At 42.6% G+C, this 72,089-nt stretch overlaps 1 protein-coding gene across 1 annotated transcript; it reads right to left on the bottom strand.

The window, feature by feature from the left end:
- Positions 1-25,574: 25,574 nt before the first annotated feature.
- zgc:171579 (uncharacterized protein LOC557116 homolog) lies at positions 25,575-28,338 on the bottom strand. The gene is made up of 2 exons (XM_065022889.1): positions 28,202-28,338; positions 25,575-27,225 (listed from the first exon to the last, which is right to left on the bottom strand). The coding sequence occupies exon 2, from the start codon at positions 27,217-27,219 to the stop codon at positions 26,188-26,190; it is 1,032 nt and encodes a 343-aa protein (XP_064878961.1). The 5' UTR covers positions 27,220-27,225; positions 28,202-28,338; the 3' UTR covers positions 25,575-26,187.
- Positions 28,339-72,089: the final 43,751 nt, after the last annotated feature.

Genomic DNA, 72,089 nt, shown 5'->3' with positions numbered 1-72,089 from the left:
GCACTATTGTAAAGTGGCTGCTCCACTGGATGTCATAAGGTGAATGCACCAATTTGTAAGTCGCTCTGGATAAGAGCGTCTGCTAAATGACTTAAATGTAATGTAATGTAAATGTAAAGGAAACATACAGGAACTCAAATCCTTCTGTTCACCTGATTTAGAATTCCTCACAATCAAATGTAGACCGCATTATCTTCCAAGAGAATTCTCTTCGATTATAATCACAGCCGTATATATCCCCCCCAAGCAGACACATCGATGGCTCTGAACGAACTTTATTTAACTCTTTGCAAACTGGAAACCATTTATCCGGAGGCTGCATTCATTGTAGCTGGGGATTTTAACAAAGCTAATCTGAAAACAAGACTCCCTAAATGTTATCAGCATATCGATTGCGCAACCAGGGGTGGTAAAACCTTGGATCATTGTTACTCTAACTTCCGCGACGCATATAAGGCCCTGCCTCGCCCCCCTTTCGGAAAAGCTGACCACGACTCCATTTTGTTGATCCCTGCCTACAGGCAGAAACTTAAACAAGAGGCTCCCACGCTGAGGTCTGTCCAACGCTGGTCAGACCAAGCTGACTCCACACTCCAAGACTGCTTCCATCACGTGGACTGGGACATGTTTCGTATTGCGTCAGATAAAAATATTGACGAATACGCTGATTCGGTGTGCGAGTTCATTAGAATGTGCGTTGAAGATGTCGTTCCCATAGCAACGATAAAAACATTCCCTAACCAGAAACCGTGGATTGATGGCAGCATTCGCGTGAAACTGAAAGCGCGAACCACTGCTTTTAATCAGGGCAAGGTGTCTGGCAACATGACCGAATACAAACAGTGCAGCTATTCCCTCCGCAAGGCTATTAAACAAGCTAAGCGTCAGTACAGAGACAAAGTAGAATCTCAATTCAACGGCTCAGACACAAGAGGCATGTGGCAGGGTCTACAGTCAATCACGGACTACAAGAAGAAACCCAGCCCAGTCACGGACCAAGATGTCTTGCTCCCAGGCAGACTAAATAACTTTTTTGCCCGCTTTGAGGACAATACAGTGCCACTGACACGGCCTGCAACGAAAACATGCGGTCTCTCCTTCACTGCAGCCGAGGTGAGTAAGACATTTAAACGTGTTAACCCTCGCAAGGCTGCAGGCCCAGACGGCATCCCCAGCCGCGCCTCAGAGCATGCGCAGACCAGCTGGCCGGTGTGTTTACGGACATATTCAATCAATCCCTATACCAGTCTGCTGTTCCCACATGCTTCAAGAGGGCCACCATTGTTCCTGTTCCCAAGAAAGCTAAGGTAACTGAGCTAAACGACTACCGCCCGTAGCACTCACTTCCGTCATCATGAAGTGCTTTGAGAGACTAGTCAAGGACCATATCACCTCCACCCTACCTGACACCCTAGACCCACTCCAATTTGCTTACCGCCCAAATAGGTCAACAGACGATGCAATCTCAACCACACTGCACACTGCCCTAACCCACCTGGACAAGAGGAATACCTATGTGAGAATGCTGTTCATCGACTACAGCTCGGCATTCAACACCATAGTACCCTCCAAGCTCGTCATCAAACTCGAGACCCTGGGTCTCGACCCCGCCCTGTGCAACTGGGTACTGGACTTCCTGACGGGCCGCCCCCAGGTGGTGAGGGTAGGCAACAACATCTCCTCCCCGCTGATCCTCAACACTGGGGCCCCACAAGGGTGCGTTCTGAGCCCTCTCCTGTACTCCCTGTTCACCCACGACTGCGTGGCCACGCACGCCTCCAACTCAATCATCAAGTTTGCGGACGACACAACAGTGGTAGGCTTGATTACCAACAACGACGAGGAGGTGAGGGCCCTCGGAGTGTGGTGTCAGGAAAATAACCTCACACTCAACGTCAACAAAACTAAGGAGATGATTGTGGACTTCAGGAAACAGCAGAGGGAACACCCCCCTATCCACATCGATGGAACAGTAGTGGAGAGGGTAGCAAGTTTTAAGTTCCTCGGCATACACATCACAGACAAACTGAATTGGTCCACTCACACTGACAGCGTCGTGAAGAAGGCGCAGCAGCGCCTCTTCAACCTCAGGAGGCTGAAGAAATTCGTCTTGTCACCAAAAGCACTCACAAACTTCTACAGATGCACAATCGAGAGCATCCTGGCGGGCTGTATCACCGCCTGGTACGGCAACTGCTCCGCCCTCAACCGTAAGGCTCTCCAGAGGGTAGTGAGGTCTGCACAACGCATCACCGGGGGCAAACTACCTGCCCTCCAGGACACCTACACCACCCGATGTTACAGGAAGGCCATAAAGATCATCAAGGACATCAACCACCCGAACCACTGCCTGTTCACCCCGCTATTATCCAGAAGGCGAGGTCAGTACAGGTGCATCAAAGCTGGGACCGAGAGACTGAAAAACAGCTTCTATCTCAAGGCCATCAGACTGTTAAACAGCCACCACTAACATTGAGTGGCTGCTGCCAACACACTGTCATTGACACTGACCCAACTCCAGCCACTTTAATAATGGGAATTGATGGGAAATATTGTAAATATATCACTAGCCACTTTAAACAATGCTACCTTATATAATGTTACTTACCCTACATTATTCATCTCATATGCATACGTATATACTGTACTCTACATCATCGACTGCATCCTTATGTAATACATGTATCACTAGCCACTTTAACTATGCCACGTTTACTTTGTCTACATTCTCATCTCATATGTATATACTGTACTCTCTACCATCTACTGTATGCTGCTCTGTACCATCACTCATTCATATATCCTTATGTACATATTCTTTATCCCCTTACACTGTGTATAAGACAGTAGTTTTGGAATTGTTTGTTAGATTACTTGTTGGTTATCACTGCATTGTCGGAACTAGAAGCACAAGCATTTCGCTACACTCGCATTCACATCTGCTAACCATGTGTATGTGACAAATACAATTTGATTTGATTTGATTTGATTTGATGCATGGAACCTTATTGAAAATCTAAGCATGGCAAGCATCCCTGTGTGTCACTGATAAGAAGCAGACTGTGATATGGATCGGGGTGGGCATTACAGTCTATTGGATCAATAACTTGGGATGTGGGAGCCTGACTGCATTGAGCTGGAGCTACCACTCTTTAAGAGCCAGGGTTATTACAATGCATCCATTGACTAATCAGGTCTGCAGGGCCTAATGAACAAATGACAGAGCAGGATAAGAGTGGCAGCAGAGAGAAGACAGAGTGCCGTCTATAATTAAAACACTCTTTAATGCTTTGTACAACAATTAACTGGTATCAATCTGAATCAGTGCAATAATGCTTGGCTCATTCACAGAGGCAAGGAGTTGATTAAAAAAATATATATATATATATGTCTTCGCTTTAATAATGTGTAATTAGATAAAATACACTTTTATTGATTTGGCAGTTCTATGAATCAAGAGCAATTTTACAGGAGTCTCGCTCCCTTCAATTTAGTGTCGTGTGGAATGACTGCCTCAACCATAGAGCTAGAATTATGCCATTAGTCTCTGTGGGCAGATACATTGGACATGCAATGCACATAATGTCAAGTGGTACGTGTTACTATGTCAACGGCAGCGTCTTTAGCACCTTCAGTGTTGTAGCACAGATGGAAACATTAGGAACTCACTATAGATTTCATTAGTTTTGCCCCCCTATAGGCTATAGTAACATATGGGATATAATCTATATCATTTTTATGCAAACATGAAACTCTTTTAATCAACTGAATCTGAAAGGTGTTGTCGCGATACGAAACCTTCAGCCCCGCCCCTTGGCCGGCAGCGGGGTGCTAGAGGTGGTTAACGTCCCGTTCCCTGGATTGGACAGGGCACTATAGATACTTCAGGTTATCTCGGTATGACCAGGACCGCTCGCGTAGCCCTGCCTCTCTTTCTATATCGAAGCGTTGTCTGCGTAGAGAGGTCTTTTGCCTTGTCACTCTCAACGGTCTAGCTCTAGCTGGGATGTGTGAACCCCACCTTTATCCCCTAGACTCTTTGTTTCACCACTAATTGGTCCTTGAGTTATTATTAAGCACTAGTCCTACCAGTCTCTATATGATTTCCCTGTGGTTGAGTGTTTCCCCTCTGTGATGTATCTAGTTTAAAGTGTGAAGACCTTTAGTCAACTTAGTCTCACTACTCTGCCCGTCGGCTATGTATCGCTTGGAAAATAAAACTTAGATAGATCGATAAGACAAATAAATGAATCACTACTGGACACACCTTCCTCCTTGTCTTTTAATGGTAACTCATTCTGTCATAGAGCATTGATCCCCGTTTCCAGTGTCCCGGTAGCGGGGAGTGTCAGAGTTGTTATCTCCCGTGCCGTTAACTGTCTTTGAGAGAACCGTTTACTCGAGACAAAATAAGACTACCGTTTATTTTTGAAAACACTCTGTTTTTTTGTCTTTTTATACAATCAAACACACTTCAAAATACACAATTTGTTACTCGGTCACACACAGCGTTAATCAGAAACATGCAAATGCCTTAATGCTCTATAAAATGCCTGGTACAATGATAACACTTATCTCTATATTAAATGCTTATAATAGTTATTTAATTACCTTTGAGAGATGACGAGGAGACCCACGAGATCAGGAGCAGAGTTTCAATCGGTCAGAATTTGAGAAATTTAGTTTAGTGTAGCGACTCCCCTCTAACTGCCGAGAGGTTGAATTGGAGTCGTTATTTTAACTAAATTGGATTCAAGTTATATTGAATGAGGAAACTAGAGTCTTTCTTGGTCAACTGATCGTCTACTGATGTTTCACTATCCCCCAACGAAAACCCCCTGGGTTCAGTGTTTAAGTCCTGTCTCGGGATGCCAAACTATTTCCAGTAATGCCGGTGATTAGACCTTGGTCAGGCGATCACAAAGCAGGGACTGTCATATAGTGGACAAAGCCTCAAGAACCACACACTGCCAGTAGTAATGGTTTGGAATAGATAGGAACACGAGGAGTCTCAGCACAAGAATCTAGTCCAAATTCAATAGAGTTAGAATCTAGAGATGAGCCAGGCACCAATACCTGGTTCAAATGGTTGTCTCTATGAATTCAGAATTCAAGAAGTCAGCGCCAAAGTAATGGCAAATGTCTCTTTATATACCTTTTGATTCTCTGCACCCGATCCGCTGCTCCTCCCATTCCCTCAGAGCAGAGAGGGTGATGACATATCTTACAACAGGAAATACTTTTCTTACAGTGCGCATATGGGCCTCTGTTTATGACAGTGCCCTTACTCTATCAGCAATGAGTCTATCAGCTGTTCCCATTCAGAGGTATCACTTGAGGCAGAGGGTGGTTCTTCCTGACACCAGTCAGGTTCAATAGTTGGTTGGCTTGAATCGTCTTCTGGTGGCTTTGCCCAATCCGGTATTTCAGTAGGCGAGGTCATCTCTGTCTCTACCCTTGGTGGGTAAGTCAGGGGAAGAGGACTAGGAGGTAGATCCATTTGGCGTTTTGCTACACCCTCTCCAGGATCTTCCCCTGTCTCTTTTCTCTTAGTGCCTTTAACCGGACTCTGATTTCCAACTCTGGTTATCCCTAGCACTAGTCCGTCTGACCTAGCCGTTATTCCCCATACTGTTGCCCAGCTACGATGTCCCGGCATTGTTGCCTTATTATCAGCTCTGGCCCTCATTCTCAAATATACACCATCTGTATGTCTACATCTAGTAGCTATTCTACCATGTTCAAATATATCAGCATATTCTCTCTCCATAGGCCAAACCTCATGTTCGTCCTCGCTATACCACTCCTGCCTTTTTCTAGCACAACTCTGACAACATAAGCATCTCTTGCAAAGCGGCATAACACTAACACCATCCTTATTGCCCCACTGGCAGGTGTACTTTCCTCTGATTCCTGATTCACAGCCTGTGCATCTTTGAACCCGTCTCTGTTGTCCTTCTTCTCCAACCTGTTGAATAGGTCTCGTAAGCAATCCCATGTAATTCAACAGTGCCAGTTCTCTTATCCCAGTCTACTTCTTGTCCCTTGTAAACCATTGTTAAATGTAACTCTTCTGGCTCTTCTACATGTCCCCATCTATCTCCCTTGTTTACTATGGGTTTTAGGGTTGGCCACTTATCTCTGCGGGCTAGACATAACATACGTACGTGGTCTAACATCCGTCCTCTTAACATTAATCTCCCGCTGAGTACCCCTTCAGTACTATCACATGAGCCACATGTTTTAAGGGTGAGGGTGAGGAATTATTACTACTGGTGCTATCCACCCTACAGGATACACCCTACAGGATAATCCCTAGTGTCTGGGACTCAGTCATACCCTTACGTTCTAATTCTTGCCATCTGGTTATTACTCTGTGCCCTATTGGCCTATTACCTTCTTCTTCTTCCCAATCTTCTTCCCCGGACTGGGTGTCTTCCATGGGGCCCTGGAGAAAGAAAGGTTATTCTCCTATTGTCTACCTTGCCCCTTCCTGGTTCTCTTTTTGTCCCTGCGACTTTGAGGTCCATCGTTCCCCTGGGGGTCTTTCTGGGTCAGAGCTCCTACAGCTCTTTCTGCGGCCAGGGTCAAGTCGGCCAGTCTATGGCCTAAGCCTGCGAGGTTCTCCCTATATCTTAGCTCTAACTTTGTGTCTGGACCATTCCTTTCAGGCCCTCTTTGCTGGGGTCTGGGGGGCACTGAGGTAATACAAGTGTGCCCGTAAGAATGTCTATGATTCCCTGGCTCCCTAAGCCTGAACCCATTTTGCCTCCTAAGGCCTCTTTGGGTTCCCCTTCTGTGCTTCCTACTGAAGTCAGCCAGAGTTTCACTTCCCCCTGTCTCAGTACACCCAATCACTTTGGACATTGGCTCTCTCCTAGCCTTTCTAATGGCTATTTTATCATCTGCGCTAGGGAACCAGTGGTCCTTTACGGCCACATAATTGCTTAGGTTCCACTGGTCACAGTGGACAGAGTCTTTCCCTTTTTGGTGGGAAGATTTGGCAACTCAGTAGTGGTCTAGCACTCCCGTACATGAACCAAGGGCTCTGTTTTAGCATGGTGAGGTCTTCCTGAGACCAATGGGCTTCCAGGTCTTTGACTACCAGAGCCTCGTCCCACTGCCCGGTCAGCGTACCATTTCCTATGTCCCCAGCCACCCTCCGGTGGTTAAGGGTCAAGGTTCGGTATCCCGGCTTTCTCCATGCCTTTCTGGGCCATGATTCGCTTTTCCAGAGATTCAGGTTGGGTCCGTTGGGACTCAACTTCCTGATCCATCTGTCCCCCTCCTCTGTTACTGGCCCCGTGGCTCCCCACGAAGTCACTGGGCCCGCATAAGTACCAATGGGGTCATGGCTACGCCTAATGCGGTATGCTACACGCCCTTGGTAACAATGATCACATATGAAGGTGGTTCCGCCTAACACTACCCCGTTGGTAGAGTCTATCCCTAGTGGCAATGGTTCCAATTGGCCACAACCCCCACAATTTGTATATGTCTGAAAGGCATCTAAATGTCTTGCCCACATGTCTATGAACCATATTCTACTCTCCTCTACCTCTATTAATACCCCTGCTTCCCCTATTGGTTCTGTCACTGGGGGGGGCACTATTACTTTAGCCATCCTTACCCCATCCCATGGCTTGACGTGTTCCTCCTGGTCCTGCTGGGAGTGGGGGGGAAGAATATGGGTAAACACAATCCCCAAACTACTTTCAAAATGTTTGTGGGCCTCCCCATTTCTTCTCCGCAACTTAGGATCAATAGGACAGTTATCCAGAGGACCAGTGGGACGGCCTTTAAGACTGTGTTCCACTGATCTTTTGGTTTTAGTTTTCTCATTAATTTGACTATTTGGACACATAGCATGCCAACTAGGCCTGCTTCAATGATCCGCGCCACATAGTGTATTCCAATTATGGTAGCACACATAGGTTCCATTTTACCGTCTGTTCCGTTCTTCTCTATTGCACCTATTTGACTTACTACAGTCATAGCTGCAGCTAAGGCTTCTAAGCATAGACAGACCAAATAACATTTTCCTAATATTGTGTACATTCTCTGGATTAGTATTATCGGTACAACGGACAGCATTATTTTTTGTCCCATTGTTAACTTCTTGCGTGGAGCCATGCCGGATCCGGTAGCGTAATCATAGCCTCAAGCTCAATACCATAACGCAACGTTAACTATTCATGAAAATCGCAAATGAAATGAAATTAATATGCTAGCTCTCAAGCTTAGCCTTTTGTTAACAACACTGTCATCTCAGATTTAAAAAAATATGCTTCTCAAGCATAGCAAATTAGCATTTGTGTAACAGTACTGATAGCTAGCGTATCATTTAGCGTTAGCATCAGGAGGAAACATTTTCACAAAAACCAGCAAAAACATTCAAATAAATAATTTACCTTTGAAGAACTTCGGATGTTTTCAATGAGGAGACTCTCAGTTAGATAGCAATGTTCAGTTTTTCCTGAAAGATTTTTTTGTGCAGGAGAAATCGGTCCGTTTGGTTCGTCACGTTTGGCTACCAAAAAAAAACGAAAATTCAGTTATCCAAACGCCAAACTTTTTTCCAAATTAACTCCATAATATCGACTGAAACATGGCAAACGTTGTTTAGAACCAATCCTCAAAGTGTTTTTCACATATCTCTTCAATGATGCACACTTCCAGGAACGATACTTCTCTGTCTGTGTCGCATGGTAAAATGATTGCCACTGAGAGTTACGCACCAACGTAGACAAAGGACACTGGACGGGACCCTGGCAAATGTAGTCTCTTATGGCCAATCTTCCAATGATATGCCTACAAATACGTCACAATGCTGCAGACATCTTGGAGGAACGGCAGAGCGCATAAGCTCGTTCACAGCATATTCACAGCCATATAAGGAGACAATGGAAAACAGAGCCTCAAAAATCCTGCTCATTTCCGGTTTGAAGTTGCATCTTGGTTTCGCCTGTAAGATCAGTTCTGGGGCACGCACAGATAATATCTTTGCAGCTTTGAAAATGTCAGAGTGTTTTCTTTCCAAAGCTGGCAATTATATGCGTAGTCGAGCATCTTTTCTTGAGAATATATTGCGCTTAAAACGGGCACGTTTTTTTATCCAATAATGAAATAGCGCCCCCCTAGCTTCAACTGGTTAACCCTAGTTTATCAATGGCCACTAATGAATTGATAAATAGAGCAACCCAAGTTACTAAGCCATTATTATGCCTATTTTCCCATGCTATTTTCCCAAAAACTATGAGAACTAATATTTGACAACAGATGTTTTCCCATACCTGGTCAGTGAAGGGACTGCATGCCTCAGCCGAGGTGTCATGGTCAGTTTCGTTGGAAGTCATGGTAGAGGATATCTTTAAGTTTCACTGCCTAAAGATTCTGGTTGTTTATTTAAGTTGTGTTAAGAGCAGGATGATTCTTTATCTCTGATCAGGAAGGTGTCGTGACCTGAGTTGTTCAGGGTTCACTTATGTAGTCACTTTTTGCCCCTTAAACTTGGGTCACATCCGTTCCTCTCGGGGTCATGAGCAGTACATCCTGTTCAACAGGAACTGCTGGTCCCTGTCTTCTAGGAGGATGCACTCTCTCATATACCATGCTCCAGATGATCAGTCCTTTTAACAACCATCTGATCCCCTTGAAGATTGACCAGGTAAATGTTAGGGCCAGTTTACTTATTTTGACCAGTAGTTTAAACAGCCCTTTCCAAATTCTCTTGAACACTTTGTCTATCGGCATGCCTAATTCTTTTGCATACCCTAACGCTGCCATTATTGTGACATTTTCACCTAGGCTGTTGTTCCACTTAGTGTAATTAGTTCTGCTTTTTAGCTTTACAGTGGGGAAACCTGGACACTCAGTTTCATTGGCTGTGTCACATTGTACCAGTATGCCCCATTTCTTTGTGTATGTTCTAAATGTGATTAAGTCACTTTCACATTTTTTGTTGCTCTAGGTATTTTTTTTTTAGTTCCAGTGGGAATGGGCCAGAGTGGTGCTTGTATTCTAACTGGGGTTAAGAGGGCACTTCTGGTTAGTTTGACCTCTGTGACCCTCTGTCTGCGACATTCCAGGGAATCTTTGTCTGAGATGTTTCCATATCTATCCTAGGCACACTGGCACCCTCTGAGGTCCCAGGAACCATTAATGGTCCTTATGTCCAGTGCACAGTTGGTCATGGTGTTGCAGTTTCACCTGCCACACGTCTGAACTCTTCCATACCTGCACCTATACTCTCCTGAGGCTCCATCAGAGCACATCTCTAGTTGCCTGATGCTTAGCTCAGCGGGCCCTTTGTATTGCATATCGCCAGTGGGCTCATTGCATACGTCACAAGGGACACACTTCAGTCTGCTTGAGCCAGGTAGACCTGTCGGAACGCTTCGTTCCCAGACTACTCTTCCTGTGCTCCCTCCTTTGAAGCCCTGTCTGGCTAATTCCTCATGTCTAAAGTGCCTGCCTACCCAAATGGTGTTTGGACTCCTCCTGACTTGGAGGCCTGCTCTGCACTCTAGGAGGTATTTCCAGTCTGGTACGATTATGGAAGACATACTTTCTTAAGTTGTGCTATGTCAACTGTTCTTCCGCAAGCTGTCCTCACAGTATTAGCGCTTATTACTTCCTCAATAATACGCCTTTTACCGTATTTCTTTGGTACTACCAGGTCACTTTTGTCTGCCGCTGGATTTTTTCTAATCCTGATTCAGTCTCCTACCTTTAAAACACAAGGTAGAGGGGTAGACTGGGGATTAGGAACATCCACTGTACTATTTTGTCCTGGTAATCCCATTAACTCTCTTGGACTAGGCCCTGAACTGGTTGGGGTGCTACTTAACTCTATGCATGCTTGCACTAGCTTTGGTGCCCAATCTTTGTCCGCTCTCCACAACCCCAAAGTTGTTTTGAGTTTGCCAAAGGTCCTCTCTGCACACCCATTTGCTTGAGGTGTGTAGGGAGGTGAGAAAGTGTGCTTTACTCCCCTCTGGGTGCACCATTCCTCTACCTTTTTGTTTTTATACTGACGTCCATCGTCAGTCCTGATCGATTGAAACCGTCCTAGGGTCAAAGTCAAAAGGTTAAGCATTGTCAACACAGGCAGAGCATTGCATGTTTTCGCTGTGTGTACCATTGTGTAGCCTGTTGCCATGCACACCGCTACTATAGCATACCTATGTCCCAGTACCGTAGCACTTTTCATGGGACCCATAGTCTCTAATGCTATTTGACTCCAGGGCGTGCATGTTTTGATGTGTTGATCAGACACACTTCCTAGATTAAATAATAATAGAATAGATTAGAACAGGGCTCCGGGCAGCCGAGCGGAAATGGAGGAAAACTCGCCTCCCTGCGGACCTGGCATCCTTTCACTCCCTCCTCTCTACATTTTCCTCTTCTGTCTCTGCTGCTAAAGCCACTTTCTACCACTCTAAAGTCCAAGCATCTGCCTCTAACCCTAGGAAGCTCTTTGCCACCTTCTCCTCCCTCCTGAATCCTCCTCCCCCTCCCCCCCCCTCCTCCCTCTCTGCAGATGACTTCGTCAACCATTTTGAAAAGAAGGTCGACGACATCCGATCCTCGTTTGCTAAGTCAAACGACACCGCTGGTTCTGCTCACACTGCCCTACCCTGTGCTCTGACCTCTTTCTCCCCTCTCTCTCCAGATGAAATCTCGCGTCTTGTGACGGCCGGCCGCCCAACAACCTGCCCGCTTGACCCTATTCCCTCCTCTCTTCTCCAGACCATTTCCGGAGACCTTCTCCCTTACCTCACCTCGCTCATCAACTCATCCCTGACCGCTGGCTACGTCCCTTCTGTCTTCAAGAGAGCGAGAGTTGCACCCCTTCTGAAAAACCTACACTCGATCCCTCCGATGTCAACAACTACAGACCAGTATCCCTTCTTTCTTTTCTCTCCAAAACTCTTGAACGTGCCGTCCTTGGCCAGCTCTCCCGCTATCTCTCTCAGAATGACCTTCTTGATCCAAATCAGTCAGGTTTCAAGACTAGTCATTCAACTGAGACTGCTCTTCTCTGTATCACGGAGGGCCTCCGCACTGCTAAAGCTAACTCTCTCTCCTCCGCTCTCATCCTTCTAGACCTATCGGCTGCCTTCGATACTGTGAACCATCAGATCCTCCTCTCCACCCTCTCCGAGTTGGGCATCTCCGGCGCGGCCCACGCTTGGATTGCGTCCTACCTGACAGGTCGCTCCTACCAGGTGGCGTGGCGAGAATCTGTCTCCTCACCACGCGCTCTCACCACTGGCGTCCCCAGGGCTCTGTTCTAGGCCCTCTCCTATTCTCGCTATACACCAAGTCACTTGGCTCTGTCATAACCTCACATGGTCTCTCCTATCATTGCTATGCAGACGACACACAATTAATCTTCTCCTTTCCCCCTTCTGATGACCAGGTGGCGAATCGCATCTCTGCATGTCTGGCAGACATATCAGTGTGGATGACGGATCACCACCTCAAGCTGAACCTCGGCAAGACGGAGCTGCTCTTCCTCCCGGGGGAAGGACTGCCCGTTCCATGATCTCGCCATCACGGTTGACAACTCCATTGTGTCCTCCTCCCAGAGCGCTAAGAACCTTGGCGTGATCCTGGACAACACCCTGTCGTTCTCAACTAACATCAAAGCGGTGGCCCGTTCTTGTAGGTTCATGCTCTACAACATCCGCAGAGTACGACCCTGCCTCACACAGGAAGCAGCGCAGGTCCTAATCCAGGCACTTGTCATCTCCCGTCTGGATTACTGCAACTCACTGTTGGCTGGGCTCCCTGCCTGTGCCATTAAACCCCTACAACTCATCCAGAACGCCGCAGCCCGTCTGGTGTTCAACCTTCCCAAGTTCTCTCACGTCACCCCGCTCCTCCGCTCTCTCCACTGGCTTCCAGTTGAAGCTCGCATCCGCTACAAGACCATGGTGCTTGCCTACGGAGCTGTGAGGGGAACGGCACCTCAGTACCTCCAGGCTCTGATCAGGCCCTACACCCAAACAAGGGCACTGCGTTCATCCACCTCTGGCCTGCTCGCCTCCCTACCACTGAGGAAGTACAGTTCCCGCGCAGCCCAGTCAAAACTGTTCGCTGCTCTGGCCCCCCAATGGTGGAACAAACTCCCTCACGACGCCAGGACAGCGGAGTCAATCACCACCTTCCGGAGACACCTGAAACCCCACCTCTTTCAGGAATACCTAGGATAGGATAAAGTAATCCTTCTCACCCCCCCCCTTAAAAGATTTAGATGCACTATTGTAAAGTGGCTGTTCCACTGGATGTCTTAAGGTGAACGCACCAATTTGTAAGTCGCTCTGGATAAGAGCGTCTGCTAAATGACTTAAATGTAAATGTAGATTACTAGGCTTTTGCTCTTGACAGGTAATGCACTGCTGGCACACCAGTTTGGCCTCTACTGTGTCAAATTCAATCTGGTCCTGTCTAAGACGCTTCATAAAGATTTTGGGACCTAGATGTCCCCAATCTATGTGTAACGCCTTGAGTTAGTCTGCTTCAGTTTTGTAGAGAATTATTCTGCCCATCTGGACTAGTTCATCTACTTCCCTGTTGCCTTGTTGATTGAAGTCAGCTTCCTTTCCACCCCATCTACTGTGTGGGCTTTTTGGTGACTGACAACAATATCCATTCTATCCATTAACTCATGGATCTTTCTCCACTCTCCTTCGTGCTGAATTGTTTAGTTTTTAGCACTTCTGTAACCATTGTTCTGCCATATCTTTTTGTCAGAAGTCATGGCCTGGGCACTGTAGTAACTGTCTGTAACCAGTTCTATTCTCTTTAGATTGGGTGTATAACAGTGTAGCAGTGCTTCCATTATGGCCATGACTTCTGCTTTCTGGGCAGTGCCTGCTATTTCTTGTTTCCTTTTTATGAGTGTTTCGCCAGTGGCATTGTTTTTTTCAATAAAACCCCACTTGGTTAATCCTGTTTTCTCACTTCCATCCGTGAGCACTACTATGTCCCTAGGTTTATCCTCTTTTGGTTTTACCTTGACTGTTGTAGGTCCTGGTCCTGGTTCGTCAGTGTCCCATCCTTGGTCACTGATGAACATAACTCCTTTGGTGGCATGTACGTTCCTCCACTTATCCCAAGTGGTGGTTGTAATACCTACCATTTTTTCGTATGGTTAGTGGCCCATAGTTCGTTTAGTTCTGTGTCTTTTATGATTATGGCCTGTCCTTGGGCAAGGGACACTATTTTGTTCCAGAATAGCTCTACCAGGGCCATTTTAGTCCCTGTACTGGAGTACTTCATTGTGGGCCCTTTCAGCTGTTTGCTGTAACATTTGAATTGTTTTTCCTGATAGCTCATTCGAAATCCAAATGTAGCCATCCCTCACCACCTCTGGCCCTTCAAGTTTCAGACACAGCCAGAGGGGTACGTTGGGGTCTCTGGGCTTATTTTCTTGGGCTTCTATGGCCATTAATTTCAATTTTTCCCAGGATTCTTCAATTTTCTTGTCCCATGTCATGGTTTGTCTACCATATTCTTTGTGTGACATGGCCTTTTGATGCCCTTCTCTTGTTATGCCTCTGTAGCAATGCTTTGCAGCTCTGTTATAACCTTTGACGTGGTTTCTTAGATACCCTATTTTGCCTAGGGCCCTCTGCATTTCCTTTACTGTGTGAGGCTTGCTGAGCTCTGCTACTTTTTCAAAGAAATGTTGGCTTGCGGTGATTCCAGTGCCTATAGTGAAACCGAGAAAGTTCACTTCCTCTCGACCTATTTGGCTCTTTGTCAAGTTCAGTTTCATGCCTGCTCTGTTGAGTCTGTCTGGGGCTGCTATTACTGCCTCTGTGTGTTCTGACTCTCTCTATTTGGTCTGGAACCAAAAAAAAAATCATTTTTTATGACTCCCCTTACTTATAATTTTTTTGCGTCCGATAAGCTGAGGAGATTTTCTTCTCCTTGTAGCATATTTATCCCTATGTGGTTTATTATTTTCAGATCCTTTTTTTTAAAGACCATCCTGAAATTTTACCCTGAGGCGTCCACTCTTTGCATTATTTACTTCCCTGTAAACGTCCCATTCCCCTACTCCTGTGTCAGTGTCTAACTGACCTAATACATATGCACATGGGTCACTATCTGTCTCAGCTCTTTCAATGTAGTTATGTCTATGTTTAACTTCCTCTTAACTGCTGCTTTTAATAGCTGTGGTTTAAAACCGGCCTTTTTCGCTTCTGCATCTGCTTCCTGTTGCCGCAGCTAAATGCTGTCAGTAGCAGATATGGTCTCTGTTTCCAAATATTGACTGACTGTCTCACTGTCTCCCTGTTTACACTAATGCATTTTATAGAACTCAACATTTCTATGTAGTAACCTATAAGATAATTATATAGTTCAACTTAATTAACCCGATACTCTCAATGACCCTGTGTCACAACAGATGCCATATATTCTTGTCATCTTTCTACTATTTGAAGACAAATCTTCAAATGATTAGATAAGGCCAGAACACCGCTGAACAATTGTTACAATATTCCTGTCAGCTCACACTGGACCCAAACACAGCACACACACGCCTCTCTCTGTCTGAAGGGAACAGAAATATGTTTTCTGTCCATCCAGACAGATTCACCAAAGGTTCTGTGAAAGGGTCTGTCTCTCTGGGAGGTGGAGAGGACTGGTGGTGTTCTGTTACAGCAGTTACATATAAAGTCCACTGTAATTGGTATTTAACAATAACCTGGAGTTAATCTTATCTGTAAGTTTATATATGTCATGATGTGCGTGGTATGGGATCCATTACCTACAGTACTTTATTATCCCTAAGAACTGCAACATATTTATTTTCATAATTAAATTTAATGTCTTATAAAATCACTCTTTTCTACCTTCATCTTTTTTCTGTCCCTAAAGGTTGGACTTAAAATATACCCTAAATATTTAACATAACTCTTCCTGCATGGCTCTCAACATTACACTAGTGTCTCCTAGAGGTTCATGTTGGAGTCCCATCTTGTCAGCAGGGCCACTTGCCATCCCAAGGGGTACCAGGGCTGTGCATAGAAGGCCACTTTGCCACAAAACAAGGGCACTCACATCCTCTGGCCCCCTTCTTTTTCTGGAATGACCTTTAATTCTGGAGACAGAAACCCAATTTACCTAGGATAGGATAAAGTAATTACTAAAAGACCTAGATGCACTATTGGTCTGCCTGCCAATTTTAACTGGATAAGAGCGCTGACTTAAAAAATAATTCACTCTTGTTAACATATCTTCACCTTGAGGTTTGTATAAATTTCCTATTTAGTTAAACTCTATAATATTTTCTAGTTTCCTCAGGGATTTTTTTCTCAAAGAGTAGTTTCCTCAGGGATTTTTTTCTCAAAGAGTAGACTCTAACCCGCCATTGCTCTTTACCTCAAGATTTAATTTAGATTTCCTATTTAGTTATAAACTCTATAGTACTTTCTTATTTCTCAGGGATTTTCCCTCAAAGAGTAGACTCTAACCCGTCATTGCTCTTTACCTCGAGATTTAATTTAGATTTCCTATTTAGTTATAAACTCTATAGTACTTTCTTATTTCTCAGGGATTTTCCCTCATACAACGCCCATAGTGACAGTTACGCACTATATTAGCTTTACTTTCCCAAGGAAATAATACAATTATTTGTTATAGACTTTGAATAGAGACTGGTGTTCCTTAATCATTTTATAATTAATTTCCACCTGTTCCAACAATTTCTAGTGAAGTTGATCAGTCTTCACGGGAAATTCTTAGGATTCAGGGCTATTTGCCTAATCCTGTTATTGGAGGGGCCGTCTGTTCCCTCTTGGTCAGCGGCCCCAGGGTATTCCTGGTACGCATATTGCGAGCCTAGTGCTGGGCAGACCTGCCTTTTGCCTGCGTATCATTTCCTGTTCTGAACCATTATTTTCTACCCTACTTTGCTCCTCATGAGCTGCCGTAGTATCTATGGTAGTTGCCATTTAGGGTTCTTTTCTGGAATTTTTTATCATCCCAGAAAGTTGTCTACCCTCAAATCCTAGAAGGTATTTTATGGCTGTCTGGTCTACCGTTCTCAGTTTACCCCATGGTAAACCCGGTACGAAGAAACATCCTGATGGTTTGTAAGGTAAGGCACTAGCTCGCCTAGTCCTTTGTAATTCCTCCTCGTCCCCATGTAGAGCCAATGCTCTTCCTGCGTCTGGGTAGGTTGGTACTGCCGTAGCCATATCTCTAACTCTTTAAAGATACCTACTTTAGTAAGTTGTTTGGAAGTAGAGCGCTGGTAGGGGCCGTTAACTCAGGTAGTAGTTGTCACATCTAATCAAGGTGGGTGGAATCAGGCGCAGAGAACAGATAGCGATATGAAAGTTTATTCTCCGGTGAACAAGAAACACGGTCAACCCAATAACACAGGGTGAACAATCCAACACAGGATAAAAGACAAACCGGAGAATAAGAACACAAGATACACCGACAGACATAGATGACAAATAAACAATCCCGCACAAAACAAGGGCGGGACAACCTACTATATATACAGACACTAATAAACTAAACAACACACAGGTGAAACCAATCAGACAAAACCAGACCCTGAGAGCCAGACCCTGTCCACCAGTGCAAACACGGGGGTCTCACTGCGGTGCTGGTCAGCGCTCCTCTTCTGCCGTTCTCCCGCTAACCGTAATGAGTCCTGAACGGCTTTCCAGGTGTCCTTGGAGCGCTGTACCCATTCCTCCACTGCAGGAGCCTCGGTCTGACTCTGATGCCATGGAGCCAGGACCGGCTGGTAACCTAACACACACTCAAAAGGAGACAAGTTAGTAGAGGAGTGGCGTAAGGAGTTCTGGGCTAGTTCGGCCCATGGAACATACCTTGCCCACTCACCAGGCCGGTCCTGACAATAGGACCGCAGAAACCTGCCCACATCCTGGTTTACGCGCTCCACCTGCCCATTACTCTCGGGGTGAAAACCTGAGGTTAAGCTAACCGAGACCCCCAGTCTCTCCATAAACGCCCTCCACACTCTGGACGTGAATTGGGGACCCCGATCAGAGACAATGTCCTCAGGCACCCCATAGTGCCGGAAGACATGGGTAAACAAAGCCTCAGCAGTCTGCAGGGCCGTAGGGAGACCGGGCAACGGAATGAGGCGACAGGACTTAGAAAACCGATCCACATCGACCAGGATCGTAGTACTTCCCTGGGACGGGGGACGGTCGGTAAGAAAATCCACCGATAAGTGTGTCCACGGCCGTTGTGGAACGGGGAGGGGTTGTAATTTCCCTCTAGGCAGGTGCCGAGGAGCCTTGCTCTGAGCACACACTGAGCAGGAGGAGACATAAAATCTCACGTCTTTAGCCAGTGTGGGCCACCAGTATCTCCCTTTCAGACTCTGCACTGTCCTCTTGATACCAGGATGACCCGAGGAGGGAAGAGTATGAGCCCACCTAATCAGCTTGTCCCGGACCACCCTCGGCACGTACTTGGTCCCTACTGGACAGTTAGGAGGAGCCGGCTCTGACCGTGAGGCCCTCTCTATCTCAGCGTCCACCTCCCATACCACCGGTGCCACGAGACATGACGGTGGAATGATGGGAGTTGGCTCAACTGACCGTTCCTCGGTATCATAGAGGCGAGACTGTGCGTCAGCTTTGGTGTTTTGGGAGCCTGGCCGATATGTGAGGGTAAACTGGAACCTGGTAAAAAACATGGCCCATCTAGCCTGACGTGGATTTAGTCTCTTTGCTGCCCGGATGTACTCGAGATTACGATGGTCAGTCCAGATGAGAAAAGGGTATTTAGCCCCCTCAAGCCAATGTCTCCACACCTTCAGAGCCTTGACTACAGCTAACAACTCCCGGTCCCCCACATCATAGTTTCGCTCCGCTGGGCTGAGCTTGCTCGAAAAGAAAGCACATGGGCGGAGCTTGGATGGCACGCCCGAGCGTTGGGACAGCACGGCTCCAACCCCAGCCTCGGACGCATCCACCTCCACTATGAACGCTAAAGAGGGGTCCGGATGCGCCAACACGGGCGCATTGGTGAACAGCTCCTTCAGACGACTGAAAGCTCTGCCCGCCTCTGCTGACCAGCGCAAGCGCACCGGTCCTCCCTTCAGCAATGAGGTGATGGGAGCAGCCACCTGACCAAAACCCCGGATAAACCTCCGGTAGTAATTGGCAAACCCTAAAAACTGCTGCACTTCTTTCACCGTGGTCGGAGTCGGCCAATTACGCACGGCTGTAACGCGATCATCCTCCATCACCACCCCGGAGGTGGAAATACGATACCCCAGGAAGGAAACGGACTGTTTGAAAAACTCACATTTCTCCTCCTTGCAATACAGGTGTTACGCACGCCTCTAGGAAGAGGGAACGCAACACCCTGCTACAACTAAACTCTCTGTGAAGCGAAAAAGGTATGGACTGTAGGTGCGAGTAAAAATGACAACAAGCAGAATGTGGTACCGTTTACAAGGACTTTATTCCTTTACACGGTAATATAGGGAAAAGGGGCTGGACGGAACCAAAGCAAAGAAATTAAATCTCAAAGCCCCCCCTCTCCTATCTTACCTGCCTACCCACTACTTACCTAATTTAGCACCACCTGGTGCCCTAACCAAAATACAGGGGGTGGTCCGCCCAGGTCTTACCTAGTGTGCCTAGACAGCGAATATGCTACGGGTATATGTATGCCCGCGGGCCTCTTGCCTAAGCACTCCCAAGGTGCCTTCCCCTTCCCCCCTGGGAACAAATGAAACAGAATATTAAACTATTTCACAAACAAACTAAGAAACAAAGGACATCAAATAAGCTCTATCTGACCAACAAACTCACAAAACATACCAACTCTCAGCAATGAACTCTCAGCAAAATCAACCTCTATCAAAATATCTCTGCAATGACCTCCCAGAAAATCTCTCTTGACCTCCCAGCAAATCTCTCTACAAAAACATCTCCTGAACAGAACACTGGCTATTATATAGCTTCAGATTGAATGGGTAATTGGAGACAGCTGAGTCTTAACGAGGGGGCGGGGTCAGCTCTCCAATTAGCCATGGAGTCGACCAATCAGCTGCTTGAGGGATTTCAGGAAGCCATTTCCTGAAATAAACACATGCAAATATACAAACTACAATATATAAACTGGGGAACGTAACAACAGGTCATGCTCCAGTAGTCGCCCAAGTACCTTACGCACCAGAGACACATGCTCCGCGCGTGTGGCAGAATAGATCAAGATGTCATCAATGTACACTACCACTCCCTGCCCGAGCAGGTCTCGGAGAATCTCATCTACGAAGGATTGGAAAACGGCTGGAGCATTCTTCAACCCGTATGGCATGACGCAGTACTCATAATGACCAGAAGTAGTACTAAATGCGGTTTTCCACTCATCTCCTCCCCGGATACGTACCAGATTATACGCGCTCCTCAGATCCAGTTTTGTGAAGAAGCGCGCCCCGTGAAATGATTCCATTGCCGTAGCGATGAGAGGTAGTGGGTAACTAAACCCCACTGTGATGGAATTTAGACCTCTATAATCAATACACGGACGCAGACCTCCATCCTTCTTCTTCACAAAAAAGAAACTCGAGGAGATGGGTGATATGGAGGGCTGAATGTACCCCTGTCCCAGCGATTCAGAAACATATGTTTCCATCGCAACTGTCTCCTCCTGGGACAATGGATACACGTGACTCCTAGGAAGTGCAGCGTTTTCCAGAAAGTTTATCGCGCAGTCCTCTTGACGATGAGGTGGTAATTGGGTCGCCTTCCCTTTACTAAAGGCGATAGCCAAATCGGCATATTCAGAGGGAATGCGCACGGTGGAAACTTGGTCTGGACTCTCCACCGTAGTCGCACCAACGGCAACTCCTATACACCTACCTGAACACTCCTCTGACCACCCCTTAAGAGCCCCATGTCACCAGGAAATCACCGGGTTGTGTTGAGCTAACCAGGGAACCCCCAACACCACTGGAAACGCAGGTGAATCTATAAGGAACATGCTAATCTGCTCCTTATGATCACCCTGCGTTACCATGTCCAGCGGCACCGTAGCCTCACTAATTACTCCTGACCCTAATGGTCGGCTATCTAAGGAGTGCACGGGGAAAGGTCGATCTAACGACACCAGGGGAATCCCTAGCCTTAACGCAAGCCCACGATCCATAAAATTCCCAGCTGCGCCTGAATCGACTAGCGCCTTATGCTGTAGAGAGGGGGAAAACCCAGGGAAAGAAATCAATACAAACACATGACCGACAGGAAGCTCTGAATGAGTTTGGTGCTTACTCACCTGGGGTGATCGAGCAGTGTTCCGCCTATCCTCCCGACTCCTAGACGAGTTCCTCCAGCACCGGTCGGACGTGTGCCCTCGTCGACCACAACTGGTGCAGGAGGACACTCCTCCTCCGGTCCCCCTCGAAGCCGTACCTCCTAAGTCCATAGGGATAGGGACAGGGGGGCTGGGGGATAGGAAACGACAGGACCTGATCCGAAAACGCCCGCGAGCAGCCAGCAGGTTGTCGAGACGGATAGCCAGATCGATAAGTCCATCCAGTGTGAATGTGGTGTCCCGACATGCCAGCTCCCTGCGGACGTCCTCCCTGAGACTACATCTAAAATGATCAATCAAGGCCCTGTCGTTCCATCCTGCTCCTGCTGCCAAAGTCCTAAACTCTAAAGCAAAATCCTGTATGCTCCTCGTCTCCTGACGCAGGTGGAACAGCCGTTCACCCGCCGCCCGACCCTCTGGTGGATGGTCAAAAACAGCTCGTAATCGGCGGGTGAACTCTGGGTAATTATCCTTAGCCGAGTCCGGACCATTCCACACTGCGTTGGACCACTCGAGGGCTTGCCCAGTCAAGCAGGAGACTAGGGCGCACACACTCTCCTCTCCAGAGGGAGCAGGACGCACGGTAGCCAGGTATAGTTCCAGTTGAAGGAGGAAACCCTGGCACCCAGCCGCCGATCCGTCATACTCCCGTGGGAGTGTCAGCCGAAGAGCCCCGGAGGCAGATGTGGTCACAGAAACAGGAGGTGCTGGAGAAGGGGTTGCTAGAGATGAGGTGGGGAGGCCACTCCTCTCCCATCGATCCATTCTTTCCATCATTTGGTCCATAGCAGAACCAATCTGGTGAATCACGCTGGTCTGATGGAGGACCCTCTCCTCCATCGATGGGAGAGGAGACGCTGCTGCTCCTGCTGATTCCATGGGTGGTGCGGGATTCTGTCACGTCTAATCAAGGTGGGTGGAATCAGGCGCAGAGAGCAGATAGCGATATGAAAGTTTATTCTCCAGTGAACAAGAAACACGGTCAACCCAATAACACAGGGTGAACAATCCAACACAGGATAAAAGACGAACCGGAGAATAAGAACACAAGATACACCGACAGACATAGATGACAAATAAACAATCCCGCACAAAACAAGGGCGGGACAACCTACTATATATACAGACACTAATAAACTAAACAACACACAGGTGAAACCAATCAGACAAAACCAACAGATACACGAAAAGGGATCGGTAGTGGCTAGTAGGACGGTGACGACGACCGCCGAGCACCGCCTGAACGGGCAGGAGAGCCAACCTCGGCGGAAGTCGTGACAGTAGTAGAGTCTTAAATAGAGGTGTGGGGCCCCACGTTGGGCGCCAAGTGTCGCGATACGAAACCTTCAGCCCTGCCCCTTGGCCGGCAGCGGGGTGCTAGAGGTGGTTAGCATCCCGTTCCCTGGATTGGACAGGGCACTATAGATACTTCAGGTTATCTCGGTATGACCAGGACCGCTCGCATAGCCCTGCCTCTCTTTCTATATCCAAGCGTTGTCTGCGTAGAGAGGTCTTTTGCCTTGTCACTCTCAACGGTCTAGCTCTAGCTGGGATGTGTGAACCCCACCTTTATCCCCTAGACTCTTTGTTTCACCACTAATTGGTCCTTGAGTTATTATTAAGCACTAGTCCTACCAGTCTCTATATGATTTCCCTGTGGTTGAGTGTTTCCCCTCTGTGATGTATCTAGTTTAAAGTGTGAAGACCTTTAGTCAACTTAGTCTCACTACTCTGCCCGTCGGCTATGTATCGCTTGGAAAATAAAACTTAGATAGATCGATAAGACAAATAAATGAATCACTACTGGACACACCTTCCTCCTTGTCTTTTAATGGTAACTCATTCTGTCATAGAGCATTGATCCCCGTTTCCAGTGTCCCGGTAGCGGGGAGTGTCAGAGTTGTTATCTCCCGTGCCGTTAACTGTCTTTGAGAGAACCTTTTACTCGAGACAAAATAAGACTACCGTTTATTTTTGAAAACACTCTGTTTTTTTGTCTTTTTATACAATCAAACACACTTCAAAATACACCATTTGTTACTCGGTCACACACAGCGTTAATCAAAAACATGCAAATGCCTTAATGCTCTATAAAATGCCTGGTACAATGATAACACTTATCTCTATATTAAATGCTTATAATAGTTATTTAATTACCTTTGAGAGATGACGAGGAGACCCACGAGATCAGGAGCAGAGTTTCAATCGGTCAGAATTTGAGAAATTTAGTTTAGTGTAGCGACTCCCCTCTAACTGCCGAGAGATTGAATTGGAGTCGTTATTTTAACTAAATTGGATTCAAGTTATATTGAATGAGGAAACTAGAGTCGTTCTTGGTCAACTGATCGTCTACTGATGTTTCACTATCCTCCAACGAAAACCCCCTGGGTTCAGTGTTTAAGTCCTGATGCCAAACTATTTCCAGTAATGCCGGTGATTAGACCTTGGTCAGGCGATCACAAAGCAGGGACTGTCATATAGTGGACAAAGCCTCAAGAACCACACACTGCCAGTAGTAATGGTTTGGAATAGATAGGAACACGAGGAGTCTCAGCACAAGAATCTAGTCCAAATTCAATAGAGTTAGAATCTAGAGATGAGCCAGGCACCAATACCTGGTTCAAATGGTTGTCTCTATGAATTCAGAATTCAAGAAGTCAGCGCCAAAGTAATGGAAAATGTCTCTTTATATACCTTTTGATTCTCTGCACCCGATCCGCTGCTCCTCCCATTCCCTCAGAGCAGAGAGGGTGATGACATATCTTACAACAGGAAATACTTTTCTTACAGTGCGCATATGGGCCTCTGTTTATGACAGTGCCCTTACTCTATCAGCAATGAGTCTATCAGCTGTTCCCATTCAGAGGTGTCACTTGAGGCAGAGGGTGATTCTTCCTGACACCAGTCAGGTTCAATAGTTGGTTGGCTTGAATCGTCTTCTGGTGGCTTTGCCCAATCCGGTATTTCAGTAGGCGAGGTCATCTCTGTCTCTACCCTTGGTGGGTAAGACAGGGGAAGAGGACCAGGAGGTAGATCCATTTGGCCTTTTACTACAGTGTCATGATATGTACAGTTATGTTTTAAATTAAATGTTTTAAATTAAATGGTACATAGGTTTGTGATATAGATTGATTTACATTTAGCATTGCAATGCTGACAGAAATACAATATTACACATTGCCCCACATTACAAAACCACTTCCAATTCTTGTGTACATGTGGTCCTCAGTTGGGTACGATGCTATTTATAAACAGGTAGAACAGTCTCGTCCAACCATCCCTTTCAGTTGGGTACGATGCTATTTATAAACAGGTAGAACAGTCTCGTCCAACCATCCCTTTCAGTTGGGTACGATGCTATTTATAAACAGGTAGAACAGTCTCGTCCAACCATCCCTTTCAGTTGGGTACGATGCTATTTATAAACAGGTAGAACAGTCTCGTCTTACCATCCCTTTCAGTTGGGTACGATGCTATTTATAAACAGGTAGAACAGTCTCGTCCAACCATCCCTTTCAGTTGGGTACGATGCTATTTATAAACAGGTAGAACAGTCTCGTCCAACCATCCCTTTCAGTTGGGTACGATGCTATTTATAAACAGGTAGAACAGTCTCGTCCAACCATCCCTTTCAGTTGGGTACGATGCTATTTATAAACAGGTAGAACAGTCTCGTCCAACCATCCCTTTCAGTTGGGTACGATGCTATTTATAAACAGGTAGAACAGTCTCGTCCAACCATCCCTTTCAGTTGGGTACGATGCTATTTATAAACAGGTAGAACAGTCTCATCCAGCCATCCCTTTCAGTTGGGTACGATGCTATTTATAAACAGGTAGAACAGTCTCGTCCAACCATCCCTTTCAGTTGGCTATTTATAAACAGGTAGAACAGTCTGTCCAACCATCCCTTTCAGTTTATGCTATTTATAAACAGGTAGAACAGTCTCGTCCAACCATCCCTTTCAGTTGGGTACGATGCTATTTATAAACAGGTAGAACAGTCTCGTCCAACCATCCCTTTCAGTTGGGTACGATGCTATTTATAAACAGGTAGAACAGTCTCGTCCAACCATCCCTTTCAGTTGGGTACGATGCTATTTATAAACAGGTAGAACAGTCTCGTCCAACCATCCCTTTCAGTTGCCAGAGGCAACTCTAAATCATCAAAGTACTACATTCTTTTTCTCCCCAGTGTCAAATATACACTATTGTGGACAACCAAGGATTACAACTATGTTCAGTCCTTCAGCAGTTTATCTTATATGTTTCAGGTCTAGTTTGTAAGTTTGATTAAACAAAGTTGTAAAACAAGTTTGTAAAACAACTTCCAATTGATTTGGAACAAGATATGTTTCTAGGCAAGTTCCTTTTTGTGAAATTGTTTGGTGCTTGAAAGAGGAAATATGAATTTATTATGAGGACACCAGTCCTTCTGCGAGACCAGCTGCCTGCCACATGAAATCCCAAATCTGGCAACTTCCTGGCTGTGGCAATATGAGGCAAACCACGTCTGTCTCAATCAAGAATGTACTTTCCAAAACCCACTGGCACTGTTTAAAGAAACAAACAGTTTTTGTAAAAAATTATTATAATAATACGAAATATATGTATATCTTAGAGATTTTCCTTTCCCACAGTATAACCTTTGTTCTGCAGCATTTATGAATAATGTTCAGTATTAATATTTATCACAGGTTGAATCAGGGTCTCTCTGTGGGGTCTTCAAGGATAATAGTGGTCCTGGTGATGGTTTTTAGAAGCCTGGTTATTACATTATAATACAAGCAGATAGCATATAGCTAGGTACTGTACATCCTGTACAGGTATGTTACAAATGCCTGGTTTGGGTTTAGATAGAATCAGAGTGATCTGAGAGAGTACTAGGGGTCTTAGTGGGGGTCCTCTGATGACTCACAGTCCTGCATACAGACTCCTGCATTCTCCTCAGGCAGGGCAGGTAATGGCCCGCAGCCGCCCTGAAGTCACTCCTCAGGAATGTATAAAGTATAGGGTCCAGCACACTGTTGAGGCTCAGCAAACCCCTGCCCAGCTGGTAGGGCACAAACACTGCCTTCTCCCACTCACAGGCGTCACCATGGAGAAGCAATCCAATGTACTTTACACATCCTGTGATGTGGTAGGGGCCAAGGACCAGGATGAAGATGACCATCAGCAGAATGAGAAGCCCCCTGATGCGGTGCTTCTCTTCCGTTCCCAAGGTACCAATGGCCGACAAAGACCTCAGGGTCTTCCGGTGGAGGATCACGATGAAGGCGAGAGGGATGATGAAGGACAGGGATAAGGTGATCAATCGGTAGATGATGAACCCCTCCTTGGAAGGGTAGCTCTCGATACACAGGGTGTGATTGTCGTTGGGTTGCATTTTACGCAAGACGATGGATGGAGGCACGGCTACCACGACCCATATGCTAAGGGCTATCCATCGTGCAAACTTCAGCTTTCTCAATGCTTGGAATCTCAGAGGCTTGGCGATGGCCAAGTAGCGCTCCAAAGCGATGATGCACATGAAGGCAATGCCAGTGTAAATGCTGACGTAGAAACTGACCCCCAATAACTGGCAGGAAGTGGACCCGAATCGCCAGTTGTGACCCCTGCGATAGTAGTCAATCCATAGAGGTACAGTGAACAGTTGGAGGAGATCCGAAAGGAGCAGGTTGATCACGTACACCGGTAAGACGTTTTCAGACTTGATCAGACGATAGAGCCCGAACAGGGCCATCAGATTGAGTGGAGTGCCAATGATGAAGAAGATACTGTAGATTACAGGAAGGTAGATGGCATCTTGGCTGAGGTCCACTCCACAATTGTTGGCTTCATTCAGGTTACTATTACCAGAGCTGGGGGTGGGAGTCATGTCCATGATGTCCTTAAGAATCAAGAGGATATGTTAAGTTGATATGATATAGATTGTATAGTAAGTATTTACCCCATTACACATTCTGAGCCTGTAACTTGATGCTTTCACTATTTAAATTATATTTTATTAATCAACACCTTCAACTTGACACTAAGAGGGTATAAAGTATCATTGAAACTAGAGGATATAAAGTATCATTGAAACTAGAGGGTATAAAGTATCATTGAAACTAGAGGATATAAAGTATCATTAAAACTAGAGGGTATAAAGTATCATTAAAACTAGAGGGTATAAAGTATCATTAAAACTAGAGGGAATAAAGTATCATTAAAACTAGAGGGTATAAAGAGTCATTAAAACTAGAGGGAATAAAGTATCATTAAAACTAGAGGGTATAAAGAGTCATTAAAACTAGAGGGAATAAAGTATCATTAAACTAGAGGATATAAAGTATCATTAAAACTAGAGGGAATAAAGTATCATTAAAACTAGAGGATATAAAGTATCATTAAACCCAGAGGGAATAAAGTATCATTAAACCCAGAGGGAATATAGTATCATTAAATCTAGTCGTTATAAAGTATCATTAAAACTAGTGGGTATCAAGTATCATTAAAACGAGTTGGTACAACCTACCATTAAAAGGGTGTGAAGTCTCATTAAAACAAGTGGGTACAACCTACCATTAAAAGGGTGTGAAGTATCATTAAAACAAGTGGGTACAACCTACCATTAAAAGGGTGTGAAGTATCATTAAAACAAGTGGGTACAACCTACCATTAAAAGGGTGTGAAGTCTCATTAAAACAAGTGGGTACAACCTACCATTAAAAGGGTGTGAAGTATCATTAAAACGAGAGTGTAAAAAAACATATAGATGACCACTAAATTACCATTCATTTCAAAACACTGATGTGAATTCTCTCCCTGACTTTGTCTTCTTATGTTATCAAAATATTAATATGACAGAACTAATCAAAACATACCTGAAATCCTGTATTCGCTGCACTTTTCCAACAATATCAGAACGTCTTATTGGGAAACTTCATTAAAGAGAGTGTGAGTTGAATAGTCAGTACCAAACGATATGCCAACAGTGTGTCTTTGTACAGGATGTGAAGTAATGCCATAGAGATATTTATTTTGATGGTGGTGAAACAGAAGTCATAAAATGAAACACGTTACATTAACCACAGCAGGAAGTTGAGAAGCTAAAATGTGCCAGTCACTGTGTTGTTAATTACTGGTCAACAGAGAAATAACTATATAAAATGTGTAAACCAGATCTGCCTCCGTAAGTCACTGTCACTGAATAACACATGTAATAATATCCCATGACGTTCCCAGTATTTCTGCTGTTTTGTGTATAATATGATCATTCTGACTGACTGTTTTAACGGGTCAATTGACTCCATTTTCTGTACAGATGTAGGATCTTAATTTGAGCCAGTTTGCTACAGCAGGGAAATAATCCTGCAGAAACAGGAAATGTGAATTATTATGTGGATTATAATTAAGACATTTTTGTAAGAGTTGATACATTTTTCGTAAGGGAAAATCAAGAGTTACATTTCTAAATGGAAATTGCAAACTTCAGAAGTCTTTTTATTAAACCTCAAATACACTACAAGTTCTCCTCTAACAGGCTGATCAGATTTAGATCCTATACCTGTATGTATACACCTGTTATCAAACTGTCAGTAAAAAGGATACTCAATACATAAACCAGCAGTTTTTTAACCTTTTTACCTACGTTTTGTGGCTGTAGCACCAAGTCCTTACTGAGCTACAGTACCATTCAATGGATCACGGGCCCCGGCAGGTCAGGGTATCATCCACACAGATGATCTATACGACAGAGAGATGAGTTACTTATCTCCAGTCCTGTCTATAAGAGTTTACAAGAGGTGAAACATGCTGCTGGAGTATATCTCATCCCCCAAAGAACTATGGTTAGAAACAAGAAGTCTCTTCTGTATACTTCCTGTAAAAATCAGGTCATTCATAGTTTGTTAATTATACATTATTTCCTCAGTGATTGTTGGGTCCAGTGATGCTTTTATTAGTCTGTTATTACACCTTTCATTACAGAGAGACAGAGAGATAAAATAATCAGCATCCTTGTTCACATCATCACCACCACCACCACCACCATCATCATCATCATCATCATCACCACCACCATCATCACCACCACCATCATCATCATCATCATCATCATCATCATCCTCATCACCACCACCACCACCACCATCGCCACCACCACCTTCATCATCATCATCATCATCACCACCACCACCACCACCACCATCATCATCGCCACCACCGCCATCATCACCATCATCACTAACCACCATCATCATCATCATCATCACCACCACCATCACCATCATCATCATCACTAACCACCATCATCACCACCACCATCACCACCACCACCATCACCATCACCACCATCATCACTAACCACCATCACCACCACCACCACCACCATCATCACCGTCATCACCATCACCACCACCACCACAATCATCATCATCACTAACCACCACCACCACCACCACCATCACTAACCACCATCATCACCACCACCACCACTACCACCACATCATCATCATCATCATCATCACCACCACCATCACTAACCACCATCATCACCACCACCATCATCACCACCACCACCATCACCACCATCACCATTATCACCACCACCACCATCACTAACCACCATCATCACCATCACCATCATCACCACCACCATCATCACCACCACCTTCACTAACCACCATCACCACCACATCATCATCATCATCATCATCACCACCACCACCACCACCACCACCATCATCATCATCACCACCATCACCACCACCACATCATCATCATCATCACCACCACCACCACCACCACCATCATCATCATCACCACCACCACCATCACCACCACCACCACCACCACCACCATCACTAACGACCATCATCATCATCATCATCAATATAATACTCACCATCACCACCATCACCACCATAACCACCATCATCACCACCACCACCATCATCACTAACCACCACCACCACTAACCACCACCACCATCATCATCACCACCACCACCACAACCACCACCATCACCACCACCACCATCATGACTAACCACCACCACCACCACCACCATCACTAACCACCACCACCATCATCACCACCACCACCCCCCACCCCCACCACCACCACCACCATCACAACCACCACCATCATCATCACCACCACCACCACCACCACCACCACCATCATCATCACCACCACCACCACCATCGTCACCATCATCACCACCACCACCATCATCATCATCACCATCATCATCACCACCACCATCACTAACCACCACCACCACCACCATCACTAACCACCACCACAACCATCACCACCATCATCACCACCACCACCACCACCATCACCACCACCAGCAATAACCAACAACATCATCATCATCATCATCAATATAATCATCATCACCTCCACCACCATCACCACCATCATCATCATCACTAACCACCACCACCATCATCATCAATATAATCCTCATCATCACCATCACCACCATCATCACTAACCACCACCACCATCATCATCATCACTAACCACCACCACCATCATCATCATCACTAACCACCACCACCATCATCATCATCACTAACCACCACCACCACCATCATCATCAATATAATCCTCATCATCATCATCACCACCATGTTGAGTTGTGCTAAGGGGTTGAATGGTGTTCAGTAGGTGTAGTTTTGTGAATCACCTATCACATGTTACGATTATCAACATGTTCAACTGAGAGGAGATCTGGCAACGGTACATGTTATCAAGGTATAAAGATCAATGAAACACTTCCCACTGGATGGTAAACTTCATATCTTCAATTCCTTCATATCTTGTGTTGAGTGAATTCAATATGGATTTTTACATTTTCTACAGGGCATTGATTTAAAATGCTTACAAGGTGTTCAAACACTTCTTGGCAGAAATCATCTAGTTTGGCTCACACAGCTGGCTGTAGATATGGTATGCATCCCAAATGGCACCTTATTCCTTTAGTGTCCATAGTGCTCTGCTTAAAAGTAATGCACTATTTAGGGATTAGGGTGCCATTTGGGATGCATCCATGCACAGAATTCTAAAGCACTCACGACAGTTCCTACCAGGGGCATGAGTCCAACTTACAGAAATTGTTCCTGCGCCCAAATTCAATCTAAGGATCATAGGCAAAGCACTCAGATGTAAGTGGAATTAAAGTAACACAACCTGTTAGTGAAGTGTTTAACAGTAACACAACCTGTTAGTGAAGCGTTTTACAGTAATACAACCTGTTAGTGAAGCGTTTTACAGTAACTCAACCTGTTAGTGAAACGTTTTACATTAACACAACCTGTTAGTGAAGTGTTCAACAGTAACACAACCTGTTAGTGAAGTGTTTAACAGTAACACAACCTGTTAGTGAAGCATTTTACAGTAATACAACCTGTTAGTGAAGCGTTTTACAGTAATACATCCTGTTCGTGAAGCGTTTTACAGTAATACAACCTGTTAGTGAAGCGTTTTACAGCAATACAACCTGTTAGTGAAGCGTTTTACAGTAACACAACCTGTTAGTGAAGTGTTTTACAGTAATACAACCTGTTAGTGAAGCGTTTTACAGTAACACAACCTGTTAGTGAAGTGTTTAACAGTAACACAACCTGTTAGTGAAGCGTTTTACAGTAACACAACCTGTTAGTGAAGCGTTTTACAGTAACACAACCTGTTAGTGAAGCGTTTTACAGTAATACAACCTGTTAGTGAAGCGTTTTACAGTAACACAACCTGTTAGTGAAGCGTTTTACAGTAACAACCTGTTAGTGAAGTGTTTTACAGTAATACAACCTGTTAGTGAAGCGTTTTACAGTAATACAACCTGTTAGTGAAGCGTTTTACAGTAATACAACCTGTTAGTGGAGCGTTTTACAGTAACACAACCTGTTAGTGAAGCGTTTTACAGTAATACAACCTGTTAGTGAAGCGTTTTACAGTAACACAACCTGTTAGTGAAGTGATGTAACACATGGGACCAAACTAGGGAAATGTAACAATCTATGTCACTTTGTTGGAGATGAATGAGTCTTAGTGTTAAGAGAGAGAGGAGCATGAAACTAGACAACTACAACAATAAAGATATAATTTATTAAGGATTTATAAAGGGTTTCTAAGTAGTTTAGAAATGGTTCATTATTAGTTAATAGTAATACAATTGTAAGCTTGTCATCTAGCTGCTTTTCACATACTAATACTTTAAATAATTAGTATAATTAATAATACAAATAATTAATATATTATTTAGTGCAATAATTAGTAGTAGTAATATAATAATTAACATACTTTGTATATTAATTTGTATAATTATTATTATGCTCTTCCCATTCATCAATACGTCTGCATTAGACACAAGAGTAGAAAATAAAGTACTTTCTAGAAATGCATATCAATGACTTCCTCCATGTATTGCCCCTTCTTTGACTAATGTCTCATAATACATTGTACCATGCTGTTCTTTCTATGAGTGCCTTGCGACGATCTCAGAGGCCCTTAATAATTGAAAGAGAATGTAATCTAAGCACGGTTGAAAAGAGAGATACAATTATCTGCATGTGAACCCTTTTAAAACCCAAAGCAGGTGAACTTCAGGTTAGCTGGCAGATAAGACCTTAACTGATTAATATCATGTAGTGGCAGTGGGTGGAAGAATCAAGGGTATATTCTACAGAGGGCCAATCTGTAGGGAGTTATTTTCATTCTGAAGTTGTGTTTAACTTATGAGCCACTTGCCTGCCATGGGTATTCAGTATGTAGTGTGTCTAAGATAAAGAATGCAATGGCACTGGAAATACTGGGGACTTGTACTCTGAGCTATGCAAGAAAGTGCATCTTAACTTATACAGGGGAAGAGTCTAAGAAAAAAAATCACATTTCCAAGAAAATGTATTGTTAGTCAAATTATACATGTTTCTATTATGACATCACAAAGGTACCCCTTCCAATTACTGCACATTTAACATAGTTTGGCCATCTTGAAACTCCTGTACTGCAGGTGGAATCTTTGAGTGTAACAGTACATGTTTTCCACAGGGTTTAAAGGCAGGCTTGGTATACAATAGAGAATAGACCTCTTGGAAACAGAGAGAGACATGCTTTCTCTTCAATTTAATTCTGGGAATGCGTTATCTAACATGGCACATCAAATGTACCAGCAAAACGACGGCAAAGAAACAAATCAAATCAAAGTTTACAGATCACAAGATGGGATAAAAGAGTCGTATGGAAGATGTCACGATAACAGAGTGAAAGACTTTTAAAAAATCATAATCTCAAGAACATTACCTAAGCACATTATCAGGTCTGTGCATTCAGAGAGAAAAAAAACGCATTTCAATTTGTATACTAGTAAGAACGCTTACTGAGAAGTAAGTCCAAGTAAAAAATATATTCCTATATTTCCATATAGGCCTATAACAGTTCAATAGTTCCAGTAGCAAAGCAAACATTTCAAGAAAGTACACCTGTTGCTCTACACGGATCCTGTAAACAATAAGCGAAAGCCACAAGACATGACAATGGTTGACAGCAGCACCCGAACTTGATCAATCCATTTTGACCATCTAGATAAGGGGCGTCAAACTCATTTTGCTCACGGGCCGCATTCGGTCCTTAACGAGGTCTAGAAGGCCGAACTGAAAATGTGTTATATTTCCTCCCTGTTAAAATGATCAATATGATGTCCTTTATCCATCAGGTTGGGAATGTTCTATGCTCCATGACTATCCAGCTTTCAGGGAATCAAAATCAAGTCAATTGTTATTTGTCACAAGCTTGGTAAACAACATGTGTAGGCTAACAGTGAAATATTTACTTACAGGTCCTTCCTAACAATACAGAGAGTAAATACGAAAAATAATAGAAAAATAATAAATCCACAATGAGTAACAATAACTTGTTTATAAACATGGGGTACCAGTACTGAGTAATGATAACTTGTCTATTTACAAGGGGTACCAGTACTGAGTCATGATAACTTGTCTATTTACAAGGGGTACCAGTACTGAGTAATGATAACTTGTTAATAAACATGGGGTACCAGTACTGAGTAATGATAACTTGTCTATTTACAAGGGGTAGCAGTACTGAGTCATGATAACTTGTCTATTTACAAGGGGTACCAGTACTGAGTCATGATAACTTGTCTATTTACAAGGGGTAGCAGTACTGAGTAATTATAACTTGTCTATTTACAAGGGGTAGCAGTACTGAGTAATGATAACTTGTCTATTTACAAGGGGTACCAGTACTGAGTCATGATAACTTGTCTATTTACAAGGGGTAGCAGTACTGAGTCATGATAACTTGTCTATTTACAAGGGGTACCAGTACTGAGACATGATAACTTGTCTATTTACAAGGGGTACCAGTACTGAGTAATGATAACTTGTTAATAAACATGGGGTACCAGTACTGAGTAATGATAAATTGTTTGTTTATAAACATGGGGTCAGTATTTACTTGTTTATAAACATGGGGTACCAGTACTGAGTACACAATGATAACTTGTCTATTTACAAGGGGTTACTGAGTAATGATAACTTGTTTATAAAATGGGGTACCAGTACTGAGTAATGTTTATAAACAACCAGTACTGTCATGATACTTGTTTATAAACAGGGGTACCAGTACTGAGTAACAATAACTTGTTTATACCAGTACTGAGTCATGATAACTTGTCTATTTACAAGGGGTACCAGTACTGATAATGATAACTTGTCTATTTACAAGGGTAGCAGTACTGAGTCATGATAACTTGTCTATTTACAAGGGGTACCAGTACTGAGTCATGATAACTTGTCTATTTACAAGGGGTACCAGTACTGAGTAATGATAACTGAGTACCAGTACTGATAATGATAACTTGTTATTTACAATGGGGTACCAGTACTGAGTCATGATAACTTGTTAATAAACAAGGGGTACCAGTACTGAGTCAGTAATGATAACTTGTCTATTTACAAGGGGTAGCAGTACTGAGTCATGATAACTTGTTAATGTACCAGTACTGAGTCATGATAACTTGTCTATTTACAAGGGGTAGCAGTACTGAGTCATGATAACTTGTTAATACAAGGGTACCAGTACTGAGTCATGATGATAACTTACCAGTGAGTCATGATTTACAAGGGGTACCAGTACTGAGTATGATGATTTAACCAGTACTGAGTAATGATAACTTGTTAATAAACATGGGGTACCTGAGTAATGATAACTTGTTTATAAACATGGGGTACCAGTACTGAGTAACAATAACTTGTTTATAAACATGGGGTACCAGTACTGAGTCATGATAACTTGTCTATTTACAAGGGGTACCAGTACTGAGTAATGATAACTTGTTTATAAACATGGGGTACCAGTACTGAGTAATGATAACTTGTTTATAAACATGGGGTACCAGTACTGAGTCATGATAACTTGTTTATAAACATGGGGTACCAGTACTGAGTAACAATAACTTGTTTATAAACATGGGGTACCAGTACTGAGTCATGATAACTTGTCTATTTACAAGGGGTACCAGTACTGAGTAATGATAACTTGTCTATTTACAAGGGGTAGCAGTACTGAGTCATGATAACTTGTCTATTTACAAGGGGTACCAGTACTGAGTCATGATAACTTGTCTATTTACAAGGGGTACCAGTACTGAGTAATGATAACTTGTCTATTTACAAGGGGTACCAGTACTGAGTAATGATAACTTGTCTATTTACAAGGGGTACCAGTACTGAGTCATGATAACTTGTTAATAAACAAGGGGTACCAGTACTGAGTCATGATAACTTGTCTATTTACAAGGGGTAGCAGTACTGAGTCATGATAACTTGTTAATAAACAAGGGGTACCAGTACTGAGTCATGATAACTTGTCTATTTACAAGGGGTAGCAGTACTGAGTCAAGAGGGTACTGTCTGCAGTACTGAGTCATGATAACTTGTTAATAAACAACTGAGTCATGATAACATGGGGTACCAGTACTGAGTCATGATAACATGTCTATACTGTCTGCAAGGGGTACCAGTACTGAGTCATGATAACATGTCTATACTGTCTGCAAGGAGTACCAGTACTGAGTCATGATAACTTGTCTATTTACAAGGGGTACCAGTACTGAGTAATGATAACTTGTTAATAAACATGGGGTACCAGTACTGAGTAATGATAACTTGTTTATAAACATGGGGTACCAGTACTGAGTAACAATAACTTGTTTATAAACATGGGGTACCAGTACTGAGTCATGATAACTTGTCTATTTACAAGGGGTACCAGTACTGAGTAATGATAACTTGTCTATTTTGTACTAATAAACATGGGGTACCAGTACTGAGTAATGTACTTGTTTATAAACAGATGGGTCTATTTGAGTAATGATAACTTGTTTATAAACATGGGGTACCAGTGATAACTTGTTTATAACATGGGGTACCAGTACTGAGTCATGATAACTTGTCTATTTACAAGGGTACCAGTACTGAGTAATGATAACTTGTTTATAAACATGGGGTACCAGTACTGAGTAAACTTGTTTATAAACAGGGGTACCAGTACTGAGTCATGATAACTTGTTTATAAACATGGGGTACCAGTACTGAGTAACAATAACTTGTTTATAAACATGGGGTACCAGTACTGAGTCATGATAACTTGTCTATTTACAAGGGGTACCAGTACTGAGTAATGATAACTTGTCTATTTACAAGGGGTAGCAGTACTGAGTCATGATAACTTGTCTATTTACAAGGGGTACCAGTACTGAGTCATGATAACTTGTCTATTTACAAGGGGTACCAGTACTGAGTATCCCGATAACTTGTCTATTTACAAGGGGTACCAGTACTGAGTAATGATAACTTGTCTATTTACAAGGGGTACCAGTACTGAGTCATGATAACTTGTTAATAAACAAGGGGTACCAGTACTGAGTCATGATAACTTGTCTATTTACAAGGGGTAGCAGTACTGAGTCATGATAACTTGTTAATAAACAAGGGGTACCAGTACTGAGTCATGATAACTTGTCTATTTACAAGGGGTAGCAGTACTGAGTCATGATAACTTGTTAATAAACAAGGGGTACCAGTACTGAGTCATGATAACATGTCTATACTGTACAAGGGGTACCAGTACTGAACATGATAACTTGGGTACCAGTACTGAGTCATGATAACTTGTCTATTTACAAGGGGTACCAGTACTGAGTAATGATAACTTGTTAATAAACATGGGGTACCAGTACTGAGTAATGATAACTTGTTTATAAACATGGGGTACCAGTACTGAGTAACAATAACTTGTTTATAAACATGGGGTACCAGTACTGAGTCATGATAACTTGTCTATTTACAAGGGGTACCAGTACTGAGTCATGATAACTTGTTTATAAACATGGGGTACCAGTACTGAGTAATGATAACTTGTTTATAAACATGGGGTACCAGTACTGAGTCATGATAACTTGTTTATAAACATGGGGTACCAGTACTGAGTAACAATAACTTGTTTATAAACATGGGGTACCAGTACTGAGTCATGATAACTTGTCTATTTACAAGGGGTACCAGTACTGAGTAATGATAACTTGTCTATTTACAAGGGGTAGCAGTACTGAGTCATGATAACTTGTCTATTTACAAGGGGTACCAGTACTGAGTCATGATAACTTGTCTATTTACAAGGGGTACCAGTACTGAGTAATGATAACTTGTCTATTTACAAGGGGTACCAGTACTGAGTAATGATAACTTGTCTATTTACAAGGGGTACCAGTACTGAGTCATGATAACTTGTTAATAAACAAGGGGTACCAGTACTGAGTCATGATAACTTGTCTATTTACAAGGGGTAGCAGTACTGAGTCATGATAACTTGTTAATAAACAAGGGGTACCAGTACTGAGTCATGATAACTTGTCTATTTACAAGGGGTAGCAGTACTGAGTCATGATAACTTGTTAATAAACAAGGGGTACCAGTACTGAGTCATGATAACATGTCTATACTGTCTGCAAGGGGTACCAGTACTGAGTCATGATAACATGTCTATACTGTCTGCAAGGAGTACCAGTACTGAGTCATGATAACATGTCTATACTGTCTGCAAGGAGTACCAGTACTGAGTCATGATAACATGTCTATACTGTCTGCAAGGGGTACCAGTACTGAGTCATGATAACATGTCTATACTGTCTGTAAGGGGTACCAGTACTGAGTAATGGTAACTTGGTTATATACACGGGGTACCAGTACTGAGTCATCATAACTTGGCTATATACACGGGGTACCAGTACTGAGTCATCATAACTTGGCTATATACACGGGGTACCAGTACTGAGTAATGATAACAACTTTTAACAACTTTTTCTTGGGTTATATACAAGGGGTACCAGTACTGAGTAATGATAACTTGTCTATTTACAAGGGGTACCAGTACTGAGTAATGATAACTTGTCTATTTACAAGGGGTACCAGTACTGAGTAATGATAACTTGTTAATAAACATGGGGTACCAGTACTGAGTCATGATAACTTGTTTATAAACATGGGGTACCAGTACTGAGTAATGATAACTTGTCTATATACAAGGGGTACAATAATCGGGCCGACTCTTTTCTCTGTATATATCAACAATGTCTCTCTTGCTGCGAGTGATTCCCTGATCCACCTCTACTCAGACGACACCATTCTGTATATTCTTTGGACACTGTGTTAACTAACCTCCAAATGAGCTTCAATGCCATACAACATTCCTTCCGTGGCCTCCAACTGCTCTTACATGCTAGTAAAACCAAATGTATGCTTTTCAACCGTTCGCTGCCCGCACCCGCCCGACTAGCATCACTACTCTGGACGGTTCTGACCTAGAATACGTGGACAACTACAAATACCTAGGTGTCTGGTTAGACTGTAAACTCTCCTTCCAGACCCATATCAAACATCTCCAATCCAAAATCAAATCTAGAATCGGCTTTCTATTTCGCAACAAAGCCTCCTTCACTCACGCCGCCAAACTTACCCTAGTAAAACTGACTATCCTACCGATCCTCGACTTTGGCAATGTCATCTACAAAATAGCTTCCAATACTCTACTCATTAAACTGGATGCAGTCTATCACAGTGCCATCCATTTTGTTACCACCCACCACTGCGACCTGTATGCTCTAGTCGACTGGCCCTCGCTACATATTCGCCGCCAGACCCACTGGCTCCAGGTCATCTATAAGTCTATGCTAGATAAAGCTCCGCCTTATCTCAGCTCACTGGTCACGATAACAACACCCACCTGTAGCACGTGCTCCAGCAGGTATATCTCACTGGTCATCCCCAAAGCCAACACCTCCTTTGGCCGCCTTTCCTTACAGTTCTCTGCTGCCAGTGACTGGAACTAATTGCAAAAATTACTGAAGCTGGAGACTTACATTTCCCTCACTAACTTTAAACATCAGCTGTCTGAACAGCTAACCGATCACTGCAGCTGTACGTAGGCCATCTGTAAATAGCCCACCCAATCTACCTACCTCATCCCCATATTGTTTTAATTTACTTTGCTGCTCTTTTGCACACCAGTATCACTACTTACACACCATCATCTGCTCATCATCATCTGCTCATCTATCATTCCAGTGTTAATCTGCTAAATTGTAATTACTTTGCTACTTTGGCCTATTTATTGCCTTACCTCCTCACGCCATTTGCACACACTGTATATAGACTTTCTTTTTTTCTATTGTGTTATTGACTGTACGCTTTAGTTGTAAATGAGAACTTGTTCTCAACTAGCTTACCTGGTTAAATAAAGGTGAAATAAAACATTTTTAAAAACTAGGCAAGTTAGTTAAGGACACATTCTTGTTTTCAATGACAGCTTAGGAACAGTGGGTTAACTGCCTTGTTCAGGGACAGAACGACAGATTTTTACCTTGTCAGCTCTGGGATTCAATCTTGCAAACTTTCAGTTACAAGTCCAACACTCTAACCACTAAGCTACCTGCCATCCCAAATGTAGGTCTAATGAGTTTTGGTTTGGCTTTAGTCATAGTTTGGCTTCAGTCATTCCAATGTAGACTGGATCTGGCCCGCAGGCCTTGAGTTTGACGTGATCTAGATGAAGCGCTCCATGTGAAGCTCTTGAGCATGACATAATGTCCTGTCGTAGATGAAATGTAGCCATCAAGTCTCAGAGGTGAAAGGAAATACACCTCCAACTTTAGCCATCTGGTGTTTCTGTACCACGGTCTGCAAAGGAAAACGTGTGTGTGTGTGTGTGTGTGTGTCTGTGTGTGTTTGTGTGTGGGTGTGTGTGTGTGTGTGTTTGTGTGTGTGTGTGTGTTTGACCTATGTGAAGGATTCTGATCCGCAGGAGAACTGCTGAGTAGCATCTGTTGGCAGCGAGAACGCCTTGGGTCCTTCACATGACATGACAAATTACACTGGGCAGTTTACATTTAATTATCCCCTTGAATAATCACATCCAAGAGAGATTATTTGGGAAGGAGGGAGAGTGAAAGCTAACGGGGGGAAGAGACAATATTTAGAAGTATATTTTTTCTATATCAGACGTTTCACAGATTTTTTATTATTTTATTATTTTATTACCTACTGATGCCATCTAACCTCTATTGACAGTAGAATGGGTTAACCTACTGATGCCATCTAACCTCTATTGACAGTAGAATGGGTTAACCTACTGATGCCATCTAACCTCTATTGACAGTAGAATGGGTTAATCTACTGATGCCATCTAACCTCTATTGACAGTAGAATGGGTTAACCTACTGATGCCATCTAACCTCTATTGACAGTAGAATGGGTTAACCTACTGATGCCATCTAACCTCTATTGACAGTAGAATGGGTTAACCTACTGATGCCATCTAACCTCTATTGACAGTAGAATGGGTTAACCTACTGATGCCATCTAACCTCTATTGACAGTAGAATGGGTTAACCTACTGATGCCATCTAACCTCTATTGACAGTAGAATGGGTTAATCTACTGATGCCATCTAACCTCTATTTACAGTAGAAAGGGTTAACCTACTGATGCCATCTAACCACTATTGACAGTAGAATGGGTTAACCTACTGATGGCATTTAACCTCTATTGACAGTAGAATGGGTTAACCTACTGATGGCATCTAACCTCTATTGACAGTAGAATGGGTTAACCTACTGATGGCATCTAACCTCTATTGACAGTAGAATGGGTTAACCTACTGATGCCATCTAACCTCTATTGACAGTAGAATGGGTTAACCTACTGATGCCATCTAACCTCTATTGACAGTAGAATGGGTTAACCTACTGATGCCATCTAACCTCTATTGACAGTAGAATGGGTTAACCTACTGATGCCATCTAACCTCTATTGACAGTAGAATGGGTTAACCTACTGATGCCATCTAACCTCTATTGACAGTAGAATGGGTTAACCTACTGATGCCATCTAACCTCTATTGACAGTAGAATGGGTTAACCTACTGATGCCATCTAACCTCTATTGACAGTAGAATGGGTTAACCTACTGATGCCATCTAACCTCTATTGACAGTAGAATGGGTTAACCTACTGATGCCATCTAACCTCTATTGACAGTAGAATGGGTTAACCTACTGATGCCATCTAACCTCTATTGACAGTAGAATGGGTTAACCTACTGATGCCATCTAACCTCTATTGACAGTAGAATGGGTTAACCTACTGATGCCATCTAACCTCTATTTATAGTAGAAAGGGTTAACCTACTGATGCCATCTAACCTCTATTGATAGTAGAAAGGGTTAACCTACTGATGCCATCTAACCTCTATTGACAGTAGAATGGGTTAACCTACTGATGCCATCTAACCTCTATTGATAGTAGAATGGGTTAACCTACTGATGCCATCTAACCTCCATTGACCTAAGAAAGGGTTGACCTACTGATGCCATCTAACAGGGTTAACCTACTGATGCCATCTAACCTCTATTGACAGTAGAATGGGTTAACCTACTGATGGCATTTAACCTCTATTGACAGTAGAATGGGTTAACCTACTGATGGCATCTAACCTCTATTGACAGTAGAATGGGTTAACCTACTGATGGCATCTAACCTCTATTGACAGTAGAATGGGTTAACCTACTGATGGCATCTAACCTCTATTGACAGTAGAATGGGTTAACCTACTGATGCCATCTAACCTCTATTGACAGTAGAATGGGTTAACCTACTGATGCCATCTAACCTCTATTGATAGTAGAAAGGGTTAACCTACTGATGCCATCTAACCTCTATTGACAGTAGAATGGGTTAACCTACTGATGCCATCTAACCTCTATTGACAGTAGAATGGGTTAACCTACTGATGGCATCTAACCTCTATTGACAGTAGAATGGGTTAACCTACTGATGCCATCTAACCCCTGAGGAGCACAGTGAGGTGGTTACTAAGGAGCATAGTGAGGAGTACAGTGAGGTGCCTGAGGAGTACAGTCAGATTATTGAGGGGTACAGTGACGGATGTTATTGGGTAGTACAGTGAGGTGGTTATTGGGAGTACAGTGAGGATGTTACTCAGGAGTACAGTGAGGTAGTTACTGAGGAGATTACTGTTTCATTCAATTAGAAAAATTAAGAATTTCCATGTAATTTCTCATATTTTACAAGATCAAAAGTCTTGTAAAAATAGCCCACACTATGGCTGAAAGCTGCAGTATGCATTATGTCTCCATCACTCACAATACAATGACTCACAAGTATGTCATGTTTAGCCTGGGTTCCTCCTAATATCGGTACATTACTCTGTATATTTCCTCTTCTGCTGGGATCCTGCCTTCATTGACAGCTGTGTTACATATCCCAGGGTGATCACCTTTGGTGTGGTGCTGATTTTCTAAAATAACAGATTTCTTGTCATGCTGCTGCATAGGACTGCCATACCTTAGAGTGGGAACACTTGGCAGGATCGTGCTCGCATTCCTTTGATGTAAAAAGGCACTTTATGATACAGTTTTGGTGCCAAAACACAGGCAAGATAAATAATGGATGAAATGTAAAAGCAGATAGAACCAGGATGATGAATCCGTGTCAACTGGCCTGTTAAGAGAAGGGTCGGATCTGTGTGTCATTCAACTGATGGATAACTTTCAGTGTATTCAGAGGACAAAATCTACACAGCTAAGTGACACACTATTTACACAATCTGGCGGTTTCGGTGCCAAGATCCCTGTAAGGCCTGGTTTACACATAAACACACACCACCAGTCCAAGGGAAGGGTTAAAGTGTTTTATTATCAGAGGTCGACAGAGTTCCATTTCTACCAAACTCTAAACAAACAGAGTAAACACTTCGTCACCAGTGGAAGATCGTCAAATCTTGGTCTTTGGGGGTTCAATCATTGCTGAACTCATCAGTTCCTTTCTTCCAGTAAACTTCCTTCTCCACCGTACGTTCTCTCTCCCCAATAACCTCCTACTCCTTCCCCTTCCGGGGTCAAAGAAAAGACCAATAGAAAAAAAAACAGGGCGTGGTTAATTAGAGGCCCTGATTGGTTTCACCTGTCTGCAGGCTCTGATCACAACTGGAGACATGTGTGGCTGTTCTGATGCAGTCTAGAAGTTTCACCTGAGCTGTCCATGGTCCTGCCTTTGGGGAATACTTCACATTGCTGTCCGTGGTCCTGGCATCCAGGAAACAAAGCAACCTCGCAGGCACATACCGTCCCATCCACCACACAATCCCTGAAACCGCTACAATAGTTAAGTGACACTATTTACACAGCTAAGTGACACTATTTACACAGTTAAGTGACACTATTTACACAGCTAAGTGACACCATTTACACAGCTAAGTGACACTATTTACACAACTAAGTGATAACAACATGGATAAATGCTGTTTTCATCTGGTGAAACCTCTGTGTAAGCCTCAGCAACGAATACAGTTTCAAACATTTGGAGTAGAGGGATTGTAAATATATTCAACCTATCCTTTACAACAACAACAAAAACATGTTACATTTGCAGTTTCACATGTTGACCTTAAATGTCACATGTGAAACCATATGTTCACACGTGTTGAATTTAGAGTTCACATGTTAAAGCCAGATTCAGTTAGTGCAAAATAAATCAAATTGATTTTCGATTTTGGATTATATCTCTGAAATAAGAGATATTAAGTCTTAATTTGACTTATTTAGTGCTTTGACACCACAGCACTGGAAATACTGGAGCATTTTTCAATTTTCCCCCCTTCAGGCTTGTTTACATTTTGCAGCTAATTTCTCAGCCAGACGAGGTGATGATGTATGATCGAGAGTTGCCAAAATGTAATCTCGCTCATGTGCTGAGTGATGTTTACAACTCAACTGTCAGTCTGCCATAGTGCCGTTTAACCTTGCAGTCAGTCCAGCCGGACTATAACCAAAGATACTGGTAAGAGTACTTTTTGGAATACATTTTTTAATTATTTTATGTAATTAGCCAATCATTATATTGTATACTTTGTTCTGATCTGGAAAATAGCTAGTTTATACCAACCTGTTTATACCAACCTGGGCCCAGATTTTCAAAACCTTAAGAAGGTTAACTGCCATTGTTTCCTTAACTATAGACTTAAGAAGAAAGTTAAAAAGGTTATTGGACATTCTCTTGCGCTATTTCTTATGCTTCTCCTTAAGCACAAAGTTAAGAAAAAATGTGACTCTTGAAAATAAAGTTCATGGAAATGTTCTTAATTCTAAGATGGCTAAACCCTTGTCTTAAACTCAGAGCAGTGAGAGAAAAAGCTCATTAAAACAATGGAACATGTTTAATTCACACACAAACTTCATCTGAAAGTTTCAGTATTGATTATTTTAAACCCAAGAACATGTTTTAGAACTGTAATCTTAGTAAGAAATATTCTAACATGATTGCCATTGTTAGCTAGATAGCTAGCTAAAATGGTTGCCGAGCAACACACATCTTAAGAAGATTTGTAAGAAGATATTTGAGAAGTTTATAAGAAAATCATAACAACTTAAGATATTGTTGAGGAATTGCACTTACGAACTATCTTATGAACTTCTTATGAACTTCTTAAAAAGCTTCGTAAGTTTTAGTGTAAGAAGTGTTTAGTGAATCTGGGCCCTGTTCTGCATGTTCTGTAGTGTTCTGCCTGTTCTCTAGACTAGGCAGCTACTGTAGCTAGCTAACTGCCTAAATTAGTTAGCTCACTAGCTAGCTAGCAAACTAACAGTTAGCTAACGTTAGGCTCATCGTAAATCAAAAATGCTTGTTTTAATTTCATGTATTAGTAAAACATTGAGTATATTTGTGTTAACTAATTAGTCACGTTTGTCTCCCTTCCACAACATAAACCTCTAAAGAGCTAGCATTACTATATCAGATGTCAAGGTAATATAGCTAATATCTAATGACCTTGTGAATGTATCAATATTTGTAGCTAAGTTAGCTGTCAGTCATAGCTAGGTCTATGAAATAATATCAACATCTACTACTTGCTATTCTTACATATAGTATATTTTCTGTCAATTGCTGGCAGAACCATTTCACCATGTCAAATTTCTAGTACAGGTAAACGTACTTGATGGATAAAGGTGATTCTGATTAGTCAAGGATTGTTTTTAGGAGAATCTGCTGCCTGAACATGGCACACATAGGTCTACAAAGAGAAGGAGAGCCAGGGGCAGAGGTCCAAGTGTCTGTGGAGGATTGCTGAGGGCCAGTGTAGAAACAAGGTCCATGTAGAGGGTACGAGGATCAAACAGGGCCAGGGAAGGGAACAGTGGAAGAGGTAGAAGCAGCAGAATCTGGGAAATATCCCTGGCTGACAGGGAGAGAGTTGATCATCATCATCCAGATAGATGTGCACAGCTTTCAGACAACACCATGTCTGAGTAGTCTAAACCAAATCTAGACCAGATTGTCAACACTGGTACTCATGTCAACCAGAAAGTATAGCTTGTTTTTTTTACTCATTAACTTTAGGTGTATCTTGAACAGCTGTCAGAGAGAGAGAGATTGACATGGTGATTTGATGACGATGCTGGAGAGGACACCAGGGGCTCTTTTTGATGTGGTCCATCTCATCCAGACCAACCAGGGAGGTGGTGGAGATGCACCTGTGGCAGGTGTCGTGAAATGCCAACTGACTGAGGAGAAGTGTTGTGGTGGGGGGCTAACCACCTGCATCAGTACAACGCTGCACATGTACACTTCCTGCCTGGAGCCTGGAAACCTGAGGAACATCAGGGTCTACAGGAATGACCTGTTAGCCCTGGATGAGAGCGAGGAGCAGGGAGAAGACCATGCGGAGTACAGGCATGCTGCCTACCGGTAGTTTATCTGTTGGCAGCGTGGCATGCTTCAGCAGGGTCACAGAATTGTTATTCCAGCTGCTGCGTATGGCACACCAGAGATGCCTTCCCTGACACTAATGGCCTGTATAAAGGATTCACTCCTGGCAGACTAAGATAATTCTGTCTGTGTATTTGTTTGTTTATTTGTGTATATGTTCGCTACCTCTAACCCACTGTTTAATAAAAACAACTGATGTTACGGACAAAGGTTGAATATAATGCAAAATGTTTTATTTGTTCAACAAATATATATATTTTTATATGAATAGAACAAAGAATTTAATTACATTTATTTAGTCATAAGACAACATTCATGAGTGACAAGGTACTTATAAGGTTTATTTACAGGTGGATTGAGCATAGGACTGTACAATACATTATCAATAACATGATGTTATATACAATTGCTATTTATTAGCAAATTAGGTTTATTTAATTGAGTAGAGGGGACTGTACAATAACACAATGTACAATAACATAACATGGTGGAAATGTGTTATTGTTATTTACCATAAACTATAGGAACTAATTGTTAGCTATTTGGTATTCAGTGTGCGTGTGTGTGTGCGTGTGTGCGCGTGTGTGCGTGTGTGCGTGCGTGCGTGCGTGTGTGTGTGTGTGTGTGTGTGTGTGTGTGTGTGTGTGTGTGTGTGTGTGTGTGTGCGTGCATGCATGCGTGTGTGCGCTCACGAGCGCATGTGGGCATGGGGTTTCTGTCAAGAATCAGGAAAACACCCAGATGCAGACAGTTTCGAAGTACAGTGCCTTGCGAAAGTATTCGGCCCCCTTGAACTTTGCGACCTTTTGCCACATTTCAGGCTTCAAACATAAAGATATAAAACTGTATTTTTTTGTGAAGAATCAACAACAAGTGGGACACAATCATGAAGTGGAACGACATTTATTGGATATTTCAAACTTTTTTAACAAATCAAAAACTGAAAAATTGGGCGTGCAAAATTATTCAGCCCCCTTAAGTTAATACTTTGTAGCGTCACCTTTTGCTGCGATTACAGCTGTAAGCCGCTTGGGGTATGTCTCTATCAGTTTTGCACATCGAGAGACTGACATTTTTTCCCATTCCTCCTTGCAAAACAGCTCGAGCTCAGTGAGGTTGGATGGAGAGCATTTGTGAACAGCAGTTTTCAGTTCTTTCCACAGATTCTCGATTGGATTCAGGTCTGGACTTTGACTTGGCCATTCTAAAACCTGGATATGTTTATTTTTGAACCATTCCATTGTAGATTTTGCTTTATGTTTTGGATCATTGTCACGTTGGAAGACAAATCTCCGTCCCAGTCTCATGTCTTTTGCAGACTCCATCAGGTTTTCTTCCAGAATGGTCCTGTATTTGGCTCCATCCATCTTCCCATCAATTTTAACCATCTTCCCTGTCCCTGCTGAAGAAAAGCAGGCCCAAACCATGATGCTGCCACCACCATGTTTGACAGTGGGGATGTTGTGTTCAGGGTGATGAGCTGTGTTGCTTTTACGCCAAACATAATGTTTTGCATTGTTGCCAAAAAGTTACATTTTGGTTTCATCTGACCAGAGCACCTTCTTCCACATGTTTGGTGTGTCTCCCAGGTGGCTTGTGGCAAACTTTAAACGACACTTTTTATGGATATCTTTAAGAAATGGCTTTCTTCTTGCCACTCTTCCATAAAGGCCAGATTTGTGCAATATACGACTGATTGTTGTCCTATGGACAGAGTCTCCCACCTCAGCTGTAGATCTCTGCAGTTCATCCAGAGTGATCATGGGCCTCTTGGCTGCATCTCTGATCAGTCTTCTCCTTGTATGAGCTGAATGTTACCCTGGTCCTTTATGTTACCTTGGTCCTTTATTTTACCCTGGCCTTTGGTTATGTTACCCTGGTCCTTTGTTATGTTACCCTGGTCCTTTGGTTATGTTACCCTGGTCCTTTATGTTACCCTGGTCCTTTATGTTACCCTGGCCTTTGGTTATGTTACCCTGGTCCTTTATGTTATCCTGGTCCTTTATGTTACCCTGGTCCTTTGGTTATGTTACCCTGGTCCTTTATGTTACCCTGGTCCTTTATTTTACCCTGGCCTTTGGTTATGTTACCCTGGTTCTTTATGTTACCCTGGTCCTTTATTTTACCCTGGCCTTTGGTTATGTTACTCTGGCCTTTGGTTATGTTACCCTGGTCCTTTATGTTACCCTGGTCCTTTATGTTACCTTGGTCCTTTATTTTACCCTGGCCTTTGGTTATGTTACCCTGGTCCTTTGTTATGTTACCCTGGTCCTTTGTTATGTTACCCTGGTCCTTTGGTTATGTTACCCTGGTCCTTTATGTTACCCTGGTCCTTTATGTTACCCTGGTCCTTTATTTTACCCTGGCCTTTGGTTATGTTACCCTGGTCCTTTATGTTACCCTGGTCCTTTATTTTACCCTGGCCTTTGGTTATGTTACTCTGGCCTTTGGTTATGTTACCCTGGTCCTTTATGTTACCCTGGTCCTTTATGTTACCTTGGTCCTTTATTTTATCCTGGCCTTTGGTTATGTTAACCTGGTCCTTTGTAATGATACCCTGGTCCTTTGTTATGTTACCCTGGTCCTTTATGTTACCCTGGTCCTTTATGTTACCCTGGTCCTTTATTTTACCCTGGCCTTTGCTTTCCACAAGTCTTTCCACAATCCTACCAGCAATATATAGCACCCTGCATCCCACTGATAGTTTACCTCTGAAGCTAAGCAGGGTTGGTCCTGGTCAGTCCCTGGATGGGAGACCAGACCTAGCTGGCAGAGGTGATAATAATCAAGTGAATGATAAACATGTGGGAAAAACATGTGAAAAATGTACATGTGAAACTTCACACGTGTCTGAAAACCACATCTGACTCTGGAAGAATTCTGACCACTTCTGACTCGGGATAATTTTCATGTGATTTGTTCACACGTGTCTGAATGTGATTTGTTTTCAAGCTGTTCTTTTTGTAAGGGTAACCATTACACAGTATATTCAATCAACTCCTACCACTGCCTACAATGCATATGCATGACAACTACTGTACTTCAGAGGAGGTCAAACAAGCAATCAGATAACACGTCCAATCACGCAATCACCTTAACTACATGATACCAGGCACTCTGCCGTCTGTATCAATCAGTATTCAAGGTGGCAATACCAAACATTCGTTTCATTTATTGTATCAGCGCTAATCAACCTCAGTCGTGAATATAAGGTTGAATAAATACACTGATTACATCCCAATTGGCACTCTATTCCCTATGTGGTGCACTACTTTTGACCAGGACTGGCACCCTATTCCCTATGTGGTGCACTACTTTAGACCAGGACTGGCACCCTATTCCCTATGTAGTGCACTACTTTAGACCAGGACTGGCACCCTATTCCCTATGTGGTGCACAACTTTAGACCAGGGCTGGCATCCTATTCCCTATGTAGTGCACTACTTTTGACCGAGACCCATAGGCCCCACGTAGGACATAGGGTACCTTTCGAGAACCGGCCACTGTGTTGATGGCTGGTGGTGACAGTCATTAACTAGCAGTATCAGGTGGGATAGCAGCTATTGTCACTCAATATGTTGTTTTGTCATTTGTTTCTGACACAACCTTTATTTTATGGCAATGAAATTGACTGGTTCATGGCTGGCTCATGGCTGGTTCATGGCTGGCTCATGGCTGGCTCATGGCTGGCTCATGGCTGATTTACTCTGCATGCATGCAGGATGATAACTACGCCTCTGTACTCCCCTCACCTCCTTTCACAATGTCACTGAGATCGTTGAGAAGTTAGTGAATGAATGCATGATGTTACGTCAGATAGTGCGAAGACTGCCTGCACTGATGTAGGTTGACGAACGACCATTAACTATTAACTACTACTACTACTAACTACTACTACTACCACCAGTACCCCTACCACTGCAACAGTATCTAGGATGGAGAGAAGTCTGTACACTCACCACACTGCACCTTGGTCTTATTCCAACAACGGTCGTGACAAAAGGGCTCTCTATATGTGCTTTATATGTAAATGTATATGGATGTGTAGTGTATAGGTTACACCCCATTTCCTTATATATTTACACACCCCGTTTCCTGCTATGTACACACCCCATTTCCTGATATTTGTACACCCCATTTCCTGCTATTTGTACACCCCATTTCCTGCTATTTGTACACCCCATTTCCTTGTATATTTACACACCCCATTTCCTTGTATATTTACATACCCCATTTCCTGCTATTTGTACACCCCATTTCCTGCTATTTACACACCCCATTTCCTTGTATATTTACATACCCCATTTCCTGCTATTTACACACCCCATTTCCTTGTATATTTACACACCCCATTTCCTGCTATTTACACACCCCATTTCCTTGTATATTTACATACCCCATTTCCTGCTATTTGTACACCCCATTTCCTTGTATATTTACACACCCCATTTCCTGCTATTTACACACCCCATTTCCTTGTATATTTACCCCATTTCCTGCTATTTGTACCCCATTTCCTGCTATTTACACACCCCATTTCCTTGTATATTTACACACCCCATTTCCTGCTATTTGTACACCCCATTTCCTTGTATATTTACATACCCCATTTCCTGCTATTTACACACCCCATTTCCTTGTATATTTACACACCCCATTTCCTGCTATTTGTACACCCCATTTCCTTGTATATTTTTTTATACACCCCATTTCCTTGTATATTTACATACCCCATTTCCTGCTATTTACACACCCCATTTCCTTGTATATTTACACACCCCATTTCCTGCTATTTGTACACCCCATTTCCTTGTATATTTACATACCCCATTTCCTGCTATTTACACACCCCATTTCCTTGTATATTTACACACCCCATTTCCTGCTATTTGTACACCCCATTTCCTTGTATATTTACATACCCCATTTCCTGCTATTTACACACCCCATTTCCTTGTATATTTACACACCCCATTTCCTGCTATTTGTACACCCCATTTCCTTGTATATTTACACACCCCATTTCCTTGTATATTTACACACCCCATTTCCTGCTATTTGTACACCCCATTTCCTTGTATATTTACACACCCCATTTCCTTGTATATTTACATACCCCATTTCCTGCTATTTACACACCCCATTTCCTTGTATATTTACACACCCCATTTCCTGCTATTTGTACACCGCATTTCCTGCTATTTACACACCCCATTTCCTTGTATATTTACATACCCCATTTCCTGCTATTTACACACCCCATTTCCTTGTATATTTACACACCCCATTTCCTGCTATTTACACACCCCATTTCCTTGTATATTTACACACCCCATTTCCTTGTATATTTACACACCCCATTTCCTTGTATATTTACACCCCATTTCCTTGTATATTTACACACCCCATTTCCTGCTATTTACACACCCCATTTCCTTGTATATTTACACACCCCATTTCCTGCTATTTACACACCCCATTTCCTGCTATTTGTACACCCCATTTCCTGCTATTTGTACACCCCATTTCCTTGTATATTTACACACCCCATTTCCTTGTATATTTACACACCCCAGAGAACTGCTATTTGTACACTGGAACATTTCAACTTGTATATTTACACACCCCAGTTTCTCTTCAACAGTGGACTTATTTATCCAGCCACAGCCAGTACAGCCTTGTATATTTACACACCCCATTTCCTTGTATATTTAGTCAACACCCCATTTCCTGCTGTATTCCACACAGCCATTTCAGCTTGTATATTGGACAACACCCCATTTCCTTGTATATTTACACACTCAACATTTCAACATGCTGTATATCCAGCCACAGCCAGTACAGCTTCTGTCAACAGTGCAGTGACCAAAAACTGTACACAGAGAACTGCAGACAGAGGAAACTCCCCACTGGAACAGTGGACTTCAACATGCTGTATATCCAGCCAGAGTACAGCCAGTACAGCTCTCTAGTCAACAGTGGACTTCAACATGCTGTATATCCAGCCAGAGTACAGCCAGTACAGCTCTCTAGTCAACAGTGGACTTCAATATGCTGTATATCCAGCCAGAGTACAGCCAGTACAGCTCTCTAGTCAACAGTGGACTTCAACATGCTGTATATCCAGCCAGAGTACACAGTACAGTGTTAGTCAACAGTGGACTTCAACATGCTGTATATCCAGCCAGTACAGCCAGTACAGTTATTCTAGGGTTGGATTGTGATCTCATCCAGTACAGCCAGTGTTATTCTAGGGTTATATTGTGATCTCAGCCAGTACAGCCAGTGTTATTCTAGGGTTATATTGTGATGTTATCAGTACAGTGTTATTCTAGGGTTATATTGGATCTCATCAACAGCCAGTGTTATGGTTATATTGTGATATCCAGCCAGAGTACAGCCAGTATTCTAGGGTTATAGATCTCATCCAGTCAACAGTGTTATTCTAGTTATATTTGATCTCTTGAACTAACACAGTACAGCCACTTATTCTAGGGTTATATTTGATTCATCCAGTACAGCCAGTGCATTCTAGGGTTACTTTGTGATGATCCAGCAGCCAGTGTTATTCTAGGGTTAAAATGTGCATCCAGTACAGCCAGTGACTGTAACAGTGCAGCCAGTGTTATTCTAGGGTTATATTGTGATCTCAACCCAGTGAGAAGTGTTAAATTCTAGGGTTATATTGTGAGTCACCCAGAGTGTTAAGGGTTATATTGTGATCTGCATCCAAATGTTATTCTAAAATGTAACTGTAAACAGGTGGTGAGTACAGCCAGTGTTATTCTAGGGTTATATTGTGATCTCATCCAGTACAGCCAGTGTTATTCTAGGGTTATATTGTGATCTCATCCAGTACAGCCAGTGTTATTCTAGGGTTATATTGTGATCACATCCAGTGCAGTTATTCCAGTGCAGCCAGTGTTATTCTAGGGTTATACATCTCATCCAGTACAGCCAGTGTCATTCTAGGGTTATATTGTGATCTCATCCAGTACAGCCAGTGTTATTCTAGGGTTATATTGTGATCTCATCCAGTGCAGCCAGTGTCATTCTAGGGTTATATTGTGATCTCATCCAGTGCAGCCAGTGTTATTCTAGGGTTATATTGTGATCTCATCCAGTACAGCCAGTGTTATTCTAGGGTTATATTGTGATCTCATCCAGTACAGCCAGTGTTATTCTAGGGTTATATTGTGATCTCATCCAGTACAGCCAGTGTTATTCTAGGGTTATATTGTGATCTCATCCAGTACAGCCAGTGTTATTCTAGGGTTATATTGGGATCTCATCCAGTACAGACAGTGTTATTCTAGGGTTATATTGTGATCTCATCCAGTACAGCCAGTGTTATTCTAGGGTTATATTGTGATCTCATCCAGTACAGCCAGTGTTATTCTAGGGTTATATTGTGATCTCATCCAGTACAGCCAGTGTCATTCTAGGGTTATATTGTGATGTTATACAGTACAGCCAGTGTTATTCTAGGGTTATATTGTGATCTCATCCAGTACAGTCAGTGTTATTCTAGGGTTATATTGTGATCTCATCCAGTGCAGTCAGAATCATTCTAGGGTTATATTGTGATCTCATCCAGTGCAGCCAGTGTTATTCTAGGGTTATATTGTGATCTCATCCAGTACAGCCAGTGTTATTCTAGGGTTATATTGTGATCACATCCAGTGCAGCCAGTGTTATTCTAGGGTTATATTGTGATCACATCCAGTGCAGCCAGTGTTATTCTAGGGTTATATTGTGATCACATCCAGTGCAGCCAGTGTTATTCTAGGGTTATATTGTGATCTCATCCAGTGCAGCCAGTGTTATTCTAGGGTTATATTGTGATCACATCCAGTGCAGCCAGTGTTATTCTAGGGTTATATTGTGATCTCATCCAGTGCAGCCAGTGTTATTCTAGGGTTATATTGTGATCACATCCAGTGCAGCCAGTGTTATTCTAGGGTTATATTGTGATCACATCCAGTGCAGCCAGTGTTATTCTAGGGTTATATTGTGATCACATCCAGTGCAGCCAGTGTTATTCTAGGGTTATATTGTGATCACATCCAGTGCAGCCAGTGTTATTCTAGGGTTATATTGTGATCACATCCAGTACAGCCATCTCTCTCGCTCCAGGGTTGCGGTGAAACCCAAGGACAGCAGGTGAGTCACAGCAGGTGCCGTGACAGTAGTCCAGGATCTAGGACATCAGACTGCCTCCAGCTGGCACAAGCTAACCCCCCCACCCGCCTCGTTCCTCCCCCCTCCCAGGCAGAGCAGCACAGGCCAGGCCAGGCAGGCCACAGCCAGCATAGCGGAGCCTGGCTAGGTTTCTAGACCAAGGTTAGGTTAGCAACAATGGCCTGAGAGGAAAGCAGAGCACCAGGGGAGACTGAGTCTTAATGTAAACCAACTCATCTATAAATGAGGCCAGGAGGTTGATGGATGGCAGAGGGGGTGGGTATGAACTGGACTACTGTGTGTATATGAATGGGGTAGCGTAGTTTGTGATAGAGCTGTCTTTGATTGAATGAACCACATTCTCCTTTACAATAGGTGAGTACATGTATGACCGCTACCATTTTCACATTGGCAGGGGGGATCGGCAGTTACTGTTTTGAAGGCACACATTCATTTTCATGTCTGTGTTGTTAAAGTTTATATATAACAACAAAGTATATCTATTTTATTCATATATTCAATGTCCCTCTTTCCACCTTACCTGGCAAGAAAATTCAATATTTTGTCAAATCTGAGAATTTATAGTAGCTGTCGTTCACATAATGCATCAATATAAATTTACAGTCACAACTGTTACCCCATGGTAACATTTAAGCATCACTGAATATTGTTTTTACGGGCGTTTAACAGTCACCAAAATAATATGATTCACAGAGAGAGAGAGAGAACACAAAGCCCAGAGGACAAGACACAGAACAGAACTCTAATTTCCAAGTCATTCTTAGCTATGACATAATAAAAATGTGCCAATTACTTCTAGCTCCAATTCAGTGATCTAAATCATATTACAGTCAAGATATTGAGATCTCCCTCTTAGTTTTCTAAATGTAAATGCTTATCTTAGAGGGTAGTTGAGTATCTACTAAATATAATCTTTATTTAACGACATTTTGTTCTCAACCAACCTCAGATAACCAGACTGACCTTTGACCAGATAATCTGACCTATTAGGAACACTGCAATCTATATTAATGCGTTCTTCTCCATTTCCAATATATATTAATGCTGCCTGTTATTTTGGTAGGTAGGTATGTGGATTGGTATTTTCATCTACATTCTTCTTCTTGCACCAAATGGAGCTTTCTTGTTGAATTATTTATTGTCTCTTTCGCAATCGATTTGGAATCTGGAATGCTGACTTGGTATCTTCCTCGGATACCAGAATAACTGACAAGAGGAAAATAATAGATAACCTAGATAAATAAAGTTGTTTCATCACATCAGATAGATACATTCATCAAAAGAGAAAGTCTCAGCGAATTGAGTTTGAATACATTCCATAATAAATTACTGTAAAAATAAAAAGTTCAAAATACTAAAGATGCTTCCAGAGAAAGGAGCCAATTAATGGTAATAGATGCATGTTTCAAAATGGGAAAATAACAGACACAGCTTTTCCAGAAATCACGTAAACACAGTTATATTCTACACGCCAGCAACACAATAGCTTTGTGCTTTAAATATTTGTGCAGACTTTGAGCCTGCATTTTATAGGTCGACGTGATATGTTGTTGGTGGGTTGACACTATGCACTTTGTCTACCCAGTATTCAGATCCCTTGACTTTTTACACATTTGAACATTACATCCTTATTCTAAAATGGATTAAATAAATACAAATCCTTAGCAATCTACACACAATACCCCATAATGACAAAGCAAAAACTGGGTTTGAGAAATGTTTGTACATTTATTTAAAAAATCGAAATCTTATTTACATAAGTATTTAGACCCTTTGCTATGAGACTGGAAATTGAGCTCAGGTGCATCCTGTTTCCATTAATCATCCTTGAGATGTTTCTACAACTTGATTGGAGTCCACCTGTGGTAAATTCAATTGATTGGACATGATTTGGAAAAGCACACACCTGTCTATATAGGCTCCCATAGTTGACAGTGCATGTCAGAACAAAAACCAAGCCATGAGGTCAAAGGAATTGTCCGTAGAGCGCCAAGGCAGGATTTTGTCAAGGCTCAGATCTGGGGAAGGGTACCAAAACATTTATGCAGGATTGAATGTCCCCAAAAACAAAGTGGCCTCAATCATTCTTCAATGGAAGAAGTTTGGAATCACCAAGACTCTTCCTACAGCCGGCCGCCCAGCCAAATTGAGCATTTGGGGGAGAAGGGCCTTGGTCAGGGAGGTGACCAAGAACACAATAGTTACTCTGACAGGGCTCTAGAGTTCCTCTGTGGAGATAGGAGAACCTTCCAGAAGGACAACCATCTCTGCAGCACTCCACCAATCAGGCCTTTATGGTAGAGTGGCCAGATGGAAGCCACTCCTCAGTAAAAGGCAGCCCACTTGGAGTTTGCCTAAAGACTCTCGGACCATCAGAAACAAGATTCTCTGGTCTGATGAAATCAAGATTCAACTCTTTGGCCTGAAGGCCAAGTGCCACGTCTAGAGTAAACCTGGCACCATCCCTACGGTGAAGCATGGTTGTGGCAGCACCATGTGGGGATGTTTTTCGGTGGCAGGTGCTGGGAGAGTAGTCAGGATCAAGGCAAAGATGAACGGAGCAAAGTACAGAGAAATCATTGATGAAAACCTACTCCAGAGCACTCAGGACCTCAGACTGGGGTGAAGGTTCACCTTCCAACAGGAAAACAAGCCTAAGAACACAGCCAAGACAACGCAGAAGTGGCTTCGGGACAAGTGTCTGAATATCCTTGAGTGGTCCAGATAGGCCGAGGACTTGAACGCGATCGAACATCTCTGGAAGGACCTGAAAATAGCTGTATAGCAACGCTCCCCATCCAACCTGACACAACTTGAGGTGATCTGCAGAGAAGAATGGGAGAAACTCCCCAAATAAAGGTGTGCCAAGCTTGTAGCGTCATACCCAAGAAGACTCTAGGCTGTAATTGCTGCCAAAGGTGCTTCCACAAAGTACTGACTAAGGTGTCTGAATACTTATGTAAATGTGATATTTCAGTTGGTTTTTATTCATACATTTGCAAAAATGACTAAACCTGTTTTTGCTTTGTCATTATGGGGTATTGTGCATAGACTGATGTAACCCATTTTAGAATAAGGCTGTAAACTAACAGAATGTGGAAAAAGTCGAGGGGTCTGAATACTTTCTTAGGATACATCTTAGGATGCGGTTTCCTGTGTTACTTACTCACTTACTCTCCTCTCTCTCTCTCCCCCCATTTCCCTCTCCTCTCCCCCCCATTTCCCTCTCCTCTCTCGCTCTCCCCCCATTTCCCTCTCCTCTCTCGCTCTCCCCCATTTCCCTCTCCTCTCTCTCTCCCCATTTCCCTCTCCTCTCTCTCTCCCCCATTTCCCTCTCCTCTCTCTCTCCCCCATTACCCTCTCTCTCTCTCTCTCTCTCCCCCATTTCCCTCTCCTCTCTCTCTCTCTCCCCCATTTCCCTCTCCTCTCTCGCTCTCCCCCATTTCCCTCTCCTCTCTCTCTCTCCCCCCATTTCCCTCTCCTCTCTCTCTCCCTCCCCATTTCCCTCTCCTCTCTCTCTCCCTCCCCATTTCCCTCTCCTCTCTCTCTCCCTCCCCATTTCCCTCTCCTCTCTCTCTCTCCCCCCATTTCCCTCTCCTCTCTCAATTCAATTCAAGGGGCTTTATTGGCATGGGAAACATGTGTTAACATTGCCAAAGCAAGTGAGGTAGATAATATACAAAAGTGAAATAAACAATAAAAATTAACAGTAAACATTACACATACAGAAGTTTCAAAACAATAAAGACATTACAAATGTAATATTATATATATATATATATATATATATATATATATATATATATATATATATATATACAGTGTTGTAACAATGTACAAATGGTTAAAGTACACAAGGGAAAATAAATAAGCATAAATATGGGTTGTATTTACAACGGTGTTTGTTCTTCACTGGTTGCCCTTTTCTTGTGGCAACAGGTCACAAATATTGCTGCTGTGATGGCACACTGTGGAATTTCACCCAGTAGATATGGGAGTTTATCAAAATTGGATTTGTTTTCAAATTCTTTGTGGATCTGTGTATCTCTCTCTCTCCCCCCATTTCCCTCTCCTCTCTCTCTCTCCCCCCATTTCCCTCTCCTCTCTCTCTCCCCTCCCCTTCCCCCTCTCTCTCTCCCCCTGTTCCCCTCTCCTCTCTCTCCCCTCCCGTTCTCCTCCCTCTCTCTCTCCCCCTGTTTCCCTCTCCTCTCTCCCCCTCTCCTCCTCTATGATGTCCTCCTCACCCAAACATTGATGGTAGTCTAGGCACCAGATGTTCAATTATATCAGGATTTACATTGATTCTGTTAGAAATATGTGCTGTATTATATCAGGATTTACATTGATTCTGTTAGAAATATGTGCTGTTGACTCTTTAATATGTGCTGTTTACTCTAACTTATTACTTCAATATCGTATCAACAATGAAGCTTGAACTACCTGCGTATCTGCACAAAACTATAGCTAACCAATTTCAGTATGGTGAAATAAACATCCTATTCCTAATCAAAAACTGCTTATACTGTATAGAGAGAGTGAGAGAGCTTGAAAATAAAGCAAAAAGATGTAGAAAAGATAGACTATCTATCCTATATATGCTTAGAACACCCCATTACATTGATGCCAGTGGTGACTAGAGAAAGAGTCAAATGACAGAGGAAAACATTTCCCTCAAAAAGCTCTTTAGCGGCTCAATGAAGCTGAATGATTCCTCTCAAGCACTGCTGGATCAAGTCAAATGTCTTGGTAGCAAACATCAATCCTGTTTATGGCAGTAGGGCCGGGGGATGTTTCTGCTGTTCAACAGCAGCGTATCCACTCGCGGCCGAGGCCTAGAAAAGGACAACGTAGGAGCAGTTTTCTTCTTGCTTGGAGCAACACAGCTGCCTGTCTGCTCCAGTCACACATTCATCTATGATTGATGTGAGACAATTTACCCTCGCAACTTTTATGCTTTCGTCCAGTGAATAAATGATAGAATAGCGTTTAGGGAATGAATGATGATTGGATTATTAATATTGGTGTCTCGCCTAACTATTTATTTATCTCTATCGATATAGATATATATAAATCACAAACCGCCTCAAGTTAGCATCAACATTTTTGACGCACATTTTGGAAAACAACAGCTGCCAATGACCAGTTCCCTAAAGACTCAAATGAGTGTTATTTTAAAATCAGTCATTCCAATCTTCTTCCTATACCGCCACTAATTGTTAACATTGAATGATGCCTCATTGATAGAACTCATTATGGAATTTGAGGGCTTGACGATCAGTTGTTGGTATCAAGAGCTGTTAGGTCAGACTGCATTCCCACAGATTACGTGTTGTTATGGCCCCAATTGACTTCCTGTTGTGAATGATGTCACAGGGGCCATGTGCGATTGTAAGATATGCCACTTACCAGTGTCATAGGGGTCATGGGGCGAGTCAAGAGTGTCCTGTAGATTTACCACTTTGAAACTGACAGGGGTTGGGATGTCATGTCTTTCATTATACCAGTCACGCAGACATTAGTACAACATTATGAACCAACCAAACCCTCCTCCGTGTCTATTTAAGAATTGCTCTGGAAAATAGAATTAGTCAGAGTCAGTAGGGAGCATTGCTTTGAATATGTTATGCATTTTCAAAATGTATTCAAGTGCTACAGTAGTTTGTTTTTATCCTCTTTTTATAGACTTACAAGCTTCAGTGCCCCGTTGTAATTTAAATATCCTTCTACATACATTTGCAAATGTTTGTCCTCACAAATCATTATTAGATGCACTACATAACTATGTATGGCTTAAAAAGATGTTGGTTTGTTTATCTGCTTTTCTAAGTGTTGATACTTTGTTGTGAACATTTTCCTTTTTTTAAATGATAGCCAGATCATTCTTTACATAATGCAATGCACTGGACTCTTTGCCAACATGGAATCATAGCATTTTTGGTTACATCTCAGCGTCTGTGCATTGTCAAAAAGGTTATCTATTGTGTCTTAGATCTTGTTCCGTCTTTAATGGGTGTAACGTCGAGACGGTGGTTCATCATGACAGGTCATCATAACATCTGACAGAGATGATGACATTGTCCATTGGCTGCTTCGACAGCCATACAGAGTGATGTACGGTGGCTGCATCAAACAGTAAACTGTTTTGGCATGGATCACTACTGTAGCAACTCGGGCCTGTTGACTGAACTGCATGTGGATGAAACACAAACACATAGGCCCAAAATGGCATCGCCAGGCATAATGGGACCCATTTCGTCCAAAAAAGTTAGACTTTGACTCATTTGTCTATAGAATATTCTTCCAAGAGCCTTGATGATCATCCAGGGGCTTCGAGGTGCTTTTTTTGGCAAAACTTGAGTTAACATTTTGGACAATATGGCTCCCGTTATATCTGGTGAAAACCAAACACTGCATTCCACAGTAAGCACCTCATTTAATTTATAAACTGCTTTATCTAATATTAGGTTTTGGTTGAAGATCTGATAACATTCAGTATCAAAAACATGCAAAAATAGAGAAAATCAGAAAGGGGTAAATACCTTTTGGGTTAATGGTGATCCCCCTCTGTGCTTCTCAGACAATAAGCTTCTCCAGCTGATGCAAGCAACAAGCACAAATTCTATTCCCACGGAGCCTGCTCTGTCTGCCCTGCAGAACCTAAGGTTCATATCCTCACCTACGTTGACAGTTTGCTGTTGTGCTGCCAGTAACATGTCTGTCATGCTTTATGTAGCATTGTTTTAGAGACATACACAGAAAACTTGTTACAATGTCTGCTTTTTGGGTTACTTTCCATCACTATAGTAGGCATTTTACCTGTGCCATAATTCCTGTGTTTGGCTTACTGTGATTGTCTCCCTGTGATTGGCTCCCTGTGATTGTCTCCCTGTGATTGTCTCCCTGTGATTGTCGGGGATTACCTGAGTGTTATTCATTAGGCACCATACAGGAGAAAAGTGACTGAAACAGTAAGAGACTAGGAGAATTTAAGAAGTTTTCCGTTGCAAACCCCTTGTCTACAATTTGCTACGGTGGGCCCTTATGAACAAGACCCCAAACGTTTTGGTGAGATGGCCCAGGCACATGCAGTAAGACTTGGCTTACTGTGAAGCCTCTGGTAGGCCTAATCCTCCACCAAGGGGTAAGGGTGTCCCCCTCCAATCCCTATCCAGCTCTGTGGTTTAGGAGATATCTCAGAGGCCTTTGTCCCGGTGCTAGTCCAGCAGGATTAGGAGATATCTCAGAGGCCTTTGTCCCGGTGCTAGTCCAGCAGGATTAGGAGATATCTCAGAGGCCTTTGTCCCGGTGCTAGTCCAGCAGGATTAGGAGATATCTCAGAGGCCTTTGTCCCGGTGCTAGTCCAGCAGGATTAGGAGATATCTCAGATTTAGTTGTGTTCTGTTGGTAAATCTCAACTTTAAGTCTATGCTTCATCACAGTTTATTTAATTACTGATCTAAATAACATCATATTGTCTTACTATTTATAACAGAGTTGTGAATTCAGTTGAATGACAATGGACGATCAATTAGCCATGCGTTATATAAAACAACTGAGACGAGCCAAAGTTAAGACTGAATATAGATTAGGCATTTTAAACTCATTACAAGAGAGGGGGACAGGGGATATTTCAAGCATTGATAACTAATTTAATGTGAAACCATAAGTTACTGCACAATGCACTTGAACAATTGCACTTGAATGGTTGCCACCTTCTATAATGTTTAATTTGTTTGTTTTGCTCCCTGGCCAACAACAAGCTAATCTTATGAGGCAACCCTTTCCTTCCTAGATAATGTAATTAACAGCTCATACAATAGGAACGTGTGAGTCTAATAGGGAAACAACCATCCCCCTCTTCAGAGGCTCAACAGCTTTTGTGATTCCCATGTTATAGTACAAGGAACTTTATATTAAATCTTATTTTACAAGAAAGCCAACTGCATTGGAGGCACTAGTCTGGTGTCTGCTAGCACTATTCCCATTGAACTGCACTAGGACCCTGCTGGATGATATGTTAGGGAATAAGCAAGAAGGCCAACTGTATTGATGGTAATAAGTAACAGTAGGTTTACCACAACATAGCACCCAATAGAACTGAAAATCACTTAGAAAAGTAGCTCAATGCCGAGCCGATATTGCTTGTCTGGTTTCATTCCCATTCCCACTCTACAGTACCTTAGTGGCGGTGACATGAGATGAGGGAATAGGGACACTCTACCAAGACCTAACTGTGAACGTTCCTGATAGTTCCTGCTGGATAGAAGGTCCCTGTTGGTAAGGATGATTGGTCTGGCGACAATGATAGATGGCATTTCCTGGGGCCCTGTAGGACCCCGCTGAGCTGCAAGTGACAACCAGGTGTCCTGCTCCATGCCTGTCTCCGTGTGGCTGAGGAAAAGGAGGAAAAACCCACGATCAGACCATCAACTGATCAGATTACCCAGTGGTATATTACTATAGGAGAGACATGTAGATTAGCCAGTGGTATATTACTATAGGAGAGACATGTAGATTAACCAGTGGTATATTACCATGTAGATTAACCAGTGGTATATTACTATAGGAGAGACATGTAGATTAACCAGTGGTATATTACTATAGGAGAGACATGTAGATTAACCAGTGGTATATTACTATAGGAGAGACATGTAGATTAACCAGTGGTATATTACTATAGGAGAGACATGTAGATTAACCAGTGGTATATTAACCAGTGGTATATTACTATAGGAGAGACATGTAGATTAACCAGTGGTATATTACTATAGGAGAGACATGTAGATTAACCAGTGGTATATTACTATAGGAGAGACATGTAGATTAACCAGTGGTATATTACTATAGGAGAGACATGTAGATTAACCAGTGGTATATTACTATAGGAGAGACATGTAGATTAACCAGTGGTATATTACTATAGGAGAGACATAGATTAACCAGTGGTATATTACTATAGGAGAGACATGTAGATTAACCAGTGGTATATTACTATAGGAGAGACATGTAGATTAACCAGTGGTATATTACTATAGGAGAGACATGTAGATTAACCAGTGGTATATTACTATAGGAGAGACATGTAGATTAACCAGTGGTATATTACTATAGGAGAGACATGTAGATTAACCAGTGGTATATTACTATAGGAGAGACATGTAGATTAACCAGTGGTATATTACTATAGGAGAGACATGTAGATTAACCAGTGGTATATTACTATAGGAGAGACATTACTTAACCATATTACTATAGGAGAGACATGTAGATTAACCAGTGGTATATTACTATAGGAGAGACAGACATGTAGTAGATTAACCAGTGGTATATTACCATGTAGATTAACCAGGTATATTACTATAGGAGAGACATGTAGATTAACCAGTGGTATATTACTATAGGAGAGACATGTAGATTAACCAGTGGTATATTACTATAGGAGAGACATGTAGATTAACCAGTGGTATATTACTATAGGAGAGACATGTAGATTAACCAGTGGTATATTACTATAGGAGAGACATGTATTAACCAGTGGTATATTACTATAGGAGAGACATGTAGATTAACCAGTGGTATATTACTATAGGAGAGACATACTATAGAATAACCAGTGGTATATTACTATAGGAGAGACATGTAGATTAACCAGTGGTATATTACTATAGGAGAGACATGTAGATTAACCAGTGGTATATTACTATAGGAGAGACATGTAGATTAACCAGTGGTATATTACTATAGAGAGACATGTAGATTAACCAGTGGTATATTACTATAGGAGAGACATGTAGATTAACCAGTGGTATATTACTATAGATTAACCAGTGGGAGAGACATGTAGATTAACCAGTGGTATATTACTATAGGAGAGACATGTAGATTAACCAGTGGTATATATTACTATAGGAGAGACATAGATTAACCAGATTAGACATGTAGATTAACCAGTGGTATATTACTATAGGAGAGACATGTAGATTAACCAGTGGTATATTACTATAGGAGAGACATGTAGATTAACCAGTGGTATATTACTATAGACAGTAGATTAACCAGTATATTACTATGTAGATTAACCAGTGGTATATTACTATGTAGATTAACCAGTGAGACATGTAGATTAACCAGTGGTATATTACTATAGGAGAGACATGTAGATTAACCAGTGGTGTAGATTAATATTACTATAGGAGAGACATGTAGATTAACCAGTGGTATATTACTATAGGAGAGACATGTAGATTAACCAGTGGTATATTACTATAGGAGAGACATGTAGATTAACCAGTGGTATATTACTATAGGAGAGACATGTAGATTAACCAGTGGTATATTACTATAGGAGAGACATGTAGATTAACCAGTGGTATATTACTATAGGAGAGACATGTAGATTAACCAGTGGTATATTACTATAGGAGAGACATGTAGATTAACCAGTGTATATTACTATAGGAGAGACATGTAGATTAACCAGTGGTATATTACTATAGGAGAGACATGTAGATTAACCAGTGGTATATTACTATTACATGTAGATTAACCAGTGGTATATTACTATAGGAGAGACATGATTAACCAGTGGTATATTATTAACCAGTGGTATATTACTATAGGGACATGTAGATTAACCAGTGGTATATTACTATAGGAGAGACATGTAGATTAACCAGTGGTATATTACTATAGGAGAGACATGTAGATTAACCAGTGTATATTACTATAGGAGAGACATGTAGATTAACCAGTGGTATATTACTATAGGAGAGACATGTAGATTAACCAGTGGTATATTACTATAGGAGAGACATGTAGATTAACCAGTGGTATATTACTATAGGAGAGACATGTAGATTAACCAGTGGTATATTACTATAGGAGAGACATGTAGATTAACCAGTGGTATATTACTATAGGAGAGACATGTAGATTAACCAGTGGTATATTACTATAGGAGAGGTATAACCAGTGGTATATTACTATAGGAGAGACATGTAGATTAACCAGTATATTACTATAGGAGAGACATGTAGATTAACCAGTGGATATATTAACCTATAGGAGAGACATGTAGATTAACCAGTGGTATATTACTATAGGAGAGACATGTAGATTAACCAACCAGATTGGTATATTACTATAGGAGAGACATGTAGATTAACCAGTGGTATATTACTATAGGAGAGACATAGTAACCAGACTATAGGAGAGACATGTAGATTAACCAGTGGTATATTACTATAGGAGAGACATGTAGATTACCAGTGGTATATTACTATAGGAGAGACAGTAGATTAACCAGTGGTATATTACTATAGGAGAGACATGTAGATTAACCAGTGGTATATTACTATAGGAGAGATATGTAGATTAACATGTAGATTAACCAGTGGTATATTACTATAGGAGAGACATGTAGATTAACCAGTGGTATATTACTATAGGAGAGACATGTAGATTAACCAGTGGTATATTACTATAGGAGAGACATGTAGATTAACCAGTGGTATATTACTATAGGAGAGACATATAGAATAGCCAGTGGTATATTACTATAGGAGAGACATGTAGATTAACCAGTGGTATATTACTATAGGAGAGACATGTAGATTAACCAGTGGTATATTACTATAGGAGAGACATGTAGATTAACCAGTGGTATATTACTATAGGAGAGACATGTAGATTAACCAGTGGTATATTACTATAGGAGAGACATGTAGATTAACCAGTGATATATTACTATAGGAGAGACATGTAGATTAACCAGTGGTATATTACTATAGGAGAGACATGTAGATTAACCAGTGGTATATTACTATAGGAGAGACATGTAGATTAACCAGTGATATATTACTATAGGAGAGACATGTAGATTAACCAGTGATATATTACTAAATATAATTATGAAAATATTTGCTAAATAAAATAAAGTTTAAAAAAAGGAACACAATAAAATTACAATAACGAGGTTATATACCGAGTCAATGTGCTTGGGTACAGGTTAGTCGAGACATAAGACCATGTAGCCTACAGCCAATTTAAATCATTTTCCATGCAGGAGCCATTTCAGGAAAGCTAAATCAGGGTTTATAATCAAGAAGAGTGCCATCGTTGAGTCCTTGTCTAAACCAGTAAAAAACACAATTAAAACAGACGTGTCGCTGAAAGAGGAGGTTATGTCCTCAAGTCATTTAGATTTCAACCAGACCTACAGCAGCTGCAGCCAGTCACAGACAGAGGTTGAGTCCCAAGTAGCACCCTATTCATTACATAGTGCACTACTTGTGACCAAAACCCATAGGACCCTGGTAAAAAAAAGTTGTGCACTAAATAGGGAATAGGGCACTTTTTGCCATAGTCTATACTGTGTGAACTAATAAACGTTCTCAGAGATGGATTACCTGAGAAGAGCAATATTACAATAATTGGGCCTGGATATCTCTGCATTTCATTTCAACCCAGCGGACCAATCCCTGGGTGGCATTTCATTATTCCCACAGGGAATTGTCAACGTTATGATTTCATCAACGTAAGGAAAGATAAATGACTCAACAAGAAATAGACAGGACTATCTCCTCCTGATCTGATGATGGGAAATGGTGTTTTAGGAGATTATTTTATTAGAGGAAAGGAGAGAAGAGACAGCCTGGTACTATATGAACATCTCTTTCAATATAGCGTTTTTCAAATATTAATGGCAACATGATTTGACCTATTTGCGAGGCACATCCCATGCAATGAGAGTCGGCTCATTTAGCGAGATAAGACCTTTGGCCCTTTAACTCAGGCTCCCCACAAGGTACAGGATGAACAATGAATATCAAAAATGCCTGCTCATGCATTTTAAATCCCTTTCTCTGTCCCTCTCTGGTTTCCGCTCTCACCAGCCGGTACCGTTCAGTGAAAACGTTTCACAAAAGAAGAAATAGTGAACGTTTCAGAAAGTTAAAAGGGTGTCAGGCTTCGAAGAGTGATGTGTGTGGAGTCAGGCGCAGAGAGCAGAGGATTCGGAAACACCATTTATTCCGGAACAATCACAGCGAACCAAAGAGGGGAACGCCGAACACAGGCGTCAAACACTCCAAAATGTACAACACCGGTACATACGCTGTCCAGCGGAAATAAATGACAGGACACTCCTGTACCACAAACAGGCAACAAGCCCGCACGAACACAGGCAAGCTAACTGAACTTAAACAACCCCAACCCAAAACCCCAAACAAGGAACAGGTGAAACCAATTAGACAAAACGAAAGGGGAAAAGGGATGGGTAGCAGCTAGTAGACCGGTAACGACGACTGCCGTGCGCCGCCCGAACGGGAAGGGGAGCCACCTTCGGTGATAGTCGTGACAAAGTGTCCCGTTTCATTCACTGTGTCCCGTTTCAAGCGTGAAAAACCCAGCAGCGTTACAGTTCTTGACACGAACTGGTTCCCCTGGCACATGCTACCATACACCATTCAAAGAAAAGAAAATATATTGTCTTATCCATTCACTCTTTGAATGGCACACATACACAATCCATGTCTCAGTTGTCTCAAGGCTTACAATTCCTTATTTAACCTGGCACGTCCCCTTAATGTACACTGATTGAAGTGTATTTAACAAATTACATCAATAAGGGATCATAGCTTTCACCTGGATTCACCTGGATTCACCTGGTCAGTCTATGTCATGGAAAGACCAGATGTTCCTAATGTTTTGTACACTCAGTGTATGGTGTAGTTATTTGGGTGCAAATACAGTCAATAATTTATATGCATAAAGAAAGATCCTAAATGTTGTCTTCATTAAGGCAATTCATTTCCGCAGCTCATGTTGATCCTAGTCACGCTCCTGATTCAATGTCTGCTCGAAGAACCCATCAATTTACTTTAATCTGATTGGTTTAAACGGAAATTGTTGATTGTACAAGCTATTTTTAAGCCTGAGGAAAGTCCTCCCTCCATGATAGTCACAATGAGTGCCCCCATTCATTGTTATGATAAATCATGTCAACCAGCTAGCTATGGCCAGAGGTCTTGACAACACAGTGTATGCTCTACAACTGATGTTACACTTCAGTGCTATATGTCCAGTAAAAACCTTTGGTGTACAGACTGCATCTGACCATATTACACAATATTTAGTTCTTGGTTAACAGAGATCAGTAAACACCAAACTGCTTGATATGAAGGCTGTTCTGTCCTGTCTCTGGTCCCGTCCTGTCTCTGCCTCTGTCCTGACCTGACTCTGCTTCTGTCCTGACCTGACTCTGCTTCTGTCCTGTCTCTACTTTTGTCCTGTACTGTCTCTGGTTCTGTCCTGACCTGTCTCTGGTTCTGTCCTGTCTCTGGTTCTGTCCTGACATGTCTCTGGTTCTGTCCTGACCCGTCTCTGCTTCTGACCAGTATTTGATCCTGTCTTGTCTCTATTTTTGTCCTGTACTGTCTCTGGATGTGTCCTGCCACTAGTTATGTCCTGTACTGTTTCAGGTTCTGTCCTGACCTGTCTCTGGTTCTGTCCTGTTTTGTCTCTGGTTCTGTCCTGTCCTGTCAATGGTTCTGTCCTGGCTCTGGTTCTGTCCTGTCCTGGCTCTGGTTCTGTCCTGTCTCTGGTGCTGTCCTGTCCTGTCTCTGGTCCTGTCCTGTCCTTTCCTCTCTAGTCTTGACTCTGGTTCTGTGTTCCCTGTTACCCTGGCCCTGCTCTGGATTGGTCAATTTCTGTCCTGTCTAGTCTTGACTCTGGTTCTGTGTTCCCTGTTACCCAGGCCCTGCTCTGGATTGGTCAGTTTCTGTTCTGTCCTAGAGCCTACTCCTCAGAGTTTGGTTCCTCTCAAGGTTTCTTGCTACCTGGGAAGGTTTATCTTGCGTCTCTTTGGGGTGTCAGGCCAGTGGCCATATTGTTTGTGACAAGCATCTCAGAGTAGGAGTGTTGATCTAGGATCAGGTCCACCTGTCCATGTAATCTTATTCATTTTCATCAAAAAGGCAAATGGCACCAGATCACTGTTAATCCCTTTGTGACAAGATATTTTTTTCAATGCTCCATATAATCACATTTGATTGATTTAAATATTGAAATAAGTACCACAAGCATTTTTAAATGAGAAGCTAACTGTACCAAATGTGCCTCCCACTGTGTGTAGTGTTGTCTGTTTCTATTTATACCTGCATATACAAACAGAAAGACATTTAACAATTGCATTATTCTAGTTCTATTTGAACTTGTATCTAAACCAACTGTGACTGTGATTTTACAGCAGCCAGCAGCACATGGTTCAGCCAAACTGAAGCTCAAAACATACTACTGTATGTGTGGAGGGTGAAGTTGTGTTAAAGTGGAACTTTACGAGTGAAGGACAAATCAATCAATTACATAACAGTAAAACAAGAAATCATGTTACTGCAAACATCTTCAGGCTCACGGTTTTCTCATGTTTCTACTTTCAAATCATGTTACTGCAAAAACAGCTTCAGGCTCACGGTTTTCTCATGTTTCTACTTTCAAATCATGTTACTGCAAAAACAGCTTCAGGCTCACGGTTTTCTCATGTTTCTACTTTCAAATCATGTTACTGCAAAAACAGCTTCAGGCTCACGGTTTTCTCATGTTTCTACTTTCAAATCATGTTACTGCAAAAACAGCTTCAGGCTCACGGTTTTGTCATGTTTCTACTTTCAAATCATGTTACTGCAAAAACAGCTTCAGGCTCACGGTTTTCTCATGTTTCTACTTTCTCCTTGTTTTCTCATGTTTCCTTTCCTCCTTGTTTCCTCATGTTTCCTTTTTCTCATTGTTTTCTCATGTTTCCTTTCCTCCTTGTTTTGTCATGCTGCTTGCTCCTCTGAATGAGCACTTTTCATTCAAAGTTATGACATACTGTAGCCTATGGCTACGGTACCTTCGGAAAGTATTCCACCCACTTGACTTTTTCCACATTTTGTTACATTACAGTCTTATTCTAAAATTGATTAAACTGTTCTTTCCCCCTCATCAATTTACACATAATACCCATATTTACAAAGCAAAAACTGTTTTTTAGAAATGTTTGAAAATGTATTACATATAAAAAAACTGAAATATTACATTTACATAAGTATTCAGACCCTTTACTCAGTACTTTGTTGAAGCACCTTTGGCAGCGACTACAGCTTCAAGTCTTCTCGGGTATGACGCTACAAGCTTGCCAAGTCTGTATTTGGGGAGTTTCTCCCATTCTTCTCTGCAGATCCTCTCAAGCTCTGTCAGGTTGGATTGGGAGCATTGCTGTACAGCTATTTTCAGGTCTCTCCAGAGATGTTAGATCGAGTTTAGGCTCTGGCTGGGCCAGGCTTTGGCTGGACCACTCAAGCACATCCCGAAGCCACTACTGCGGTGTCTTGGCTGTGTGCTTAGGGTCGTTGTCATAATGGGTTAAGGTGAACCTTCACCCCAGTCTTCCTGAGTGCTTTGGAGCAGGTTTTCATCAAGGATCTCTCTGTACTTGGCTCCGTTCATCTTTCCTTCAAACCTGGTCTGAGAATTTTCCCTGCCGCTGAAAAACATGCCCACAGCATGATGCTGCCACCACCATGTTTCACCGTAGGGACTGAGGGCTTGTAGGCCTGTTGTAAGGGGCACAAAACACACCGTCGCTGGACCAGACAGGACTGGCAAAAAGTGCTCTTCACTGACGAGTTGAAGTTTTGTCTCACCAGGGGTGATGGTCAGATTCGCGTCTATCATCGAAGGAACGAGCGTTACACTGAGGCCTGTACCCTGGAGCGGGATCGATTTGAAGGTGGAGAGTCCGTCATGGTCTGGGGCGGTGTGTCACAGCATCGGACTGAGCTTGTTGTCATTGCAGGCAATCTCAACGCTGTGCGTTACAGGGAAGACATCCTCCCTCATGTGGTAACCTTCCTGCAGGCTCATCCTGTCATGACGCTCCAGCATGACAATATCACCAGCCATACTGCTTGTTCTGTGCGTGATTTCCTGCAAGACAGCAATGTCAGTGTTCTGCCATGGCCAGCGAAGGGCCCGGATCTCAAGCCCATTGAGCACATCTGGAACCTGTTGGATCGGAGGGTGAGGGCTAGGGCCATTCCCCCCATAAATGGTGGGGTAACATCTCACAGCAAGAACTGGCAAATCTGGTGCAGTCCATGAGGAGGAGATGCACTGCAGTACTTAATGCAGCTGGTGGCCACACCAGATACTGACTATTA

This window comes from Oncorhynchus nerka, linkage group LG10 (assembly GCF_034236695.1).
Source record: "Oncorhynchus nerka isolate Pitt River linkage group LG10, Oner_Uvic_2.0, whole genome shotgun sequence".
NCBI classification, from domain to species: Eukaryota; Metazoa; Chordata; class Actinopteri; order Salmoniformes; family Salmonidae; genus Oncorhynchus; species Oncorhynchus nerka.
Note: the sequence above shows the minus strand (reverse complement) of the source record. Positions and strands in the feature narration are given on the sequence as shown.

What these genes read in the sequence shown, in the direction of transcription:
- zgc:171579 (XM_065022889.1), bottom strand. Translation starts at nt 27,219, where the DNA reads ATGGACATGACTCCCACCCCCAGCTCTGGTAATAGTAACCTGAATGAA.